We start from the raw sequence: 71,840 nt of genomic DNA on the forward strand, positions 1-71,840 counted from the left end.
TGGCGTTAAACGCCAGTTTGATGCCTCTTACTGGAGTTTAAACGCCAGTAAGTTCTTCCTCCAGGGTGAGCTTTTTTTAATGCTGTTTTTCATTCTGTTTTTGATTTTTCAGTAGTTTTTGTGACTTCACATGATCATCAACCTAAAGAAAACATAAAATAGCAATGGAAAAGAAATAAATATAATTAAATAACATTGGGTTGCCTCCCAACAAGCACTTCTTTAATGTCAATAGCTTGACAGTGAGCTCTCATGGAGCCTCACAGAGAATCAGAGCAATGTTGGGGCCTCTCAACACCAAACTTAGAGTTTGATTGTGGCCTCCCAACACTAAACTTAGAGTTTGAATGTGGGGGTGTTGTTTGACTCTGTTCTGAGAGAAGCTTTTCATGCTTCCTCTCCATGGTTACAGAAGGAAAACCTTGAGTCTTAAATACAAGGTAGTCTTCATTCAACTGAAGGACCAACTCTCCTCTGTCAACATCAATCACAGCCTTTACTGTGGCTAGGAAGGGTCTTCCAAGAATGATGGATTCATCCTCATCCTTTCCAGTGTCTAGGATTATGAAATCAGCAGGGATGTAAAGGCCTTTGACCTTTACTAACACGTCCTCTACCTGTCCATAAGCCTTTTTCATGGATTTGTCTGCCATCTCTAATGAGATTCTTGTAGCTTGTACCTCAAAGATTCCCAGTTTCTCCATTACAGAGAGTGGCATGAGGTTTATCCCTGACCCAAGGTCACACAGAGCCTTCTCAAAGGTCATGGTGCCCATGGTACAAGGTATGAAGAACTTTCCGGGATCCGGTTTCTTCTGAGGCAATGTCTGCCTCATTAATGTACTCCGTTCATTGGTGAACAGGGGGGTTCATCCTCCCAAGTCTCATTACCAAATAAACTGGCATTCAACTTCATGATTGCTCCTAGATACTTAGCAACTTGCTCTGCAATGGTGTCTTCATCCTCTTCATAGGAAGAATATTCATCAGAGCTCATGAATGACAGAAGGAAGTTTAATGGAATCTCTATGGTCTCTGTATGAGTCTCAGATTCTTTTGGTTCCTCAAAGGGAAGCTCCTTTCTGTCCAGAGGACGTCCCAAGAGGTCTTCCTTACTGAGATTCACATCCTCCTCCTCCTCTGAGCATTCGGCCACACCAAGTAAGGTTATGGCCTTGCACTCTCTCTTGGGATTTTCTTCTGTATTGCTTAGGAGAGTACTGAGGGGGAGTTTCAGTAATCTTCTTACTCAGCTGACCCACCTGTGCCTCCAAATTTTTAATGGAGGACCTTGTTTCATTCATGAAACTTAGTGTGGTCTTGGATAGATCAGAGACTATAGTTGCCAGGCCAGAATGGCTCTGTTCAGAATTCTTTGTCTGTTGCTGAGAAGATGATGGAAAGGGTTTGCTATTGCTAAACCTATTTCTTCCACCATTATTATTGAAGCCTTGTTGAGGCTTCTGTTGGTCCTTCCATGAGAAATTTAGATGATTTCTCCATGAAAGATTATAAGTGTTTCCATAGGGTTCTCCCATGTAATTTACCTCTACTATTGCAGGGTTCTCAGGATCATAAGCTTCTTCTTCAGAAGATGCTTCTTTAGTACTGTTGGATGCAGCTTGCAATCCATTCAGACTCTGAGAAATCATATTGACTTGATGATTCAATATTTTATTCTGAGCCAGTATGGCATTCAGAGTATCAATTTCAAGAACTCCTTTTTTCTGAGGCGTCCCATTGTTCACAAGATTCCTCTCAAAGGTGTACATGAACTGGTTATTTGCAACCATTTCAATGAGTTCCTGAGCTTCTGTAGGGGTTTTCACGTGAAGAGATCCTCCTGCAGAATGGTTCAATGACATTTTTGACAACTCAGACAGACCATCATAGAATATACATATGATGCTCCATTCTGGAAGCATGTCAGTAGGATACCTTTTTATCAGTTGCTTATATCTTTCCCAAGCTTCATAAAGGGACTCTCCTTCCTTCTGTCTAAAGGTTTGGATTTTCACTCTAAGCTTGCTCAACTTTTGATGAGGAAAGAATTTGGCCAGAAAAGCACTGACCAGCTTATCCCAAGAGTTCAGGCTATTCTTAGGTTGTGAATCCAACCATGTTCTAGCTCTATCTCTTACAACAAAAGGGAAAAGCATGAGCCTGTAGGCCTCAGAATCAACTCCATTGGTCTTGACAGTGTCACAGATTTGCAAGAATTCAGCTAAAAACTGATGAGTATCTTCCATTGGAAGTCCATGAAACTTGCAGTTCTGCTGCATTAGAGAAACTAATTGAGGCTTAAGCTCAAAATTGTTTGCTCCAATTGCAGGAAGTGAGATGCTTCTTCCATAGAAGTTAGAAGATGGTGCAATAAAGTCACCAAGCATCTTCCTTGCATCTCCACCATTGTTATTATTTTCGGCTATGTCTCCTTTTTTTTCGAAAATTTCTGTCAGGTTTTCTCCAGAGAGTTGTGCTTTAGCTTCCCTTAGCTTCCTCTTCAGAGTCCTTTCAGGTTCCGGATCATCTTCAACAAGAATATTCTTATCCTTGTTCCTGCTCATATGAAAAAGAAGAGAATAAAAAAAATATGGAATCCTCTATGTCACAGTATAGAGATTCTTTATGTAAGTAGGAGAAGAGGAGAATAGAAGAAAGGGGAAGAGAAAAATTCGAACACAAAGAAGAAGATGGGGTTCAAATTTTGGGTAGAAGATAAGTGTTAGTAGATGAATAAATAAATAGAAGGAGATGAGAGAGAGAAGAATTCGAATTTAATTAAAATAAATTAAAAGTATTTTTATTTTTATTTTAAATATTAGTTGTAATTCGAAATTTAAGAAGGAAAATAAAATTAAATTAAATTAAAATTTAAAAAAAATAGTTAATTAAAAAGGAATTTTGAAAAAGTGGGAAAGAGTTTTCGAAAATTAGAGAGAGAAAGTTAGTTAGGTGGTTTTGAAAAAGATAAGAATCAAACAAAAAGATTTGATTAATTGAAAAAGATTTGAAAATCAATTTTGTAAAGATAAGAAGTTAGAAAAGATTTTGAAATTGATTTTGAAAAAGATATGATTGAAATTTATTTTGAAAAATATTTGAAATTTTTTTTTTTAAAAATTTGATTTTGAAAATTAAAGTTGATTACTTGACTAATAAGAAACTAAAAGATATGATTCTAAAATTTAAAGATTGAACCTTTCTTGATAGGCAAGTAACAAACTTTAAAATTTTTGAATCAATCACATTAATTGTTAGTAAAGATTTTGAAATTATGAAATGAAATTAAGAAAAAGATTTTGAAAATCATTTTTAAAAAGCTTTCGAAAATATGTAAAGATAATTGAAAAAGATTTGATTTTTGAAAAGGTTTTGAAGATAAGATTTTTAAATTGAAAATTTGACTTGACTCATAAGAGACAACTAAATTTTAAAAAGTTTTGGAAAAGTCAACTCAAATTTTCGAAAATTTATGAGAGAAAAATGGAAAGATATTTTTTAGATTTTTGAATTTTTTATGATGGAAGAGAAAAACAATGAAAAGACTCAAAACATGAAAATTATGAATCAAAACACACAATGCATGCAAGAACACTTTGAATGTCAAGATGAACATCAAGAACACCTTTAATGTCAAGATGAACACCAAGAACTTTATTTTTAAAAATTTTCAAGAAAAGACACACATGCAAGACACCAAACTTAGAAATTTTCAAACTTTAGACACTAACAAATTGAAAATGCATATGAGAAACAAGAAAAGATACAAAACATGAAAATGCAAAGATCAAACAAAGAAGATCATCAAGAACAACTTGAAGATCATGAAGAACATTATGCATGGGTTTTCGAAAATTCAAAGAAAAATTACAAAGATGCAATTGACACCAAACTTATAATTTGACACTAGACTCAAACAAGAAACACAAATTTATTTTTGGTTTTATGATTTTATTAATTTTTTTGGATTTTTTTTTTCGAAAATCATTTGGAAAAGAAAAATAAGGATTTCAAAATTTCTAATGAGAATTCCATGAATCACGCAATGTGAGTCTAAAGCTCCGGTCCAGGAATTAGACATGGCTTACTAGCCATCCAAGCCTTCAGTGAAAGCTCGGTCCAAAACACTAGACATGGCCAATGGCCAGCCAAGCTTTAAGATACAAATCAGGCATACAACAGCTGAATTGATGAAAATCAAAAAAAGTTCTTGTGATGATGAGTTGAAACCTTGGTCCAAAAGATTAGACATGGCTTTACAGCCAGCCAGATATCAACAGATCATCATGAAACTCTAGAATTCATCTTCAAAATTTTGAAGCCATAGAATGATTTATTATTTTTTTTTTAATTTTTTTTTTTGAAAATTTTTCGAAAATAAAAAGAATAAAAACAAAAACTTAAAATTAAAATAAAATTACCTAATCTGAGCAACAAGATGAACCGTCAGTTGTCCAAACTCGAACAATCCCCGGTAACGGCGACAAAAACTTGGTGCACAAAATCGTGATTGTTTCTTTCCTTGGTAACGGCACCAAAAACTTGGTACGCACGTTCATAATCTTAATTCTTCTTCACAACTTTGCACAACTAACCAGCAAGTGTACTGGTTCGTCCAAGTAATAAACCTTACGTGAGTAAGGGTCAATCCCACGGAGATTGTCGGTATGAAGTAAGCTATGGTCATCTTGCAAATCTCAGTCAGGCGGATTCAAATGGTGATGGGATTTTGATAATTAAAACATAATTAAAATATAAAATAGGATAGAGATACTTATGTGATTCATTGGTAGGAATTTCAGATAAGCGTATGGAGATGCTTTGTTCCTTCTGAATCTCTGCTTTCCTATTGCCTTCATTCAATCCTTCTTACTCCTTTCCATGGCAAGCTGTATGTTGGGAATCACCATTGTCAATGGCTACATCCCGTCCTCTCAGTGAAAATGGTCCAAATGCGCTGTCACCGCACGGCTAATCATCTGTCGGTTCTCGATCATGTTGGAATAGGATCCAGTGATCCTTTTGCGTCTGTCACTACGCCCAACACTCGCGAGTTTGAAGCTCGTCACAGCCATCCCTTCCCAGATCCTACTCGGAATACCACAGACAAGGTTTAGACTTTTCGGATCTCAAGAATGGCCGCCAATAATTCTAGCCTATACCATGAAGACTCTGATCGTAAATCAGGAGGCTAAGAGATATGCATTCAAGCTTGTTTTCATGTAGAACGGAAGTGTTTCTCAGGCACGCGTTCATAAGTGAGAATGGTGATGAGCATCACATAATCATCACATTTATCATGTTCTTGTGTGTGAATGAATATCTTAGAGAAAAAATAGGCTTGAGTTGAATAGAAAAATAATAGTACTTTGCATTGATTCATGAGGAACAGCAGAGCTCCACACCTTAATCTATGGTGTGTAGGAACTCTACCGTTGAAAATACATAAGAACAAAGTCCAGGTATGGCCGAATGGCCAACCCCCTAAACGTGATCTCAGAACACCAAATTATTCAAAAGATTATCCAGAGATATAAAATAAATCACTAAAAGTAGTTTTTATACTAAACTAGTAGTTAGGCTTACAGAAAATAAGTAAATGATGCAGAAATCCACTTTCGAGCCCACTTGGTGTGTGCTTGGGCTGAGCATTGAGCTTTCATGTGTAGAGACTTCTTTTGGAGTTAAACGCCAGGTTGTAACCTGTTTCTGGCGTTTAACTCTGATTTGCAACTTGTTTCTGGCGTTTAACGCTAGAATAGGGCAGAAAGTTGGCGTTTGAACGCCAGTTTGTGTCGTCAAAACTCGTGCAAAGTATGGACTGTTATATATTGCTGGAAAGCCCTGGATGTGTATTTTCTAACGCAATTGAGAGCGCACCATTTGGGTTTCTGTAGCTCCAGAAAATCCATTTCGAGTGCAGGGAGGTCAGAATCCAACAGCATCTGCAGTCCTTCTTCAGCCTCTGAATCAGATTTTTGCTCAAGTCCCTCAATTTCAACCAGAAAATACTTGAAATTACAGAAAAATATACAAACTCATAGTAAAGTCCAGAAATGTAATTTTTATTTAAAAACTAATAAAAATATACTAAAAACTAACTAAATCATACTAAAAACTATGTAAAAATAATGCCAAAAAGCGTATAAATTATCCGCTCATCACTTATCCAAATCACCACCAACTATCTTATCTTTTCTTCCCCAAATCTAAATTTTTTCTTTCCCTTCTTTTTCTTTTTCTTTCTTTTTCTTTTAATTGGTGTTGGAAATTTATTTGGGTCATTATTCTCTAGATTTTGCTTGTGGATTATTAGGAATTGTTTGACAATTATATATTACTTTTTATAGGGTTGCTTGCATGTTCAATTTAATACTTTCAATAACTTATTTACCATGCATGCTAAGTGTTTGTGAAAAAACCCGTATGGCATTATGCATTATTTTTAGATTTCTTTTATTCTACTACTCTAAATGCTTGCTTTTCATAAAACCCTTTTTATATTTTATTAATTAAATATAATTGTTATTACAAACATGTTGTTAGTTTGAAAGACTTTGTAATCTAACTTGGACATGGAATGCTTGATCTATGCTACTTATGCCTTTGCCAGCATGCCAATAAACATCTTGCATTTAATTGTCATTACATGCACTTGCTATATTTTCATTGATGAACTTTCACATGTAGTCATGACCATGTGTTAATGTCATTCTTCTTTATTGTGCATTGATTACCACCTTTTCCGCTCTCTTCCTTGCTCTAACCCTTAGCTTTAAAAGTTACTTTCTTTTTTCCTTTTCATAATGGCCACCAAGAAGGGTAAAGAGAAAGCTACTCCCAAACTACCGGCAAGGAAAGGAACAAAAAGAGCCCTAGCTGAGGAACCACAACCCCCATCCACTTGCACATCTTAGCATGCACTGAGGACGGTGCAATCTTTAAGTGTGGGGAGGTCGATACCGACTTCCAGGGGTTAGTTACCTTCTTTTCAATACCAATACTCTATTTTCTTTGTTTGTTCATTGTTGCATTTGCATATTTGATTGCATGTTTGTTTGATTTTATGCATTTAGTTACTACTTGGTTGAAGTAATATTTTCTTTTTCAAGAAATTTTTATAGTATTTCACTAATTTAAATTGAAAAATTTGTGTTAAACTTGTTTGGAAGTTGTATTTGGAACATGATTTTTGAGCAAAAGAACACACAACCTATGAGATTTTGAGCTTATTTATATGGTTACATTATTTAACCATAAATTTTTATTCTTGTGTGTTTTCTTCTCTATAATTGCAATCTTTGTTTTGTTCCATTCTATATGTCCATTATTTAGTGTATTTACATGCTTGCATATGATTGAGGCCATTACTTGTTTTTGCTCACTTATCCTAAATAAGCCTACCCTTTTATGTCGCCCTTGTTAGCCACTTTGAACTTTTTAACCCCCTTCTATTTCATAACCACATTACTAGCCTTAAACAGAAAAATAAAATAAAAATTTCAAGTTGAATCCTTGGTTAGCTTAAGATAGATATTGTGTATAATTTAAGTGTGGGGAATTTTATGGGAACATGGGATGATAGGAAAAAGTAGGGAATTAAATTGAACAAGTTATTTGAAAATTTGGGAAGCATGCTCATGTGAAATCAAAATAATTAAATTACCATGTGCATTGATAAAAAAAAATTTATTAAGTAATTAAATAAGGGGATACAAAAAAATATATATTACCCCAAATGTAAAATAAAAAGAATCAATGCACATGGGACAAAATTCAAAAATAAGTTTGATACATGAGCATGTAATACAAAAGTGGGAAAAATTTGGGTAGCTAAATAAAGCATTTTAAATTATATAAAGTATGTATATGTTAGGTGAGATCTTAGACTAATCAAGGATTCACTTTGTTAGCTCACTTAGCCTTATATATATATATATCCTTACCTTTACCTCAGCCCCATTACAACCCTGAAAAGACCTTATGATGTTTGCATTGGTATACTAAATTTTGTTGATTGGTTAGATGAAGAACAAAGTTTAGAAAGCATGATTAGAGAATAGTAGAGTGATTAACCCTAGACACTTGAGAGACTAGAGTGATATACACTACGAGTGAGGGTTCAAGGCTTGATTCTATGTTCCCTGCTTTCATGAGCTGTCTTCTTACAAGTTTACTTGCTTTTTATTGTACGATTTAAATTAGTGAAAATTGGTTTGCATTTGTCTTGGAGAACTTGTTTGCTTTTGACCAAGTAGGTAGAAACATTTTGCATTTAGTTGCATTCATATAGATAGGTTGCATTTCATACATTCTACTATTCCTCTTCACCCCTTTATAGTTTCTCTTGAGCTTAGCATGAGGACATGCTAATGTTTAAGTGTGGGGAGGTTGATAAACCACTATTTCATGGTTTATCTGGTGCTCAATTGAGTGACTTTTATTAACTCTTTACCCACTTATTCATACTATTCGCATGTTTTATGTTTTCCTTCCGGATTTTGTGCTATGATCGAAAATATGCTTCTTTGGCCTTTAAATTTGCTAATATTAATTCTCTCTTATTATCATTCAATGTCGTGATATGTGTGTTAAGTGTTTTCAGGTATTACACGGCAGGAATGGCTTAGAGGATGGAAAGGAAGCATGCAAAAATGGAAGGAATACAAGAAGTTGAAGAAATTGCTAAGCCGTCCAGCCTGACCTCTTTGCACTCAAACGGTCATAACTTAAACTATAGAGGTCCAAATGATGTGGTTCTAGTTGCGTTAGAAAGCTAACGTCCGGGGATTCGATTTGATATATAATTTGCCATAGTGGCCATACCGCTAGGTGACGCGAATGCGTGCTCCACGCGGATGTGTCATAGTGACGAAAATCAGCGTGGCAGATTTCTTCTCCAACGATTTCTGGGCTGTTTTCGACCTAGTTTTCGGCCCAGAAAACATAGATTAGAGGCTATAAAGTGGGGAATACATCCATACTAGGGAGATCATACATTCATAATTCATAATTTTAGGATTAGATGTAGTTTTTTAAAGAGAGGGGCTCTCTCCTCTCTCTCGTAGGATTTAGGATTTTAGGATTTCTATTAGTTTAGTTCATTTCATCTTTAGTCACAGGTTCAATATTCTTTTTACTTTATATTTCTCTTCTACTTTCAGATACTTTAATGCTTTTATTTGTTAATTACTTATGTTGCCAAATTGACTTATGAACCATTCATGTTAGGATTTTCTTTATTCAATATAAACTGAGGTATTTCAGATTTATGATTCTTATTTGGCTTTTTATATTCTTGGCTTTAATTGATTAATTAGAGACTCTTGAGTTATCAAACTCATCGTGATTGATAATTGTTATTTTTGCTAATTGAATTGAATTCCAATAACTCTAGTCCTTTCTTAGGAATTGGCTAGGACCTGAAGATCAAACTAATTAGTCCACTTGACTTTCCTTTGCTTTAGTAAAGGTTAACTAAGTGGGATTAAAACTTAATTCTCATCACCATCGATAAGGATAACCAGGATAGGACTTCAAAATTCTCATATCTTGCCAAGAGTTCTTTTTTTTATATAATTATTAATTTATTTTTCTCGTCGTTTAAGCTACTTGTTCCTTATTTTAAAAACCCAAAAATTCTACCTTTTCCATAGCTAATGATAAGTCATACTTCCCTGCAATTCTTTGAGAAGACGACTCGAGGTTTCAATACTTCGGTTATCAATTTTATTGGGTTTGCTTTAGTGACAAACAAAACTTTTGTAAGAAAGGAATTCTTGTCGGTCTAGAAGCTATACTTACAACGGAAATTTATTTGTGAAAATTCTAGATCGCGCGAGAGTTTCGCTCTTTCAATCTTCATGCTAGCTCGTCACTTATTAGATCAATTAAGGAGATTCTCACAAGGTTGAACAAATTCAGAATTAAGCATATCTTCAGAGAAAGAAATTTTTGCGCAGATGCTCTTGCGAAGAAGGGTCATGAGAAAGAGGCAGGAATCACAGGATACGTTCATCCTCCTCTCTGGTTGAAATTTCATCTCTTGGCTGACATTAGAGGAATGAAGTTCACAAGGATAGTGGCTGTTTAGTGCTTTTTTTGTTTCTTTGGGCCTTTTGGCCTCCTTCTTATAAAAAAAAAAAAAAACTATGGCTTCAGCTACCAATGTTTCTGCACAAATTAGCAGTATTCCTATGCTGAATGGTTCAAACTTTAAAGTTTGGAAAGATACCGTGGAGATTGTCCTCGGTTGTATGGATCTGGATATAGCTCTTCGAGAAGAGAAACCCACTTCCACTCCAGAAAATCTCAATGAGGTTAAAATAGAGAAGTGGGAGAGATCCAATCGAATGAGCACCATGATCATGAAACGCTCAATTCTTGAGGCATTTCGGGGCTCAATTACTGAGGATAAAGATGCCAAACAGTTTCTGAAAGATGTTAAAAAATTCTTTACTAAGAATGAAAAGGCGGAGGCAAGTAGCCTTTTGAACAAACTTGTCTTCATGAGGTATAAAGGTAAAGGGAACCAAAGGGAGTACATTTTATTTAGTTTATTATAAGAAAAATTGGTACACAAGTGTATAATTTAATACCGTGAAATTTAGTATGTTAATTTTGATGTCAAACTGGCAACTAAGATTTATTTATATAATTTAGTACCTTAATTGGGCTCATTCTTAAACACTTCTTCCTAAGTATGGAGTGCTGCACATCTTATTAATTTGTTAAGTGTAAACTTTTTATTTGTTATATTTTATTTGAGTGGTCTGGATTTAAAAAGGTAACCTATTAATCAAGTTAACTATTTTTTTTATAAGTTTTAGATTTTTTGTAAGTTTTAGATATTGGGCTGAAGTCTAAAATAAAAAAAATAGTATATAAATATTAAAAGCAACATGTGTAAAAAAAAAAAAAGTTACTGGACTTTAGAATTAAAATAAATAATACATGAAAAATAACTTAAAAATCCATGTACTAAATCTAGAAAAAAAAAGATATATTAGAATCTTAAAAAAAATAATATTAAATACATATTATGTATATAATATTAAATATAAACACAATGATAAAAAATTTTGTGTTATATAAATTATATATATATATAATTTTATTTTGTGTGAAACAAAATTATAACATTAAATATGAACAGAATGATAAAAGATTTTGTATTATATAAATTTAATTTAAAAAGCATATATACAACGTAAAAAGTAAACAAAAATATGAGAATTAGTATTGGTTTTTTTTTCCCACAATACATTTGTTTGTCAAAATCGTTTTTCACAAGATCTATATTTTAAATATTTTATGTAATAAATTCATATACTCATACATATGATAAGGTAGATTATGTTAAATAATCTATATTGTATGATCCCAATTTATATATGTTATATTTTATTACTGACCAAATTTGAATCAAATAAAAAATAAAGCCAAATAGAAAATAAAGCCAAATATTTAAATTTATTTTTATCAAATTTGGATGATATTATAATTGTTCTTGCAAAAGAAAAAAGAAGTTTAATAAAAAAATTCATATAAAAAAATATTTATATAATTTTTTTTATTAATAATTTTTTATTAAAATATCTTACTTTACTATATTTAAAATATATTATTTGAAATAATTATATTATTTTAGTTAATATATATTATTTAAAAAAATTTAAAATTTATTAAATTTGTATTAAGAATATTATTAAAAATATATTATTAGTTTTTCTTAAAATAATATTTTTTTCTTTGGTTCAAATACTATGACAACAAAAAAATTTAATAAAGAAATACTTTTAATATATTAAATAGAATAATTATTTATTAGACTTATTCCTATACAAATAAGAATTTTTTTTTAGTTTCATATCTGTAATATTTTATACTAATTAACTTCAAAGTTTAATTATTTTTTGAATAAATTAATAAGAAGGTAATATAAATAATTGTTTAAATATAATTGTATTTTAAATTTTTTATCCTATTACATACATGTTGAGAATAATTTGAAATAAAAGATAATAGACTTGTTGTAACGGTCATATATTATGCTTTGACTACGTCGTTATCTGAGAATCATGGCGCCTTTATAGAGACCGAAATTCTTTTACAAAATCGATTTTGCGTCCGGAGTTAGTTAGCCAACCAGCGGAGTCTTCCTCTTCTATGGCAGTGATTTTTCGGACTTCATTCATAGTAGAGGTGGAAGGGAGTGGGTTCAAAAGCGTCAAAATCTGTGGCTAGCCAAAATAATAGTGAAAGCACCGCGCAAACAAAACAGTGAAGATGCTTGAAGACATCACATCACATCGGCAATAATAAAGTAATAGAGGAATTCGATCAATTTTTTCTGAGTATTTTTGTGGTGTAAAGGTCGTCCTGTTGAACGAGGGAATTAATTTTTTGTTGTTAGTGTCAATTTGTTTTATCTGATAACTTTTGATAATAAGTTAACTTTTAAAGAGTGCTGCACTCTCTACTTTATTTGGAGTGTACTAGCTTTTGCCTTTTAATTATAATGTCAAACTGGCAAGTGGCAATTACGGTTTTATCTATTTATTTATTTATTCGGTTATTAAAATTTTGTAATTAGGATAAAGCTTAGAATTAAGTGTTATTATAAAATGAGAAGCGAATACTCTATCCGATCTCTGACAATTATCTCGTAAAGATAACTGGATAACGAAGTTAAAAAAAACACCCAATCTAACTTTTGATTTTTTTTGGATTGATTAGTCTCTGTATCAAAAAAAATAACATTAATTTATTTTGACACATTAATTAATCAGTCCCATAAACATAAATCTCAGAAGCTGAATTGATATTTTTTTTGTCAAAGACCTTCTTATCTTTTGAAGTAACTGTAGGGGCTATTTTGGAGTTTTTAACGTATGGAAAAGTGAGAGAATAACCGAATAGGAACGAGGAACGAAGAGTGGGTGTTGCACTGTAATTCTGTAAAGACCATATGGGAAAGTGAGAGTGAGAACACAACAGGAATGAGGAACGAAGAAACGGGGTGGGTGTTGCAGTGTAATTCTCATTCACAATAATCATTTCTCTGTCTCATGCCTTCTTCAATTTCTCTTCATTCTTAATTCTGTGTTTGTGAATTCATCTCTTGATTGCAAGAATGTTGTCATTGTTCTCATTCTCACTCTCACGAATCATGTTAAGGTACTCTCCTTATTCTGTTCCCCACTCCGCCTTCCGTCTTTGCTTCCCTTCAACTTCATTCCTACACACTCACTCTCACTCTCAGTCCCAATCACGTGATAAATATGCTGATATCTTCACTCGCTTGCTCTCTATGCGTCCTCCTCCATCCATCAACTCCTTTAACATGATTTTGGGGGTTCTTGCCAAGATGAACGATTTTCCCACCGCCCTACCCCATGTTCAGCTGTTGGAAGCCCGGGGATTTCAGTTTAATGAAGTGACTTATGTGACCTTGATTCAGGGACTCTGTAAGACCAGACACACATCAGCTGCTATTCAAGTGTTGAGAAAGATCCCAATGAATGGGATTGTTCCTAATGTCGTCATGTACAGCGCAATTATTGATAGCCTCTGCAAGGAAGGACTTGTGAATCTTGCTTTTCGTTTATTCTCCCAATGGAATTTCTCCTGATGTTCAAAGTTACAATATCATGATTAATGGCTTCTGCAAAAGTAAAATGCTCGATAAAGCCTTGATTCTCTTTGAAGAAATGCCTCGCAAGTACTTGGTTCCAAACACGGTAACTTACACCATTCTTATTGATAGCTTGTGCAAATCAAAGAGAATCTCTTGTGCTTTAGAGCTTTTTGACAAAATGCATGATAGAGGTCAAACCGCTAATATAGTCACTTACAATTCCTTATTGAATGGGATGTTCAAAAACAAAAGACTTGACAAGGCACTTATGTTATTCAGTCAAATGAAAAAGAGTGGCATTGATCCAAATATACACACATACAGAGTACTTATTGATGGCCTATACAATGCAAAAGAGAGTTTTCAAGATTTTTCCGTTATAGATTGTCCTCCAAATGTGAGGGCATACAATATTAAGATCGATGGGCTCTGCAAAAAGGGCTTATTTGAAGAAGCATTGACCCAGCTGTTGGAAATGGAACACAATGGTTGCTTACCAAATGTTGTGACTTTTGTAACTGTTATTCATGCTTTGTTTGAAAAAGATGAGAATGACATGGCGGAGAAACTTCTTCGGGAAATGATTGCTAGAGGCTTGTGGGATTTATAAAAGAAGGTAAGATACATCAACTGAAATTGAAGTTACATCTCTATTGTTGCTAAATATTATCCTAGTTCTGTAAATTCTGGGTCTGTTGGGTCAGAGGACTTTGGCAATGCCATAACATCAATTAATTTTGCACTTTCGATTTTTGCAATTGCTATCATCCTTTTTAATTCCACTGCTTTGTTGATTCTTTAGATGATATTCCTAGTTATAGCTTACAGGTTTAGTGTTTAAGATCTCTTTATAGCAATTGAATGCTCTTTATTGTTATTCTATGAGATGATATATTTATCATGCCAAGCAAAACTAAAAAGATTTAAAATTTTGTTTTGTTGTTTGTTCTCTGTTATTCTGCTGCTATGCAACTTATTTTTCCTTATATATATATCAACTAATTCCTATGACTGTTTTATCATAAGCAACCATAAACTATTGTTTATTTTGATTGAATCCTCCAGGAATTGTTGTAAAAGGAAATTTAAGTAGGTATTGAGGATTTATTTTTAGGCCATATGGTTTTCACTTCCATCTTAAAAATAAACCCACCTTCTAAAATGTGTGTCCCCTCTTTTCATCAGCCTTAGCAACATCGAGTTAAGGTTAATATGGTTCAGTTATCTCAAAATTTTTGGTCATTTTCTTAATTAATGCTACTCAATTGTATTGCTTGGAGATTGTTCCTGCTGAAAATATGTACATTATCAAATACTTTTTCGGAGACATTATTCCATTGTCTCTAAGTCTATGTTTATAAGCATTTTCAAAAAACTCGTACTGGCTTGGAGTTTTGTTGTGTGGTGTTGTGATGGGGATGTTAAAAATGAAACAATACAGAACTCTTTGGAATTGCATTTGATTTTATTTGGTGAATTTCTTTGCATAATTATTGTATTTGTTTATTTGTTTTCAATCAGATGTTGGACTATGATTTAGCTTCACTGTTCATATTTATGAAAATGATTTTGATCTTGTATTGGTGGTTAACTTAGATTGAGGCTTGACATGGCTTTCATCCTTGTTATGTATGGGTAAATATCAATCTACCATGTTACATGTATAAATTTAACTGGCTACACATTAATCCAAACAATGTTAAAGCTCTCTAGTGTGAATTTTCCTTTATACTTTGATTTGTGTTTGGCCCCTTCGGAATCAAATTTAATACTAATGCTTTACTTTAAAATTTTTTGTTTGGTAAATTTTTATTTCAAATGTCATTTACATTATTTTTTGTCAATATGACTTACTCAGCCACCATAACTTATATCAGTGTGACAACGAAATACACCACATATTGCCGCACCTCTCTTTCAAAATACTTTATTGTCAAATTGGGCCATAATAGTTGGCGGGGTTCAGCAGCAGCAAACACAGACCAATGGTCAACTATTTGAGCATGTAAACTCTGAGCTGCTGATGCTGCAGCAACCCTGTTCGAGAAGAAGATAATAGCAGCATTTTGTTGCTTATCTCTGAGAGTGCAACCTTTTGCTCGGCTTCCAACTTGGTAACGGTTTCATTAATCTTCTCATTGTAATATTCTATGCTGTCTACCTTACTACCACAAAGTCCAAGTAAACCAGTCCTGCTAGTAGTTCTTGTTCCTTCAGGTTTGGTTGTTGCTTTGGACTTTTCAAATACAGCTTCAGCACGGGCGAGATTCTTCTTATAACCTTCTAACTCCTCCCAAATCTTGTCTGCCTATTAGCAATAATAAAGTCTAGTGATCAAATTCAGACACAATAAAAAATAGACAGAAGCACCGGGACAAATGTGATATATATAATGAAAGGCATTGAATCAGAAATGTAGGTGGTTTAGGATAAGAAAGCAACAAAATGAAGTATGTACCTTTTTGTGGTCTGTTACAATCATCGACCTTCTCCTTTCGAGTTTGGCCTTCGGGAACAGCAGGTATGTCTCTCACAACCATAGCAAACTGTTCAGGTTTCACATCAGGGGCCTTAAGAGCTTCACCTCTCAGCCACGCCACATGTTTTTAAGCTCTCCATAAGAGGATAAATGAAACAATTGAAACCCAATAGCAGCAAATAAAAAATGCCCACAACCGGTTACTCTTTTGCTGCAGATACAAGAAGCTATTTAGTCTTTGGCATTGCCATCATACTAAGATATAAAACAAGCTAGTCTTCTTTTTCACTCGGAGAAAAAAGTATGGAAAATTAGCATAAATACTGTTATAAAAAAACTGTGATTCAATGCAATTATACCCGGATGTTTGCCATGGATAACTTGTCAAGTTCACTAAAAGTTCCTTTACTAGTTGTTTGATTCCCACCATCATCGGTGACGGCAACAGGCAGAAGCACTGGTAGCAGAACCATGCCAGAAAAAACTAGGATACCCAACACTACTGGCACATCAACAAGAAGATTAGAAGAACATTAGTTAAAAACTGAAAACATTATTCATAAATTATCCAATAAACAAGCTTTCAAATAATTGGAAAATTAGAAGTATACAATTTGAAAGTGTTTGAAAAAGAAAGAGATGCAATTTTCAAATTTCTTTTTAAATCATAAGGCACCACACTAGAGAAGTGCCAACAAAAACTTAACCGCCCAAGAGCCTATTCTGAAAGCACTACGCTGGATTAGAAGATTATTGGCAAAGCATACATGTCATGAGCATTAGAATACATTTTTCAACAAGATGGTGAAAATTGTGTAGGTATAGGATTATGTGCACGTTTCTGAAACGAGCATCATTCATAAGGATATTGCTTTATTCACCTGCAAGATTAATAACATCAGTACCCTAGTAATAAAATATTTGGCTAATCAAGCCAATGAGCAAAAATTACTTTCGTGAGTGCGAACTGATGCATAAGGAAGGGTTGGTGTTGGTATATATACAATAATATCTCGTGTATGCATACAAAAGCTCCAAGGAACTTGTTTCTGATTTTCAAAACCTCATTCATCTCATCTTCACTCCTTGACCCCCAATTTGGTGCACAAGGATTTCAAATGGCAAATGTTCTTGTCGATGAAAACTTCATTGCTAAAATAACAACACAGGACTTCGTAATTTTTTTAGGAGGGTTGAGATTCCAGGACCATCTTCTCTAGTAGCAGCAGATGAGATATTTCATGCAATAAAGTATGTTTGGGGTTTATGTTAGGATTTCGAATCTAATAAAGTTGAATTCTTGAAAGCAACATCCTGAAAAGTGTGGTCAAAGTTATTGTAATTATGAAAATTCCCTATAACTTAACGTTATATTTTATTATGTATTTAGTAGTTCCAAAATTATTTAAAAATACAAGAAAGTGAATAAAAAATGTTAATTTTTTTTTTTACAACATGCTTAATTGTTAAGAGCACACAATCAATGTGATATAAAATATAACAAGTCACGAAGAACACCTCATCTTGAAAACCATAAACATATTCATTCTTGCCATATAATTTGTGGATCCCTTACATTTTTCCAATGCTGATTTCATGAAGTGAAATGGACTCAAACAAGAGCAGAGTTCCATTAAAATTAAGCAACATGAAATTAAAAATAAAAAACACAGATCTCCAAAGGAAAAAGGACAACTAATTGGCTAGGGTACTAGATACCTACACAAGTCCTGCCCCCTTTTGAGGGATTTAAACACCAATGCACAAAACCTATCCTAATCCAAATCCGATTCTTCATAACCAACAATGCGTCAAAATGCCTTGTAGTCCTTGTTCTTCAATTTGTGGTTTACTTCTTTCACAGCTGCTCCAGACTAAAGGACAACCTAGAAGAAAATTACATGATTTATATAAGCATATTTTAGGTGCTTAAAGTTACAAATTACTCAAAAACATAAATTCCTTCCTCTTAGTTTTTCATGCAAAAAATAGACATATATAGGAGTATATATTTATTTAATCTGCAGCATCCAAACATAAAGATAATGCAAACACAGTACTTGCTCCAAGATCACAATTAGAACAATGAAAGAGAAAAAAAAAGATTTAGTATTTACTAATATGTCATCCGTATTATTTGTCTTCTTCACTTGAGCTACGGAAAGCAATTTTCTCAATGTGTGATTTAAATCTAAAAACATTTAAGAACAAAATTATAATTCTCATTCCCTTTTAAAAGCCTCTTTTTTGCCACTTAGACTCCAAGACAAGTGTCATAAAAATTAGAAAGTGCTATGATCTATAGATATAGAATTGACAATTCCATTAGTTCCGAGCCTCCAAAAGTTTCAGTTCCATACTCTCTGAGTACAAACTAAACATATTGCTATAAAAACTTCTAGAATTTGTATAAATAGATGTCTAACATACATAAATCCATTAGTTTACACTTTTCAAATCAAAAGCAGGAGGTTAATATACAATTTCATTTAGCATTAGTGTACAATTGACTAGATTATAACTAACACCACAATTAATAATGTACAATTGACTAGTCAATGAAACTCTGGTAGATGTTCTGGACACATCCTTCTTTTCTTCCTTTCCAATTCACTGATTCCTCTATGCTAACATAGGTAGATAGCAAACAAGAGGTTGGTTTGCACTCCAAATAAAATTCCATTTAGTTGGTCAGCATATAACTTGTAGATCAAATTTATTAATGAACTTCAGTGCTAATTTTAACCCAAAATGCTAATTTAAAACCTCTCTAAAAAAAAGAAGTCAACTATAAAGCTATATATAGACAATTCTAGCCCTTCTCCCTTCAGACAGTGTGTGCCAGCCATTATCATCAAAAATGGCTCAATTGAGGAACAATGTGGCAATTGTTGAAAGAAAAATATCTAACAATAACTTTTTAATTAAGTTCTTAATCAAGTCAATTACTCATAACCAAGCCAATCACACACAAACTATATAATTTCAGTAAAATCAAACAAAAACACAAGCAAACATTATTAATGAACTAGAAAATCAGAAACCCTAAACTAGAAACATCAAAAATTCAGATTACCAGATAATTAGAAATTGGAAAAAATCAGCAAAAATCAGAACTCCTCCTACCTTAGTGGACCACTGGAAATTTCAGAACCACTGCCTATGGCACCTGACAAGAGGCGGAACCCTAACGCTTTCATCATTGGCAAGCGGTCACTTCCTAGGCCGCCCGTGACCTCGTACACCTCGACGTATCGGAGGTCTTCCGCGTGGTCTCCTAATAGGTCTTGAGGAGCTAGTTTCTACAACAGTTGTTGTAGCAGGTTGCAATTCTGATCCCCTCGACATGGGGCATCGGAACTCTTCTTATCATAAGCATCCTCTTTACCACAGTCAGCATCAACTTGACATTGCGTTTCTTCATCTGCCAGGTAAATAAATGTCAGTAAAGTATAAAAAGGAGGACATAAATGCATAGTATAATCCATACATAACAGCACATTCCTATATTTTAAACAAAGCTAGAACTTAACCTATAAACCCAGACAGACAAATTAGCTTGCAACTAAAAGATAGCACAGGCATATGCTTATTACAACACACTAAATCAATAAAATAGTGCATAACGCAAACAAAAACTTGAACACAAGCACAAGCCATAATAATTTAGAAGTAGGTGAAGCTATACATGGATAAAAACAGGTGGGAAAAGCTAACCTGAAAACTTATAGTAGTGCAGATTCTGGGTGAGGAATAAGTTCATACCAGAAGAGCGTTCCATTCTTTTGTAAATGTTAACCAAGTTGAGCAAACGAGGACTAAGGCGAACCTCTTCATACAAAATAGCCAAAATTACAAAAAGAACCTTTAAGATAGAGAAAGGGGATAAGAGGAGAAGGGCTACCTCGAGGGAAGAAGGGTATTTTACAGACAGGGCAATCAGAAGACGACTTCATAGAGTTGACGATACAAAAGCTGAAACCACCAAAATTGAATTACGAACACATAAGAATGCTTTGTTTCGGATTTTGTATAACGAATAACAAGAAGGATACTTACTTGCAGAAGACATGGCTGCATGGAAGACTGGCCGGAGAATTCAGCAAACTTAAACTTCACAAATCATTACAAAACAACGAGAAGAAATTGATTAATTAATTAATTGCACTGTGAGGATTATTAACATAAGATAGAAAGTGTGTTTGAAATTTGAATACCAAATGGGGCACTGGAGTTCTCTGCCCATTTCCTCCAGATCCGTCCCATTCGCCATTGTTATGCTCGATTGACAAATCAAACAAGAGCAAGAACAATTCTGATTCTATTCAGTTTATATGAGAAGAGAGTTCAGATATTTGTGCTTTGCAACAAAACATTAGAGCAAACAGCCGGACAATCAACTAAAGTTTCAAAGCAGGATTAGCATAATGCCAAATTCAATTAATCAGCCGCATCAAGAATGAACAGTTAAAACCAATCAAACAATCTCCAGCAGCAATTCAGCAGTTAACCATCACATTTCCTAAATTCACTCAATCAAAGAAGTTTCCATATGAATGCAGTAGTAAATCAGATACCAATGCATATGAATCAACAAATCAATGTAATTGAGTGAAGCAGTAAAGTCACAATTCAATCCATAAAACAAAAAAGTCATTATCATGCAACAAATCACAGAGTAATCCAAACACAATCAGCAAAAAATTCCAGACCTAGAATCTACTACAAACTAAGTTTAAACCTACCTAACCACCTAAATCAACTAACAGCATGAAATTTAACTAATTCTAACTAATCAAAATTAACTAATTAACAAAATTAAGCTAAACAGAAGCAAAAACAAAGAAAGGAAAGTAACCTGGTAACAAAAGAAAAAGAACAGAGAAGGGAGGGGAAGGTTGCAAGGGTTCAGCCGCGGCAGTAATGGCAGCCACTGGGGTAGTGTGGCTGGCGGCGTAGCTTGCGTGAAGAAGAAACAGGGGATGTCCTGTTCTGGCTGCCTTGGAGACGGAGGGGAATAAAGAAGAGAGATGGAAGAAAGGGGCAGAAGGGAGAAGAGTGGTGACTGATTTTTATTTTTTTTTATTATTTGAATTTGAAGGCGTGCCAACTGCCAACTCGTTTCCCGCTTTCTTTTCTTATTATTTTTACTCGCCTCCTTAATCACGTTAAATTTTAACAAATATTATATTAAATTATGTGGGTTGAAATTTTTTAAATAAATGTTTTTTTAAATAAATAAATAACAAAGGTTTTCATTAAAAAATTTGAATCTGAAAAATCAAAGTAAAATTTTTAATATTGTTGATTTTATAAAAAATAGTATATTATTGGATATTTTAATGTCTATCAAATTGTATTTTTATCAATAATTTTTTATATAATACAATAAATACAAAAAAAAAAAGAAATATTGTAGTTTAATGGTTTAAGAACTCACAAATTTATGGTTTGATTCCATCCTTTAAGCTATCTTACAATAATATTTAATTTTGATTACATCCAATATTACCAGTAATTTTTAGATGAACACGAACCACCTCTAAAATGGTAGAACGGCTATATGTATAATAAATATGTTATGTAAATTTTGTCATTATAGTAGAAATTCTATGTTATTGTTTTTATCGTATTTGTGATGTATATAAAGACATTTAAGTAAATTCTCCTTCGTTAGAATTTCACATGTTCCCGTAGAGCAGATACCTTAATCCCCGTCTCCCGTCCCCATTTATTCGGAGAGCGGGTGGCGGATTCCCATTAGTCCTCCGTCGCAGATAATCCCGGCAAGTATCTACAGGTGCAATTGAATGGAATTAAAGTTATCATAACATATTTGAATTGAATAAAAATTAGTAGAATAATTTGTCTTATTTTATGCAATGTTTTTCAACTTCATATGTTTGGTTGGAGTGAATATTTGAATGGAATTAAAGTTTTTTAGAACAAAAAAATACTAAGAAGTTTGGTTGGAGTGAAGGGTTAAATGGAATTAAAGTTACGAGAACAAATTTGTGTTGAATGGTAGTATACTAAATAGATTTTGATAATCAAAGGTGTGCTAGGACTAGTTGAGAAGTGGTCAGCCATTAAACAGTTTGCATTTGAATAAACCTATTTATATTACTCTTTCTTGAATGTTATTCTGAGTTTTGTCTATTCTCACAGGTATAGCAGCCTATTTTAACAATGGCATCTAGAAATAGAAGATTGACAAGTGGTTCCTATGGCAGTGACAGTTTTAATGTCATGGGGGAATGGTTTTGCGATTGTGAATGAACCTGTTGTAAAACTAGAGAATGAAATGCTATTAGCCTATTTATGAAATTGTTAAATTGTTTTCTTAATTTTAGATTTGTAGTTTGTATGTTTCTCATCATAGTCTTATTTTTTAAACTCTAATAAGTGCTTTGGAATGTATTAAGCATATAAATATTATTGTAAAAGCTAGATTCTTCAATGAAATGATTGTGTTCTTATATATTATGGCTATGTTGAATAACCATTTTGTGGGCTGGATATTGCTAAGAAAAAATAGAGTAGTGATGGCACATATTGGAAATAATAATGAGTGTGCCCATGCTTGAGGGTTACTGAATTAGTTGAACTTCATAGCTAATTGATAGCAGGAAGTGAGAGACTATTTTAAGTGTATAAATTCTTGTTACACATAATTCCATACAGATTCCATACAAATTATTATTACATCAAGATGTCAGAGGTATTATGTTCACAAGTTTAGAAAGCATTAATATAGATGGCTGCAATAACTTGCTAATAGCATAAATGGTATGAAACCATAAATTTGGCATGTTGAACTCATCAATATAAATTTACAAAGCATTAATAATTGGTTTCATATCATAGTCTAATAATAACTTGTGCATACTTAACAAGCATTAAAAAGTTTCACCTAATAAGTACTTGGATTTTGTGCATATTTAAATCATCCTAAGTTCCCAAACAAAATCTTAGACCGCATACTCAAATACACGTGACTTCACAACTCGAGACAATCACCACTCATTCTACTTGAGAATGGATTGCACTAATGTACTGTTCTGAGTTGACCCAGATGAGCCAAAAGCGTATTCAGGATTTATGGTCACCAATGCAACTTCCGCTTTCTTCATGTTCATTACAGCCTTATCAAGTCCATCAATCACTTACTCCTCGTCAATTTTGAACTCAAATGGCTGCTCATCATCATGACCCTTCTTCACGAAAACAGTCCCATCTTGCAGCTTACCAATAAGTTTCACTGCAACAATGAAAATAATGAATTCAACAACCACAACCAATAAGATAGTAAATCAAATAAAAATAATCATAATGCTGACCAAGAGCTTTACCTTGAACCACAGCTCCATCATTGGGACGTTCATACTTCATATCCCTCTCCCTCCTTCAGGGTCTTCTTGAGAACCTTCTTATCCTTGGTTATGTCACATACAGCCTTCCAAGATACCAACTCGAGATCAATTTGCAGAGAAGCATTCCAAGGCACGGCACCTTCATCACCTGATGCTGGCCTTCCATTCTCACCAAACGCATCTGCAAAACTAACATGCCAATGAACTTGCACAACCAAAATATGTCATGTACGTTGATTCTGTTAACAAATCAATCTAACTCACATTCTGGCTTCACGGTCAAGATGACTCTCTCTCCCTTCTTCATTGTCTTCACAGCCTTGGCCAATGCAGGACAGAAATAACCTGCACAACAAGAAAAAGCCACATATTATTAGTGCATGCAAAATAAATCAGAATCCAATTAAAAGCACTACTTAAGAGTTTTAACTTGAGCACAAACTCGATGACTGACCTTCTTCCACCGTGAATTCCACCCCATCAGATTTCAGAACAACCGTCCCATCTTCAAGCTTAGCCACGTATTTAACTGCAGAGAACAAAAGAAGGAACAAAAATTTAACAAAAATGTGCCCAAACAGGTGAATGAATAACATGGATGACAGTACAACAACAATAACAAATAACATGCCATTGAGTCCCATTCCGCCCCTCCTCCCCAAACTATATTCAAACTAAGATGATGTTGTATGGCTCAGAAAATCATATTTCAACTCTCACAACTAAAACCCAAGAGTTATTATTTAAAGTGTCAATTGTCAAAAATAAAATGACTCTTGATGAAATAAAAAAAAAAAAAATCAGTTCACTGATTCCTTAAAATATGACATTGATGTTTTTAAAATAAAATACAATGAAAATTCAACTAAAAAGGAATGTAATATAGCATGGGTAGCAAGCATTGGACATATTATTCCTAGCAGCAGCCAAGCACATCACATATTATTCCTAGCAAATTTGTCCTGTATCAACAAAATGATAGTAAAAATGATAACAAAAACTTGACCAATCAAAAACTCCATATAACACCTCCAGAGAAGACAAGCAAAAACTTGAGCAGAGCTGACAAGTAACTAAACAAAATGATAGTAAAAATTCATATAACACCTCGAAAGAAGACAAACAAAAACTTGAACAGAGCAACACAACTCTTCAAATAAAAATTCATATAACTCCATATAACTTCATATAAAACTGCAACAAAAACAAACATAGCTAGAGAAGACAAGCTGCGACAGAGAAGAGAAGACAACACAAACGCGAACATGGAGGAGAAGAAAAGAGAAACAGAGGTTGAGGAGGATAACACGAACTGAAAAACGTGCTTACAAAGATGGTGCGACGGCGACTAACCTGCTCACGGTGGGTCCGATGACGGCGACCGGGACTTGGCTTCAACTGGAGCTCTTCGATGGTGAACAGCTATTGAGACGACGGGGAGGTGAGAAGAACTCAGGATGTCCTAATTGAAAATAGCGCAAAGGGTAAATTTGAAATTACAAATTTGGATTGAGTGTATTTTTCAAAAACAACTATTAGTTAATTTTCAGTTTCCATCTCAAAAAATTTCAGTTTCATGTGTTCCTATTCTTGTAAAAATACTGAAAAGACTGAAATTTTGTGTCTTAAACTGAAATTTCAGTTCTAATTCCAGGCCAACAAACATGATACTGAGAAATCTGCAATCATGGAATAGAAAGCATGGAAATGCTATCCTTCTATGCCCTTGGACAAGAGCGGCTTGGTTTGGAGCCGAATGTCAACTTAATCCCACAAAGAAGAATGTCACATCCTTTGGAGATTGGTTATTGGAAAGATTAAGTTAAATGCATATTCAGACCAGGAACTTATGGTTGGGAAAATAGTTTTTCTTTCCCGGAAAATTTGGAAGAAGATGTTGATTCTAGGAGAGTCATTATTAGAGCAAAAATCCTTGAGATGGCATTGAGGCAAACATTATAGGATATGCATATTACAGAGAAAAATAACAAAAAGAGCGAGGGAAGAACTGTTACCTGGAATCCTCCACCAGAGTCTTGGGTGAAAGCACATATTGATGTAGCATATCGAGTAACCACTAGAGATGGAGTTACGGTAGTGGTGGTCAGGGATGCAATCGGAAGAATGATGGCAGGGTCGACATCCAAAATCTCAGCAAATTCCAGTTTAGCTGCATCAGAAATTTGAACTATAAAATTATGGATACAATAGGGGTTTAAATGTTTAATTGTAATTAAAATTAAATTATGAGTAACTAATTAATTGTTTCATATTTAAAATTTGAATAAAATTAGGATTCTCCTCAGTGACCTCAACATAAATGGCATCCCTAATTCTAATCTCCTCTCAGCGCCGTTCTTCTTCTTTTTTCCTTTTAGCACCGGCATCCCCGCTTCCTCCTTCATGCTGCCATCATCCATCGCACCAAGCTCCCCTCGCGTCGCCCTCCTCAACCCAGCGGGCGCGTTCCCCTCATGTCTCCCTCCACCATGATACAACGACTCCAACCATCGTTAGCACGGCCGTTGAAGCTCGCCACTGTTTGCTGTCCGGCCTCCTCCTTGCTCACCACCGAGTTTGTTGCGATTCTGCTCTCCGCCACTGACGCCCACCAACACGATAATCTTCTCTCGGTAGTGCTGTTTCAATATGTATGTTTTTAGTGTCATTAATTTTTCAGATTTGAATAAAAGTTTGTTGGATATTTTGTAGATTTTTTTTATCATTATTCTGATTAGTCATGGGAATTCAAGGACCAACTGATCACAACTCTCTTACTAATGGCTCAGTAAGTCTCTGTATCTATCTATTTTTTTGTATATTATTTTTATCATTATTGTATTTGCAACAAATAAGTTCTTGTTTCTGCCTAAACATAAATAAGAATTTGACCATGAATAGAGAACAAAATTATTACTATTTAAACCGTTAAAATAAATCCTTTCTTTTTTTTTCTTTTTCTATTTTTTTTAAATAAAGTATAGACATACAATGAATGTAGCTAATGGTCTAGTTATCCTGATACGTGCAATTTGTTATAGAATATTTGATTTTTTGAGACATAATTAAAGAATGATCCAACATTGTGTTATGAGATGTTCACATAACTGCATTATTATGCATTCTCACAAAAGGGTATAGAAAATAAAAAGAAAACAAAGTTTGTAGAATGATAAGTATGTGCTTGGTTTTCGTGATGACAAACACTTAGTCTTGAAATCTTTTTACTAACCTCTGAGTCCTGCAGTAGATACATTGAAGATTGAGCAGAGAAGGTCAAAGATTCTAAAAACAGACAACACTTGGATCCATAGAAATCATGAACAGCAGCTGCTTTTCGGGTGAAGTTTGACAATTTCATCTTCTTGATGTATTTAGGCGACCACCTTCTCAATGTAGAAGAGATTATGTATGACGAAGTTGTTGTAAAATCAACTTATGTACTGAATATGATTATTTCTATTAGTTTATTAGTTATTATATTGTATGATGATAAACATTATTTCTGGAGCAGATTAAATGTGTTATTGCGTTGATGTAACTGCATTCTTTTCCCTTTGTTTTAGAAACAATAAACTGAATTAAAAAAATATGGTCCCCAAAGTTTATTATAGTTTCCTCAAAGACTAGCAGGGTCCATTGGTGACACGGAAACAATACCACTTTCAAGAAAGAATTAAAAAAATGAAAAAGTTAGAGCAAAGCCAATTAAGCTCTCCCTTGGACCCCTGCTATGAAGTTTCTAAGTTATCATGTCTTGTTGCAAACTGTGTTTGGTTTTTGTGATGACAAGTACCACTTTTCTTTTGTTTTTTTCAAAAGAAATATACGATTCAAAACATATGTTGGATGTTCGGTCATTTAGATTATATAACACCACTTAGTGTAGTGACTTTATTATTATACTTACACACATATGTTGGATGTTCATGTCTATGAATAACTAGATGTTCACAATTACTGTACAAGTCGATGGTTGATTTCGGGGCTTCGCCCCGTGTTCACTATACACCCGTTCAAGTTAATGATCATGAACTTTGCTCAAGGTTGACGATCATGAATTAAATGCTTAACTAAATTCAAGTCATTCCCTTTTGAGATACGAAACATGAATCCCTGAATCAAGACATAAGAAGCTGGATGTTCATTTCAATAAGTATATGGATGGTTATTTTCATAAACAACATGGATGTTCATTTTGATTAACTAGTAACTATGTCATGCCTAAATAATTATAGATCAACAGAGTTACAAGAATTCAAAAAGTAAAAAGATCCACCACAACTACGTCCTGCTACTGTCCCATAATAAACTCTCAATACTTTAACCAGTACATTAGCCAAACAAGCAAATTCAACGTTACGCTAAAACATAAGCGGCCTACTTTAAATCACTGAGAACTTTGTTCAAAGTTAACGATCATGAATTCAATGCTTAACCAAATTCAAGTGATTTGCCCATCTGATTTTTTTTTAACGACTGCAGAATTCAGGACAGTTGGAACGCAGTTACTGGGTAATTATTCACTATGTCCTCTGCAACCCACTGCAAGATGCTCTTCGGTATATAACCTGGTAAAAAATTAAAGAGAATTCCCTCAGAAACAGAACGGATTCCCTCAACAAGAATTTAATGGGTATCCGAGACCGGCTCAACCAATTATAAACACAGAAATCATCAAGGTAAATTAGTTTCACACAATGCAACAACATGGCAGCCCAAGAAAGCAATGTTTACATCTAAAAAACAACCATACCAATGGATATTAAATTAGCCATTGATTCCAGTAAAAAAACCAGGACTTGCTATTTCAAATCAGAACTTGGTTTGATCATCATGCATGCATTTGTTTAATTAACAAAAAGAGAAAAAAAAACCCATCAAACATCACCCGATTCAAACAAGCCTTCAACATAATAAAATCAAAATGGCATTCACGATCATGAAAATCAACTCTCCATATGTCTATAGAATAACCATCTTTACTTTCTCATGACTTATATTCTGAGCCTAGTTACTTAAGAGGAAAACCCGTCCAAGATAAAAAAAAATTAGTCAAGTAAACAAAAAATTGACTATGAAAACCAACCATCCGACTAAAATTGCATGCAAAGGTCCACATAGCGAGAAAGAAAAAAAATACTATGATATTTAAACCGAACTTTTGTGACTCTTCCCGCGCAAACAATATATCAATTGCAACCATCTACGGCCGCACGGTTCAATTCAATCAAATTGCAACATCTGAAGTTTTAACTATGAACAATGAGGCACCTCAGCAACATAATCTAATGAGAAAATTCTGATCATATATGCATTTGTTTACTAAACAAAAAGAGACAAAATAAAAACCATCAAATATCAACATATTCAAACAAGCCTTCAACATAATAAAATCAAAATGGCATTCATGATCATGAAAATCAATTCTCCAAATGTCCGCAAAGCAACCATCTTTACTTTCTCATGACTTATATTCCGAGCTTAGTTACGTAAGAGGAAAACCCGTCCAAAATAAAAAAACTTTAGTCAAGTAAGCAGAAATCGACTATGAAAACCAACCATCCGATTACATAATAAAGTAACCATCCAATTAATGTCAACTAAAGCACGCCGCAGGTCAACTAAATTACCCCACATTGCATGCAAAGGTCCACATAGCGAAAAAGAAAAAAAACAATATGATATTTAAACTGAACTTTTGTGACTCTTCGTGTGCAAATAGTACATCAATTGCAACCATCTACACCAACATATTATGCCAAACGGTCTAATTCACTCAAATTGCAACAGCTGAAGTTTTAACTATGAACAATCAGGCACCTCAGCAACATAATCTATACATACAACTAGAAGCAACAACAAAAGGGACCATGAAAATCAGAATTTAGCCAACTAACCGTGGGTTGTCGACGATAATCTGTGCTCACGGCTTCAATTGGCGGACCCCGGAAGCAGGATCCAGCCCGCAGGCTGACGCAGGTCACGCACTCGACCCGTGTTATTGGCGCTGCAAAAGACACCCGATCCAGAGTTCCCTTGCCAAGCGAAATAGCTGTCACCAGGCACGGTCGACGCGCGCGTAGGAAGGATGGGCGGTGCACTTCGGGTCGGCGCTGATGGAGGCTCCAGGTCCTGCGGCGGTAGGACGTGCAGCGGCAAGGGAGCGAACCGGTTGCTGCCTGGGAGGGTCGACGCGCGCGAAGGAGGCAATGGCGCTGCAGTTCTGTTCGCCGCCGGTGCAGGTTCAAGGTCGGGTGGAGGCGCGGGGATGGGATGTTCAGCGGCGACTTTGGGTAGCTGTTCTGGATAAGGTTACCGTCGGTTGAGATCAGAGGAATGGAAGAAAATTAGGACCAGGGATTATGTGGTTTTGTTAAACATAAAAAATGAACATCCCTTTTGAATATAGAATAAATGTGGGTTATTTTTAATTTTATTTTATATTGGGCCATATAAACAGTCCATTATACACATTATACAGATATTCTATTGTCTTCCTAGCGGGACTCTGTTCTAATTAAAAATCTGGGGATATAGATAGCTGTAATTGAATCTGATAATAACGAAAAAGAGAGTTGCGGAGATAGAAAGCATATGAATTATTTATTTTTTATTGTATTTTTTTTGTTCATATATATGTTATTGATTTTATAGAATTTTTATTATTTTGTATTTGTATGATTTTTTTTTATTCTTTGATATATTTTATTTTTGTTTTGTATTAATTTTTTTATTTTTTATTTTGACTTTGTAAAATTTGTAATTGTAATTATTATATACTACATTTAGGACAAAATGCACAATTAAATCAAATAGAGTACAAAATTATATGATTCTACCAAATTCAAAAATGTTACCTGAATTATCCAAAACCATCTTCTTATGTAATTCGAATGAGTCTCATTCGAATTAAAAACCAATAGTAATTCGAATCAGATCAATTCGAATTATACATGTATGAGTGTTAAGATAGTTCAAATCAGATTGATTCAAATTATACATGCATATAGTGTTAGGGTAGTTCGAGTCAGAATGACATAATTTAAATAAATTTATTAAAAAAATTAATAATTTAAAAATAAAAAATATATATTTTATTCCATGCATTAAAAATAAAGCTAACAAAATATTTAATTACGAAACTTTTTAAAAAAATTTATGAATTATCATTTTGAATCATAGTTCTAAAAATTGGACCAGACCGACCGATTGAACCAGTCAAACGGGACCGACAGTAAAAACGGTCCGATCTGTCACTAATAACTGCCCATCCACAAATCGTTCAAAAATCGCTTAACCGGCCGAGAATCGGTCGGTCGGATTACGCACCATTTTGATTAAAAAAAAAAAGAAAGAAAGAAAAAACCCAAGTTCAGCCTTCACTCACCCCCCCCCCCCCCCCTTCCCCAACAGTCCAACACACCCTCCTCACACGTTTTCTCTTCAGAGCTTTCTGGTTTTACCCTCAAACAAACCCTAGCCATCTAACCTCCACCACCGGCGCAGGGAGTGAGGCAGTACCGCCGTCCGTCGCGCTGTCGTCGTGCTCCAGGTCTCCAACCCCTGTTCATTCTCACAGTCTCACCAATTGCAGCTTCTTCGTTGAGATCGATATTCGCGTCTGGTTTTCGTCTTCTCAGCCGCGCTTCTGCCGTCGTCAGTCGTCGTGTCCGTCGCCTGATCGCCATTTTCCGTCGCACTCAACAGATCTTCCTCACACTCTGCCCAAACTGCTCAGATCAAAGGTAATGGCTTCTCTGCTCACTCCTCCACGCCGCGCGCCTCCTCCACGTCACCGGAGCCCTTGGTCCTGAGAGTCTTGTGTTCGATTGTCACGGCGGAGGGCCATATACCAACGTCGCCGATGGCCGGATTCTAAAGTGGGAAGGAGATGAAGTTGGTTGGACTTAGTTTGCTGTCACCTCTTCCAATAGGTACCAAAATGTGAACTTGTTTCTAAAATGGTGAACTTCATGTGAATTTGAGGGTTGATACGCCTTAGTTTTTGTTGAAAATAGTGAGTATTTAAATCGGTCTAGATTTTTTTGGAGATTTATTAGTTTTAGAATCAAAAGTTTTGTTTATTGTGTTTTTGTGTTCTGGGTTTGCTAGTGGTTGAAGACTTGATATGAGGATTTGGACACCTTAATGAATATTCCTTCTCTGTTCTTAATTCTGATCAGAACATTGATTTTTTTGGGGGGATTCTGTTAGTGCTACTAATTGAAATTTGAATCATGGAATGATTAGCTCTGTTTTGGATTGAATGATTACTGATTAGTTGATTCATTTTAGTCTTGTTTTTGTTCTTTGTGTTGTTCTTTGTTGAGTTTTGTTTATGAGTAATTAAATGCACGAAACAGGAATAGGATTGCTAATTTCTTTTGTGACTTTCATTGTTCTTTTCCCCTTGTTGTGATGCTGTTGTTGTTATGCTGCTGTTTTGTTATGGCACTGTGATTGTGTGATAACTGATCAGTGTTTTGAATTTGGAATTTCTGATTAGTGACTTGTTAAGCTGCTGTTGTTGCTGTTGTTGTTGTTAAGAGAGCTCTCTTACAACAGATTGCAAGGTTCAGGTTCATGTTCAGTTAGCATAATACCACAGAATGATCAACATTTTCTAACTGAACTAGCTCAGCATTCTTTTGAAATTGATAATCCTTTGTCTCCTGACATTTCTAAATTAGAATCTGAGGTGTTAAGTGATCTTGTTAAAAGTCAAAATTTAATATTTAGATATTTCATTTTACTATTTAACTTTTGAGTTTGTATTTTGATAAGATCATATGAATTTGGTTGATGATTTTTTGTGTGTGTTTTAAATTTGGAAGATATTTTAGGATGTTTATTTATAATTTATTATTTTATTCTAAAACGGTTTTTTCGGTTGAACCACCGGTTGGACCAGTAAATCAATGAACCAGTGACTAGAGCAGTTTGATGACCGGTCCGATTTTCAGAACCTTGATTTGAATTTCATACAATACTCTTCCGTCCATTTTTGAAAGCTCCTCATTTTGTATTTGGGAAATAAAAAATTGTTGTCATTATACTCATTCTCACCAATCATGTTAAGGCATGCTCTTCAAACCCCAAAGCTCTCTCCTTATTCTGTTCCCCACTCCGCTCTCCGTCTTTGCTTCCCTTCAACTTCATCCCTACACTCTCACTCTCACTCTCACTCTCAGTCCGAATCACATGATAAATATGTTGATTTCTTCACTCGCCTGCTCTCTAGGCGTCCTCTTCCATCCATCAACACCTTTAACATGATTTTGTGGGCTCTTGCCAAGAGGAACGATTTCCCCACCCCCATTCTCCTTGTTCAGAAATTGCAAGCGCTGGGAATCGCTCCCAACTTGCTTACTTTGAACATCTTAATCAATTGTTTTTCCAGCATGGGTCGTATGAAGCTTGCTTTCTCTGTGTTGGCCAAGATTTTCACGATGGGATATCAACCTTATTCGGTAGCATTTACAACAATCCTGAAAGGTCTCTGTCTCTGTGGTAATGTAAAGGAGATTAAAAAAATATATATTAAAAGGAGATTATAACATGAAGTTAAGAAAGAAAAAAACCTCAAACAGCTCGACCTTTGTTATTTTTTTTCTTTTTATTCTCCATTGACCTGATTTTTATCAAGTTTACACTCTATAGATACTGGGATACATGTATTTCCGGTTTTGTAATAGTGATAATGACTTTCTGTGACCAAAAGCACATATGGTAGTATTCACTTCCAAAGTTCATACATTTTCTCAACTATTCATCTAAAATCGTTTTTTGAGATCCGCCTTTTAAAAATCATATCCTTGACTATAGATAAAGTACTATTAACATTGAGAATTTCTGATCTGTCCTCTGATCAAATGATATTGGATTATGGATAAAATTTAATTTGTGCATTTGATAGTTGTTTATTTCTTCTTTTTGTTGGATAGCTTACAAGGCAGCCAGAAGCACCAGACAGGGCAGTGGCTCAATGGCATCTCTGGAAGAGCGTAGTGGCAGAATGGTGTGCCGCACTTGAAGAGGAGAAGATTAGGAGATCTTGATGTTGGAAATGGTGGAATGATGCGACAAAAGAGGGGAGCACACAGACAAGCTTGATACTACTCTTGGCAAGAGCCCACAAAATCATGTTAAAGGTGTTGATGGATGGAAGAGGACGCCTAGAGAGCAAGCCAGTGAAGAAATCAACATATTTATCAAGTGATTGGGACTGAGAGTGAGAGTGAGAGTGTAGGGATGAAGTTGAAGGGAAGCAAAGACAGAGAGCGGAGTGGGGAAACAGAATAAGGAGAGAGCATGGGGGTTTGAAGAGCATGCCTTAACATGATTCGTGAGAATGAGAACAATGACAACATTCTTGCAATCAAATCAAGAGATGTTAAGAATTAATGCAGTGAGAATTAGAGAAATTGAAGAAGATATGAGATAGAGAAATGACTATTGTCAGTGAGAATTACACTGCAACACTCCCTTTCTTCGTGTCCCGGGAATGGGCCCCACCTCTCACAAACCGATTCTCTTCTTGGTTCTTACCATTAACAAACTGCAACCCGTCCCACTATATTCCAATCCAGTCGTAACTAATTCTCCTTCCTCATTCCTATTGTGCTCTCACTCTTATGATAGTCTTAAGTCTTTAGCCCAAACAGAGGCCTTCCTCTCTATTCCACTCTTGACTTGGGCCGGTTGATGAGCGATCCGGGTCAGTGCTTGCAACAAGAGGAGTATGGTAAAATTGAATGCAATGAGTTGAAGACTGCTTCCACCTGAGAGACTGACAGTAGTATCAAGCTTATTCGCGCGAAGCACAAGAGATTCTCTTTGATTTGCACAAGCTATCAATGAGAGTGTTTGGAACCAAGTCCTTACAAAGCATTTCTTCAAAGAGACTCAAGGCTTCATCTAGCATTTTAGAAGCCATTAATCATGATATTGTAACTTTGAATATCCGGAGAAATTCCCTCAGCAAGCATTTCAGAGAATAAATGAAAAGCATCAGTTACAACTAAGGGAATTTCTCCGGATGTTCAAAGTTACAATATCATGATTAATGGCTTCTGCAAAAGTAAAATGCTAGATGAAGCCTTGAGTCTCTTTGAAGAAATGCTTCGTAAGGACTTGGTTCCAAACACGGTAACTTACACCACTCTTATTGATAGCTTGTGCAAATCAAAGAGAATCTCTTATTCTTTGGAGCTTTTGGTCCAGATGCATGATAGAGGTTAACCTACAAATGTAGTCACTTAGAATTCCTTGTTGAATGGGATGTTCAAAAACCAACAACTTGACAAGGCACTTGTGTTATTCAATCAAATGAAAGAGAGTGGCATTGATCCAAATATACACATACAAAGGTGGAAGACTTTCAGATGCAAGAGCGATTTTCTAAGACCTTTCTGTTAAAGGCTGTCCTCCAAATGTGAGGACATACAATATTATGATCAATGGGCTCTGCAAAAAGGAACTGTTTGAAGAAATATTGATCCTGTTGTTTGAAATGGAACACAATGGTTGCTTACCAAATGAGGTGACTTTTGTAATTATCATTCATGCTTTCACACAGATGAGTATGACATGGCGGAGCATGTTCTTCGGGAAGTTGACAAAAGAAGGTAAGATACAGCAACTCAAATTGAAATTACATTTCTGTTCTTGCTGAATATTATCATAGTTCTGTAAATTCTGCTTTGCGACTTATTTTTCCTTATCTTTGTAGGTACCGACTTGCAGCTCTCTAATGTGAATTTATCTTATCTTCTTTCTCTTTGATTTCTGTTTGGCCCCTTCGGAATCTTCTCAACTTATTTGGTTTCTAGTTGAACCCATACTCACTGGATTATATATTGGTTGAGTTCTCCTATATGCACTTAGATATTTTACATGTGCATGTGGCACATTTAATTTAAGAATCTACGATTGCTCATCATTTCTATGTTAGCCTGTTAGCACACTTTCTTAATCTACGATTTTTCATAATCATCCTGAACATTCATACACCAAAGTTCATAAAATCCAGAGACTTTTATATTTCACATACAAATTTGAACAAACAGCCTACTTAGTAAAGAAGAGATCAACAATTCTGGCATGTGAGTCAAGTGACACCCAATGAGAACTTGAAATAGATCTCAACAAAAATATACACAAACCATGACAACTGTACCTTATGGCATTGGCAACATGGCTAAACAGATGCCATTAGGCTCTCTTTAAATATCTGTTAAAACAATCTCCAGTAGCGTGTTTTTAATGGTTTCTTTCATAGTTAACTCATGAATTTTCACCGTCCCTTTTAACAAAGCATCCAAAGTTATACATTCCATTATGCAAAATGCCATGTTAGGTCTTCTTTGCGTTGTCTTTTCTTTTTCTATTTTTTTCCAACTTTTTCCATTTCCAAGATTTTGCAAATATAGGATTTCTTTTTTTCCTTTTTTTTTTTTCTATTTACGCCTCTTTCTTTGAAAATTATGAAAATGGAACACTAAAAATAAAATAGAAAACGGTCTTGCAAACCAAACAAAACTTGAAAAACCCAAGCAATACATGTCGCAGTTAAGAGCTTATGAATTTGATTGCATGACAATTATAACAACTAATCATTACAACCTTAATCACCAATCAATATTAATAGCATAAAAGCTTATTGCAAGACTAGTGAACTGCTATGATTGAGGTTAACACAAAACTACTAATTGTGACAACAGAATTAGTATATAAATAAAAATCATATAATTGAGACCAAACTTTGATATTGAGTGAGAGAGATTATCTTCTAAATACTTAATTGGTATGTACCATGATTATCTGTTAGGAACTAATTTCCAAGTCAAGGTTAAAGTACACATGGTATGGAGAAAATGTCATGGAGGTGAACTCCAATTATCCTAAACAAAATTCAAGTTAAATAAATAATAGAAGAAAGGTACCTATTCAAACCTAGATAAAAGTTCTAAATGTCAACCTTAGAAAAGAATAGTGTGGTAACAATAAATTTTTGACTGATAACTGTAAAGCAAGAGATCCATGCCATCCTTAATATATTGTCTAGTAGACCTTGAAAGCTACCTTTCTTTTCAAGGCATTCATATCTCCACCACTTTTAACATGAGAACCACTTTCTTCATTTCCAAATAAGACTCTTCCAAGTTACTACTTTACAAAATCAGAATATAATGTTTGATCTGTCAAATTAAAGGAGGGTAAGTAAAATATATCCTCTCTTAATACTGTTAATTCATTGTCTATGTAAAGTCTTGAACAGTGAATTCTTGATAATAATAGAAGGTTCTCCAGCTTTTTTAAATTGGAGCCAGTTTTCCTTTAAAAAATTACTAAATATAAAGAGTAATAATCAAGTTATTTAAAGCATTAAGTAAAGTTATTTATTGCCTGACTAAGCATTTAGATAAGCTGCGTTCTAATTTGATTGGTACATTGGGTTGTTGGAGCCTCATATGGATCCAATTTTCAGAGCTAAGATGATAAATTGGATAATAATTTTGCTGTGGTTGTTCCTTGGTATAGTCTTATAGAGCTGGATGCAAGGAGGCTGAGGGTTCCAACAATGAGCTATTGAGTGCCATCAAGAATATCCCAAATGATCAGTTTTCTTCTGGTAAGATTTACTTCAATATTAACTATGAAACAAACATGAAAGGTAGACATTAGACAAACGGTAGTTTCATTTTTAGACAAGTTTCACGGTCTCCTTATAACAAGCATTCTCAGCGCAGGCATTCTCCCTTCTCTTCTCTTGATAATTCCACGTTTGTTGCCATATTAGTTTTTATATGAAAACACTGAAATTTTCAATATCCTTTGTATTAAACAACTGTAGAAGCAAATTAAATGGAAGTTTTTAATAATTAAGAAGAAGCTAAGAAATTACAAGTTTCTATTTTGGCCGAAATATGTGCAGGAGTGCGTGGATAGCTTCTTGAAAAGCATATATATGTAGAATTGGGTGATTGAGTGAGGTCAAAGAATGATTCATTCTCAAAATTTGGATTAGTAGAGCAAATAAATACCACTGATGATAAGAGTGACTATTTGTGGTACTCATTAAGGTATATAGGCCTCTCAATGGTTGAAAAAGCTTTCTTCTATCTGATTTGAAATCTATGCATGATCCATTATGATCCTTTTTTTTGTTTTTTTTTTTTTTATTTGAAGCATTGATTTTGAAGATGATGTTAGTGCTCAAACTGTTATTCACATCGAATCCTTTGGACATTCCCTTCATGCTTTCATAAATGGGAAGCTTGCAGGTGAATTGTATCAGTGACTGATTTTACAGCTTGAACCTGATCACGTGGAGACAACTCAACCATTTCTCCAAGGCTTCCCTTCTTTCAAATAATATTAGTGAAAGTATATTTTCAGGGAGTGAAAAAGGAAATAGTCTTTTTCTTCTTCTTTTTTGAATATATATACTATATACTATATAAGCATATTTAATAGAGGAAATTTTGTTTCTTTGAAGCATTGGCCTTGTTATCTTTTCTCCTATGTGATTTAGAAACTAGAAGTCAAAATATTTCCATGCTATATATATAAGCTGATGTGATTCTTATACAAATCAGAACTATTGACCTCTCCTCCCAGCAACGATCATATCAGGTTACACTCCGTTTGCTTTTATCTGTCATTGTTGATTCTTGGTTGTATAATCTATATCTTTGTGAATGCAGATTGGTCTTCAAGGTGAAGACTTAGGTCAATCTAGTGGAAGTGTTGGACAGTAGAACCCACAGTCAAACTTACCCTCAGAATCAGGAAGATCAGGGCCAGTTTTGTCACTAGAGTGTCCTAATCCTAAGCAGATCATCTTTTCTATTAAATTCGCCAGTTTTGGCACGCCGAGTGGAACTTGTGGAAACTTCAACCATGGTAGCTGCAGCAGCAACAAGGCTCTATCCATTGTTAAGAAGGTAATACACACAGAGCTTCTTTAAACAACATTTTCTTAGGTACCTTTGTTAGTTATTTTTCATTTCACTTTGTATCGTATCGTACGCTGAATCAACTCATAGTTTTCTTTGATTATATACACAGGCCTGCATTGGATTAAGCAGCTATAAAATTAATGTATCAATTGATATATTTGGAGATCCATGTAGAAGAGTAACTAAAAGTCTTGCTGTTGAAGCTTCTTGTACATAGACATTGTTGCTTCATGAAGTACCTACCCTTCTTCATATCTTGGACATGAAGGATCTTAGATTTTTTTTAGTTGAAAAATCATGATTACTGCTGATTGATTAGCCAAATGTAAAAACGGTGAATGAAATATTCTAAATAAAATAGTATATTGAATGTAATTCCATTAGTTCATGCCTTATCTTAAAGTTTATATTATTATTATATTATATTTATAAATAGCATCGGTTGTCTTATCTTTTGTTTTTCATGAAGTAAAAACTATGCATGCAAAGACATTTTAACGTTCTATACACATGTGACAAAAGTGCAATGCCGTAGAATAAATCATTGCAAGCATTTAAAAGCTTGTTTTATATATGTGCTAATTAAAATTTCAAAGATAAGATAACAAGAAAGGCTGAGATTTTTACTTTTGAAGTCAATTTTGTCATTTTCTTCAACTTCTTATATTTGTATGCATCTTTTTCTTTATGTTTATTTATATACCAATAAGCTAAGCATATAGCAGTAGTCCATTATTGTTGGGATTGGTGTGTTCTTTCAGTTACTGGAAACAACACTAAAATGATAGCAGCAATGAGTGTAAAGAAGGTTGATTGGTCCATATGTTTATGCTGAATGGAACTACGGGTACAAATTATTGGATCCTTTAACTAATTTCCATAATCTGTTATAAGCTAAGCAAGTTTGATGCATAATTTGGTTTTACTTGTGATAGGAGTTTTCCTATTTGCTGCATTTTATCCCAGGGATTAAGTTTCGAATCAATAATGAACCATTTAAGGTTAGTTCTTATATATATATATATATATACTTGATTATGGATAATCAGTTTTAACTTTGTTCTTTAGATTGAGAATCTGAAAGTATGCAATATAAAAGTAGAAAAGAATCTTTTGTCCATTATAAAATTCACAATATATAAAATTTTCAAGGCACCTTAGTATTCAAAACAAGAAGAAAATAGATATTTATGAATAGATTACAAATTAAGAAGCATATTGCATACATCCTAAAAAAATTCAAAATTATCCAGCATAGTTCAATCATGCAGATTTGAATGTAATAAGCAAGTTCTACATTCCTTCAGTAGTGCTTTCACAAACTATCAGCACCATGACATATCTCCTCTTTCCTTCAAAATCATCCAGCATAGTTCAATTGACAAAGCAGGAGGGAGTGCTTGGTAGAATGTCTTGCACAATGCTATCTGGTTGACCCTCTACAATAACCCGATTAAAATTTAGTGATTACTATAAACGTTTCTTTTTTTTCATACTATATGCTAGAAATTTGGTCTTAATGGTTTTAAGAAAAATTCAAGTTTTGGAACTCACCAACGGCAACTTTTGTAAGTCCAGGAAGATCAACCAGTGTTAGATTAAAAACTGCCAAAATCACCAAATTTAATGGATGAAACGAATCCTTTAAACTTGAAAATAATTGAAGGATGCATGATAATGTTACCGCTGAAAAGAAAATGATTGCTACTAAATATGTTCTATAAATCTTGTCTCACCATGAGGGGAGTAGATACTAAGATGGATAGGAACAGAAGAAATGTCCTTGGAGCGACTAGTTTCTCTGTCAATCTCATCAGAGATCTCTTGCCAAACGGCAGCTAAAGAAAAGGAAAATTAGTATCCACTAAAGAGTTTACTCTTGAATGAATCTAGGAAACTAAACTTCTAAATTTGTAGGACTGTACAGGTTAACAAGAGAGTTTGAGAACTCTTGGTTGTTATTATTATTAGAACAGGTTATCACTTAGTTATTACAAAATAATTGTAAGCAACATTTATCAGATTAAGTACAATACATACATGACAGGGGAAATGAGAAATAAAAGACTGATTATTGAAAAGGAAAAAATATTTCATGTTGCAGAATTACCAAACTCAGTAAACTTCCTTGAAAAATGCATAAACTCTGCATACTCCCTCCCTTCATCAATCTTATGAAACTGAAAAGTGGTCACTAGATAAGCTAGTTCTCCAATTACAGTAACAACATACAAAAGACAAAAATATTAAGAAAACCACTACAAATTATTAAACATGATTGAGATAAATACATGTCACTGTGACATGGTAAAATTAATCCAGCATATACCATCCAGCCCAGTTTTCGGCCCAAATTTTTTGCCTATTTAGAGAAGTGGGTATAAATTGATCATAATAAAACGAGTTACAGGTATCTATCTGCAAAATAATTGTGAACAGTCAGTGTATCACTTAAATATAATTAGCAGTATAGAAATACAAAATGAAAAGAAAACTTGTTTTCATATAAATAACAAAAATCTAAGAATTATGTAGTACAAAAAAGCTGAATTAGTACTTTTCCTAACTTATTTATTGTTTGCTATGTCTAAAGCAAAAGAAAGAAAGAAATAATGAACAAAAGGCAAAACAACATGCTACCTCCTTTGAACAAAGACATTGACATTTCTGTCGTCGCTGCTATCTCTTCGGGATGAAATTTCACTTGCCACACGCAATAAGGAGAAAACAGCAGCCTGGATGAATTAAAGCAACCTTGTGAGATGTCTTCAATGACAAATTCCTGTGGGTAGTTCTTTAAAAATCTCCACTCATGAGGTTTTGTGGATTTAGAAACAGATTCGGTCATTGAGGGATTCAAGGAACATGGATTTTCAGAATTTTTGCCAGTTTCAAGAGATAAAACAGAATTATCTCGTGCAGAATTTTCTGCAATAGCAATTTCTGATACAGCTGGCCCAAAATTTTCTTTCTCTTGATTTTGGGTTTCTTCTTCTTCGTCTTGCACTTGATTTTCTACCTCACAATCTTCCAAAATACTTTGAACCAAGTTAGTGTCACAAAAGGTAACATGTATGGACTCCTCTATAATTCTAGCATCTTGATGATAAACTATATAGGCTTTCCTAGTTGTGGAATATCCTACAAATAAACATTCATATGTCTTTGGATCAAATTTATCCCATTTTTCTTTATTATTTAAGACAAAACACTTGCATCCAAAGATATGTAAATAGTTCAAGTTTGGTGGGTGACCTTTCCAAAGTTCATAAGGAGTTTTCTTTAAAAATTTTCTTATGATTGTTCTATTCAAAATATGGCAAGCTGTGTTAACAGTTTCAGCCCAAAAGAATTTTGGAACATTACTTTCACAAAGCATAGCTCTTGTCATTTCTTGAATACTCCTGTTTCTTCTTTCAACAACACCATTGTGTTGTGCTGTTCTTGGACAAGAAAAATTTTGTGATATTCTAAATTTCTCACAAAAGATACAAAAGATTGATTTTGAAATTCGGTTCCATGGTCACTTATTGAAGCTATCTTTAAATTCTTTTCATTTTGAATTTTTTTGCTAAATATTTCAAAAGCCGAAAATGCTTCATTTTTGTGTGCAAGGAATAAAACCCAACCAAACTTTGTGTAGTCATCCACAATCACTAACCCATAATGTTTACTACTTAAGTTTTGAGTTCTTGTTGGACCAAATAAATCAATATGTAGCAATTCAAGTGGTCTTTTAGTAGAGATGTCTTCCTTTGATTTAAATGAACTCTTTGTTTGTTTTCCCATTTGACAAGCATCACAAGTGATGTCTTTGTCAAATTTTATCAAAGGAAGACCTCTTACTAATCCTTTCTTGACAAGCTTGTTTATTTGAAACATACTAGCATGACCTGATCTCTTGTGCCATAGCCACTTTTCAGATTCTTTAGAGTGAAAACAAGCTACATTTTGATCCTTTAGTTCATCTAGTGTAAGTCCATATACATTATCACAACGCTTAGCTATAAACAATACATCGTTGGTCTTTTTATTCACAACACAGCATTCCAATCTTTTAAAAATCACCAAATAACTCAAATCACACAATTGACTTATACTCAAAAGATTATGCCTTAAACCATTAACTAAAAAGACATCATCAATGAAAGTAGAGTGATTGTTACCTACTTTTCCAACAGCAACAATTTTACATTTTCCATCATCTCCAAAGGTCACAAAACCTCTATTATACTTGTTTAGTTTGATGAAGAAAGTTGACCTTCCAGTCATGTGCCTAGAACACCCACTATCCAAATACCACATATCTTTCTTTTTCTTGAATGCTAGGCAAATCTGCATAAGATTTTAATCAATCTTAGATATCCAAATTAATTTAGATCCTTTGAAGTTAATCCACCTTAGTTGCCCAAGTGCATTAAAGTCACACAAACAACATTGTAAGTTTGGTTTCCTACTTTTTTTTTTTCAATGAAGCATTGTAAGTAAGAATGACCTGTTTTCTTACAATCAAGGCAATGATTTCCTCATGCATGTTGCTGAAATTGATTTAAATTTTTATGCTGGAAATGATTAAAAGGTTGAGGTTTTCTGATTTTTGAAGAATGGTTGTTTCTCTTGACAAATATATTTTTGTTGACTTTGTTTCTTTTTGCAAGATCATTCGAATCAGAATTTTTGAAAGCATATGGACTTCTTGAAAAAGAGGTTCTTTTGTGAAACTGTGGAGTTTTGAAAGCAACCTCATTTTTTTATACATAGCCCAGACCCGACTTGTTTGATGTAGGTTCGGTCCTTAAAGATGATGTAGTTTCATCAAAACAATATTTCTTAACTCAACACACCTCTTCCCACCGCATTGTTCTGTTGTGTTTTTTTTTTTTACTATGATTTTCTGTTCTTGATCTTGTTAAGTTGCTATTTTGCGAAATTGTTGGGTTGTTGTGTTTGAATTTGCTGGATTGAGAGTGAGATTGTTCTTTTTTATTGGGTTGTTGAATTTTTTATTTAGGTCTTGTTCTTGCTTATTTGCTAAATTCAATAAATTTTTGTTGTTGTGTATCTATTGTTGTTAATTTGCTAATGATCTAAATTGTTGTAGTTAGGATTTTTGAAATTGAGATTGTTCTTATTTCTTGTTATTAGGATGCTGGATTTGTTATTTGCTGGATTTGCTATTGTTTGTGATTTTTGAGATTGAGATTATTGGCTAGATTTACTATTGTTGTGTACTTATTATTTGTCTTTGAGATTATTGGGTTGTGTTTTTGCTAATTTGTAAAATTGTTGTTATGATCTTTGAGATTGTTGGGTGGTTGTTGTCTTTTTTGCTGTTGTGCTGGATTTTTTTGTGTTTTGCTGTTCACTGTTATGTTTTTTTGTGTTCAATTAAGTCAATTAAAACTATGCTTTGGGTTTAATTGTGCTTAGATTGTTTAGTTAATTTAGCATATGAATTTTGCCAATTATGCATTTCTTAATTCCTAAATTAAGACTTACACTAGTTTCTTTCCTAATAACAACTTATGTGACTAATTTTGCACTGTTATGAATTTATCTATTCACTTTATAAGCATGCACTTGGTGGCTTTGATGGGAGCACAATGGTGTTAATTGTTGAAGTGTTTGATCCTCATCATGAAGCATGGATAACCAAGGAACAAATGAATCATTCTAGTCGCGAAGCACAATTGTGTCTACTAACATTAATCTTAGTTGTAATTCAGTGGTACTTAGTTGTAATTCAGTGGTACTTATTCTATGCTGTGCTAACTGAATGTGTCTATATATAATAATCAGTAGGTGGAGAATTATAAAGAAGTAACTTTTAAATGATATCATATAAAAGTTCTTCATAAGCATTTTTATCTAATCGTGAATGAATGTTTGTTTATCCTCGACTCTAGATTGTCAACTATAAAGAAATATATCAACATTCATTTATTATTTTTTATTATAATACATAAAATATTCTTGATTTTGTTATTGTTATTTGATTCTTGAATTTGTATTTGGATGAGATTATAATATTAGTGTTGATGTAGTATATTTAATTTGGATGATATTTTAAAATTTATATTAGACTATAATTATGTTTTAGTATGTCTATTTATATTTTATTTATTATTTTATTATAAAACGGTTATTTCGGTTGGACTACGATTGAACCGATTGAACCAGTAAATTAATGAACTAGTAGTTAGAACGGTTCGATAACCGGTTCAATTTTCAGAACTTTGCAATTCACAGAAAAATAAAAAACCACAGGTCACAGTTCACAGAACTTCACAGTAACAAAAAATTATTCAATTATAGTTAAAAAAAGATTACCTAAAAACCTTGAACAGAGCACACAAGATGAAGACATCGAGACAAGGAGCACTTTCGAACGGGCTTCGAACGGAACAGTGATTGTGGTGGAACAGAGCTAGCGTCGGCGGGACCGTGGCTGTGTGATGGAGGCTTCCACGTTCTCACGGTGGCTGCGCGATGGAGGCGAAGGAAGGTTGCGATATGGCTGTTGCACGATGAAGGGGAAGTGAGGGAGCAGGCGATGGCTGTTCGAAGTTGGAAGTTCCGACGATGGCAGTAGTAGGCGGTGGTTGGACGGAAGTGAGGGAGGACCAGGAGCTCAAGGAGAGGAGCTCTGGACTGAGTGTGAGAGAGGTAGAGAGTGCATTCCTGAAGTCTGGAGTTAGGGCTGGACTGGAGTGGAGTAGTGAAGTTAGGGTTCAGTACAACCAAAACAACAGCATTTGCTTCCTAATTCAAAAAATCGACTGAATCATGGTTCGATTCAACCAACTGATTCGACAGTTCAATGATAATGACAGTTTTAACATTTGACCGATTCATTTTTTACAGCAATTTACGATTTAATCGATTTAACTGGTCGATCTGAACTGATTTTTAGAATCTTGGTCTTAATACTATTATTCTTTTGAACACTATGATTGCTTCAAAGAGATCCGATGGCTTGGTGCTGGAGTGAGGGACTCTTGGATTTCGAATGTAGCTTGCTTGATAAGTTTGTTATTGTTTGGCAATTATGCTCTAGTAAGACCCATAAATAAGACTCCTGAGTTTGGAAATATATATATATCTTATGACGACAAAAGACTAGTTGGATTAGTCCAAACTCAGCCTTATTTGATGTAGTCTATTACGAATCTTGATACGAATATAGAATATAATATGATATGGAATATATAGATACATAATTTAAATTTTTATAAAGTATTGGGATACAACATATATATAAATATAAAGTATTTTTTTAATATATTATAATGATATTTTGATATTTTATTGTTATTAAAATATTTTGGTTTCAATAATTAATAATATATATTATTTCTAAACTCATTTAAAAAATACATATAAAAAATAAGACTAGACACACTGATACGTAATGATATTTAGACTGCGTTTGTTTCAAGAACAGGACAAGACAAGACACTAAGAACAGAACAGGATAAGACATTGATGGACAGAGACACAAAATTTTGTATTATTGTATTCTGTTTGGCAATAAACTAGAACAAATTATGAAAATCCAATTTATTCTTATTTTTTTCCATTCAAAAAATTTGAGATGAAAAATATAATAATAAAAAATATAATTATGAAAAATTAACAAAAATAATAAAAGAAAAAATAAAAAATAAGTTGTGTCCCTTGTTAGTGTATTTTGTGTCCATCCTGACAGGAAGGACACGGAGACACTAACGAGGGACACAATTTATTTTTTATTTTTTCTTTCATTATTCTTGTTAAATTTTCATAATTATATTTTTTATTGTTATATTTTTCATCTCAAATTTTTTGAATGAAAAATATGAGAATAAATTGAATTTTCTTAATTTGTTCTAGTTTATCACCAAACAGAATACAAGAACACAAAATTTTGTGTCTCTGTCCATCAGTGTCTTGTCTTGTCCTGTTCTCAGTGTCTTGTCCTGTCCTATTCTTAAAAACAAACGCAGCCTAGGTGTCTCCAATAATATCCAAAATAGAATTTTTTAGTATAACACGGTTAAACATAAAAAATATGCGTGTCAAACAAATATCAATAAATGTGATATCTAAAATGTTTACGACATATAGACACGACAAATTAGAAAAATATTCGTACTTCATAGATGTACTTATTAGTCTTGTATGCCCAAATTTGATAAATGAAAAGCCCAATTATCAAGTATGGTAAGAATTGTTGTAAAAAAAATTCATCTCACAACGGAAAAAAATGAAAGCAAATTCATCTAAAAAGTCTTAAAACACCTTGATTCAACTCTTTTTCAAGGCTTATATATAAACACCATTGAGACAATATATAAGTGAAGCTTCGAATTTGAAGAACACATTCTATTACAGTGACGGACCTAGAAAATTATAATAGTGGGGGCAAAAATAATATCAATATATTTAGATATTTAAATTTTGGAGTATATTAGTTAATCAAAATTTTAATGAATATAATTAACACATTAAAAAACATATTAATTTATATATTTTTTTCTCATTTCAATATTTTGGCACATTATTGCGTGATACATTTATTATTAATACCAATGCTATTTCATATTTGTCAAATTATATTTTTATTGATTATTTTTTATGTAAAACAAAAGATATTATAGTTCAATAATTAAAGAATCTATGAGAAATATAATTCGAATTAACTAATTTTAAATTTTTATCAAAATTGTGTGAGAGATAAAAAAATGAGAGAAAAATAAAAATTTAAATCAAACAATTATAATTCTCTTTGTATATAAGTATAGATAAGATAATATCTCTTTTTATATTATGCAAATATTCAAATAATTTGTTAGTATTTAATTACAAAATTGACATTTTTTAATATTTATGGTAAAAAGTTTTCGACAAAAATAATTATTATATGTAAGAGTAAGACCAAAATTAAATTAAATTAAATTAAATAATAAAAATAAATAAGTAACTAATATATATAAACTACTAAATACTAATAATCTCATTTATATTTAAAAAGTTATATTTGACTTTAGATAATTAGCTAATTAAATTATTATTATTTTTGTTATTATTTGTTTTAAATATATATGATATAATAATTTTTATCATTGTATTAATATTTAATAACAATTTTTTCTTACACAATTTTTTTTAAAGTATAGGAGACAAATGAATTATAACAATAAAGGCAATTATCTATATACATATATATTTACTATAACAATGAGGGCAATTTTTTTCTATAAACTTAATGGGGGCAACTGACCCCACACAAACAAACGTGGGTCCGTTCCTGTCCTATATATATGTTTGCAAAAACATTAATGTGTCTTTCTAATCCTATCTTCAGGTCTTGTTTTGAATATTGTAAATACAAATGACTTCTTTAATACAAATGATTCTTTTTTGCTATAATCATTGGCTCCTTAGTAGTATATTCACTCTTAGGCTTGATTTGGTAAAGTTTTTTAAAAAAGTATTTGAACTTTTTAAAAGCTCAAACTCCTCATTTTGTATTTAGTAAATTAAAAAGATCATGTGCTTGTACTTGCAGTTTTTAAAAGATCGAAGTACTTTTAAAAGCACCTAAGATAGAACTTTTTAAAATTGGCTTGTACTTTTTAAAATTTTAAAGTCTAATATAACCTCATATATTAATTAATTTTTAAATTTAATACTTACATTTATGTCTATTATAGTATTTTTAAATTTTAAAAGCTATTTTACCAAACATAATTGATGTTGTTTGTGTTTATTAAAAGCTATTTTTGATTTGATTTATTAAACATAAATACTACAACTTTTAAAAAGTCATATTTTAAAATTAACTTTTATAAACTACTTTTAAAAAGTAAAAGGTTTACCAAACTAAACATTAGTAGTAATTTCCATGCCCAATAATATTGGGCCACTGAAGTAAGCTCTTGACCAAGAGGAGAAATAGGTCTCAACTACCAAAAGTTTATTCAACAAGTGAAGGTTGTTACAAGCGAATTTTGAATCAAAATTGCAAGTGGGATATTAGGAGTGATTGGAGGTGGCTTTTGGGCATTGAAAATTCCTAAAAATATTGCATCATTGCATGGCAAACTTAAAGATGCTACTAGTTAGAAAAGAGGATATGTGGAATAGGTAGAACTAAGACATTAAATGCAAGATATTTTACATAAACATTTAGCTACATACTTATGCTTTAATTTGTTCTGTTTTTCTCAAAAAAAAAAAAAAACGGTTAGCCTAGTTGCAGTTTTACACGCGTTACTCTAAATGTGACATTCCTTGAGACCAAATTTCTCTTAAATCTTTCTTTGTATGGTTCGTAGAAGATTTTATTATAACATCTCACTCTCTTTGGGCCCATCAAAAGAGTTTACCAATTCAGCTTGATGCATTATTTCAATTATTTTTACTTTATTTACAGTTACACTATCAAGAGGAGAAAATATATATATATATATGAATATTTACTTTATAAATTCTTAAAAAATGAAATAATTAAGATATTAAGAAACTACTACTATACACTCCACTATATATATAAAGAGAGAGGCAGAAAGTAAATAAGCACCTCATTCTAAAGTTTTACATGAAAAACCAATAAGAAAGGCTTGTTTCACCGATAGGTTTCAACAACACTACATAAAGCTACCCATTTTGTCTCCAATCATGAAGGTAACATCTCATATGACATTATATATTATATACATATAAATTATTTTCACATACATAAATATAATTAAAAAAATATTCAGCTACTAAATTATCTCAAACCGAATTTGTATGCATATTTTGCATTTTTTAATTTACATAAATTGCTATAGGTGATAGGATTTTACATTTTGTTTATAAAATTCATACACTTACAATGATTTATGAGCGATATTTCTAACTTCCTTAACAAGTGTATACCGTTTTTTAAGGATATAAATTTTACATTTTTATTTCGTAAAACCTACAAATAAATTAAACCTGCAATAATTTATAAGCAAATTTTTTATTTCATTAATAAATTAATCGTTATAGCAGTTTCAATTTTAGGGTTATACATAAAATCCAACCCTTTGAAACAATTTATTGGTATAGGATCATTTTGTCGTCGTTATTATATTTTTAATCCTACGTATTACATATTAATTAATTAAAATCAATTAGATGATTATAATAAGGGAACATTGTCTTTGGAGAGAGATTAAAAAAATAACTTTGGTTTTGCCTAGTATTGATTTTATAAAGAGAGATATTGTTTTGAATATTCAATTTCTAGTTTATCATATTAGCATCTACTTTTACCACTTTTGTATTCTAGTATATATGACATAATCTCATATCTTTTTTATCCTTTGAGTGAGTTAAACATTAATAAACACCTATATTTTTAATGGGTTTTGTTAAATATTACTTTAACAATACTCGTTAAAAGTAAAAAAAAAAAAGGGTTTTGTAGAATTCAATAAAATCCGTGTATTTATTGTCATTGAAATTTTATTTAAAAAAAATATGTATTTAAAAGTTTAATTACTATTAAAAAAATTATTAAAGAAAACTCTTTTATTATCCAGATACAATTTTTTTAAATAAAATTAGAATTTAGTTAACTTGTGTCTAAGGTAATTATTAATAAAAATTTTTTATTTTTTCTACTTTAATAAATAAACAACAAATGTATTATTGAAAACTTAAACTTTGTCTTTTTTTAATTTAAAATTATTAGAGATATAACCATTTATGTTGTCTCCTTTTATTAGTTTAAATTTTTGAGAAAAGTAATATATAACAAAATTGTTAAAATATGTCTTTAGAGCACATATTAGTTAAATTCATAAAAATTAAAAATAAATCAATTTGACATTTAATAATTAGTATACTTGTAATTAATAATGCTTTAATTATAACTACTTGGCTTTGAATAAAGTGTGCAGGACCACTTTAATTAAACTTTAAATTTGCAGATAAAGCTTCTAATTTTGTAGTAGCTAGCTAGCTATATATATGTGGTTATAACATTATATGATAGGAAGGAAGTGTGATAAGTGATGACATGCATGTGAAACTAACTATAAATATATTTATTCTTGTGCAGCAAAAAATAACCATAAAGATGCAATTGGATTGTGACAAATGCAGAAGCAAGGCACTCAAGCTTGCTTCTCAAGAAAAAGGTAACCACGTATTTTGTATCAACTATCAAGTAATTAATTAATGCTATGATTTCAATTCAATAATTACTTATTATTCAGGTGTAAGCTCATTGGCATTGGAAGGTGATGATAGAGACATTTTGGTGGTGACTGGAAAAGTTGATGCGGTGTGTTTGGTTAGGATTCTTAGGAAGAAGTTTAAATGTGTAAACCTTGTGAGTGTCCATGAATTAAAGGAGAATGATGATAACAAATGCAACCAACATAATAATTCTGATCCATCTCCCAATAATTGTTCCATCATGTGACAAATTATACTGATTAAGATATTAATATAATTAATGATGATAATAATTATTATTTACTAGGTGTTTTCAGCTTATTATATGTTAGTAGTTGCAAGAAATTAAATAAATGTACGATTTATTTTTATCATGTTCTATTTCTTTCTTTCAATTATTATCATTTTAGAAGTTGGTTGTGATATCCTTCATTTTAATATATCCTTATTATTAATTAATTAAGCAAAACAGAACATGCTGAATTATTTTGCCCTAGTCACATGGAAGTGTGTCTCTTACACTTCATTATTCCATTACTTTAAATTGGTAAAATTTAATCTAATCGAAAACTAATGTGATTTTTAACTTAGTCAACTCAATTCGATTTTTCTAACAAACAGAAGAATAATTAGGTTTCTATTTCGGAAGGGTTACTTTATATTTTGGGAATAACTGAAATAATATAGCCCATAGAGAATCACCAATGAATAAAAAAGATGACAAATTTTTCAATGGGGCAAAGTATTGTTTAAAGAATTTTGATCAATTATAAGTAATAGTGTAATTTAGAGAGAGTGATGAGATGTATTCGTAAATTTATTAGTTTTTACCTTTTATTCAAAGTTATTTTTTGTATTAGTTAGATTTCAACGTTGAGTAGATATAATAAGTAGCTATAAAATAGGCATTGGTAAAAAGTATAGTTAATTAACTTTTTTTTATTAATATCAGTCAATTTTTTAATTATTATTTTAATTATTTTAAATTCTAAATTATAAATATTTAAACTTAAATACTAAATTATAAAGCTAAACTTTAAAATTAGCTAATGTTAACTAACCAAAAATTAATTTCATCCAGATATACTTTCTTTTAAAAAATTTACATGCGTTCACACACAACAAATACAATTAAAAGACTTTCAGAACTTACCAGTTATATCTGATCATTCTCACTAAAAATGCAATGAATTTGCTAAACTAGTAATTTAAACATTATTAGATACATAATTATTTATCTATATTTATCTGATTATTTTTTTATCTATAATTTAAAAATATTCATGAGCTCTCAAGAATGGGCAGAAGAGTATTGTATAGAATTCAAATTGCTCACCATATCATTTGAATCAGAGTAATTCGAACTTCCCTATGCGTAATTCGAATCATGTAATATCTCATCATATAATTTAAATAATTTTATTAAAAAATTATCATGAATATTTTTTAATAAATTTATTTAAATTATACCACAAAAAAATATTTTATTCTATGCAAAATAATTTAAAAAATGGCTTAAAAGATGTTAGAAGTACTATAAAAATTTGTAATGTCCTAATGACTTAGGACATTAAAGAAATACTCCACATAGTCACTAATAATTTAGAAATTAAAAAAAAAAATATTTTTATCATGTATTTACCTAAATCACTAGAATATTACAAACTTTTATAGTACTCATAACATCTTTTAAACCATTTTTTAAAATTATTTTGTATAGAATAAAATATATTTTTTAATTATTTTGTATGGAATAAAATATTTTCTTTCATTTCTAAATTATTATTGACTATGTAGAGTATTTTATTTAAAATTTGAGTACATGCATGTATTTACCTAAGTTATTATAACATTACAAATTTTTATAGTACTCCTAACATTTTTTAAGCCATTTTTTTTAAATTGTTTTGCATAGGATAAAATATTTTTTGTACTATAATTTAAAAAAAATTATTAAAAAAATTTATTAAAAAATATTCATGAACTATTAAAAATGGACAGAAAAGTATTGTATGGAATTCGAATTGATAGTTCATTAATATTTTAAAGAAGTCTCGTAATTAAATATTTTGTTAGCTTTTTTTAACGTATGAAATAAAAATATATATTTTTTAATTTTTAAATTATTAATTTTTTTAATAAATTTTTTTAAATAAATTATTAATTTTTTAACAGCATAATTCGAATTATACCATGAATTACTGTGTGTAATTCGAACCAAGCTGGTTCGAATTAGTGTGTGCGTGTGTTTGTGTGTAATTCGAACCAAACTGGTTCGAATTATGTGTGTGTGTTTGTGTGTAATTCGAACCAAGCTGGTTCGAATTATGTGTATGCATGTGTTTGTGTATAATTTGAACCAAGCTGGTTCGAATTATGTAGAAATGGAATTCGAATTATATAAAAATATGATTTGGCTTATTGCTGAAACGATTTTCGCTTTGGCGTATTTACGTTACATGATTCTTGTCTTGGCTTATTAAGGTTTTTTACCCTTTTTTTATTAACTTAAAGTTGTAGGGTAAGTGATTTCATGATCACATTATTGGTTGACTTGGCTCCTCTTTATCGTCTCCATATTACAATAAAAATGAATGCTACGATATAGAAAAAAATTCCTTCTATAGCTGTAAAAAATATGTGTCGCGTTACTGTGAAAGAATCTTTCATGTAAAAGATTCCTTCTACAACCGAGTCGGGCTCTACGTGGCATGATTTTTGAATTTACCTTTTGGGCCTTGTAAAGCACTTGTAAGATAGAGTGTATTTTGATAGCTTCGAAAAAAAGAGTTTTTCTGGGCCATAAAGAACAATTTTAGATGGGTTTTAGTGTGAGCCTCAAAAAATTAGAACCTAGAGAAGAAGTTTTGTTTTTGCTGTGGATCGAAATAGCCCACTGTGTTAATAAATGGAGAATAACAAATAGTTTTCTAAGAGTTTATTTTAAATGCAGAAATGTTTTCATTCGTAAAAAAATGTAGAATTTTTGTGATGAAATCAACAGAATAATGTGGTCAGTGAAATTGCATAAAAAAAATACAAATTATTTTATGGTGTGGTATTTGTGATATGTTTAATTTACATATTTGACTATAATATTAGTAGGAATTTGTAGATAAAGTAATTACAAAGCGTAACTAAAAAGAGTAGCCGATGTTAATTGGTTTGAAATTAGGTAAGTGGTTTAATAAGTTGTTTGTGATAAAATTGCTTTTAAAAAAGTTATAGATTGACTCTTAGATTTGATATGTTATGGGTAAAGTAATTACTTTAGTGAAAAATATTTTGAAGATGTAAAAGTTTAAGACAATGATTAATATGTTGGGTCTAACATGCTTCATCCGTGTGCTTTAAGGCAGTGTTTGGATAGTGTTTTTGAGACACAAATACACACTAAGACATAGACACAAAATACATAGACACAAAATACACAAATTTTTTTGTTATATTTGGTAATGATGTACAAGACACATTGATCTTAACTAAATATCATATTTATTCTTATCACTGCAACACCACTACCAACATTGCTTTCCACCATTACTGTCATTAATTTTTTAGCCTCAATCTAAATAACTATGAAATATCATCAAAATCTTTAATCCAATAATCAAATTAATAATTTTTTTTATATATAAAAAATTAAAACAAAGATCCAAGAAAATAATAATAATAACTAGTCCGCTTAAATAATAATCAGGAATTCGAACCTCATTTTGTGCATTCAGCAATCTATTATTCAACGGTAGGCCTTTAAATGAAGCTCAGATCCGCAACAGATTAATTTTGGCCGATCAGATTGAGAAATATCGTAAAAAAAAAAAAAAAAAAAAAAAAAAAATAATAATAATAATAATAATAATAATAATTACTTAGCAGCAAATTACAAGTTAAAACCACTTAAAAAAATAAAAATAAAATTAAACAAATGAAAACCACAAATTTAATACACACAAATAATTGAATGGGTTAATTTCCAATCACCTAATAAAAATAAAATTTTAACCCTAGAGAAATCAGTTATGCCTATTTAATATAAATAAAAAATTTCAAAAAAAATATAAATTAAAAAATATTATTTATCATAATCATTAATCTAATAAATTATAGGATAAACATATTTGGCTATGTTTAATGAAAGTTTAAATTTTATGTTTTCACCAATGAACTATAGTTTAAATAGTATAGTTTTTTTATACTCATCTAAAAGTTGTAAGTTCAAATTTCACTCTTAACTTTAGAAAAAAAAATTAAAAATTTGGATTTTGACTTGTTTTATTTTATTTAAATTTTTTTCAAGTGGTTTTAACTTGTAATTTGCTCCTAAGTTGTTGTTATTATTATTATTATTATTTCCTAAGCCAAATAACACTTTCATTAAACTCAACTTCTTTTTTTATGTTATTCCATGGACTCATAAGGTTCATTAACAACCCAAACCCATTCATTTACCAAAACTTGCGAGTCAACACCAAAAAAGCCCAAAAGCTTAATCATGACCACTAATTTCACATAATTAAGAACCAAACAGCCGACAAGACCTGCAACATCTGAACGTAATGCAGCAGCTGCATCATTTAATGGAACAATTTTTACACGCGTTGATGTCTGTCAACAGTCACATCTCTTCAGCACATGCTGAAAAAAAATAAGTAACAAAACACCTGTATAATGAGTAGTACCATCTACTATTTCTTAAAGGAAAGTTCTATGGTGTGGATGGGCAAAAAAAACCACACCTGTGGATATTATGTGGCAAGCTTCATATGTTAACACGTTTTGCTTGGGCATAGTGAGAAGTTTAGTTGATGGGACAGTTGGTCAGGGAGAGGCAGTGGGTTTGTAGCGGTACTGCACACTGCAACAAAGTTAATAAGTTTAATTAGATGTTAATTTTTTTGGTATGTTGGAATTATTGGGTAAGTTTAATTTTTTTCTGTCTATGTGGCCAGGAGTGGGTTTTGGGCTTGGATCATATTTTTTTATTTGCAAGTGTGTAGAACAAAATTTCTCTTTGATAAAAGTTAGAGAAAGATAACATTAAAAAGGAAGTGGGCTATAATTATTTTTGGACTTGTCTGGGTTAACCGATTTTTTAATTTGCAAGGATTGTGGCTAAGCTTATTTAACTGCTGTTTTGTTAGGGTGTTCTCATAATATGTGACATATGTTACTAATAAGACAGTAAATAAGTATTTAAGACAAGAAATAATTTTTTTATTATTTTGTAAAAGTTCTATTTTATTAGTGTGTTGTAAGTAATTATTTGTGCAGCATAACAAAACATATGTCACATATTTGTAAGTAATTATTTGTACAGCATAATTATTTAAGACAAGTTTAATTATTTCTTGTCTTAAATACTTATTTACTGTCTTATTAGTAACATATGTCACATATTATGGGAACACCCTAACAAAACAGCAGTTAAATAAGCTTAGCCACAATCCTTGCAAATTAAAAAATCGGTTAACCCAGACAAGTCTAAAAATAATTATAGCCCACTTCCTTTTTAATGTTATCTTTCTCTAACTTTTATCAAGAAGAAATTTTGTTATGCACACTTGCAAATAAAAAAATATGATCCAAGCCCAAAACCCACTCCTGGCCACATAGACAGAAGAAAAATTAAACTTGCCCAATAGTCCCAACATACCAAAAAAATTAACATCTAATTAAACTTATTAACTTTGTTGCAGTGTGCAGTATCGCTGCAAACCCACTGCCTCTCCCTGACCAACTGTCCCATCAACTAAACTTCTCACTATGCCCAAGCAAAACGTGTTAACATATGAAGCTTGCCACATAGTATCCACAGGTGTGGTTTTTTTGCCCATCCACACCATAGAACTTCCCTTTCTTAAAACGAGTATTCGATATCTATGGATATATCCGATGTGGGTATGGATTTTTTTCGTGTGTTAAAGAATAAGAATAAACAAAAGAAAATACACTAAATATTTAGCCAAAGCATTAGCAATTTGGTTGACATCTCTTTGAATTAGATTGATTTCTGTTCTCCAATTCTAGCTTAAGACCTCTTTGATTTTAGTCACTAAATCATTATCAGAACTTTGCACTTAGTTGTTTCTATCATTAACAAGGATAAAAGCATCCAAACAGTCCGTCTTGCAAGTGATTTCTCTAAACCCAGCTTTCCATGCTAGAATTAGCCCTCTCCAAATTAAAAAAAGCTCGCTTCAAAAAATAGTAACAAGTGATAAAGAACCAGCACAACCACCCAACCAAGAGCCATTATAAGTGTGTATGGATCTAAAATTGATTATTATATTAATAGCATAGAAAATAATTTAAATGTCAAAAAAATGAGTTCGGACTTAATTGTGCTATTCATTTTTTTTTGTGACAATTGTGCTCTTCATTTTGAGTGGTTAGTTTATAGTATACATTAGCATTCTTATTTTTCTGTTATTTTGTTTTCGTACATAGCAGGGACATGTCTACTAATAAATGAAATAAAATTAGTCTTATTTAAAAAAAATTGTCCCATCCTAATAAAATTAACTAATAAAATTTTGTTATTTGTATAATTATTTTAATAAAATAATTAAAAATAATATAAAATTTAAATAAACTAAGACTAAATATTAAAATAATAAATTTATGATATATGTTTTTTCAAATATTAATTAGTAATATGATATTTTTGTATAATTCAAAACGAAATTAAACGAAAGGAGTTGCTCTTACACTGTTGGGCACACTCGGAAAGTTAATTACACCCACCAATATTTCCGGAGCGTAACTTGCACGTACCCAAAAATGCTTCAGACCAAAATCCGAAGTTAACTTAAAACCATCCCTCAAATTCTGAAAACACTTTACCAAAACCGAACATCGAACGAACTTCACTCCCATTTCCCAACTCCCCAACTTCATTTCTTCAGTAATTCAACCAGAAAGAAAAAGAAGATACTACTAATAATAAAACCCTAAATCCCCAAATCCAATTCAACAAAACCCTAATTTACCCCTCCGATTCTCGCATCTCCATGGTGTGAAGTGCGAACTGAGGCGTATTCAATTGCTCCCACAATCAGCGGTTTGAAGAATGTCACAAAACGACCGCCCGGAGGCGCCGTCCCCGGCGACAGCCGCAAACGGCTCCGCGGCGGCGAAGGCGGAGAATCCACCTGCGAGGGCGTTGGTTTCTTCGAGCTTGAGGCTGAGGCTGAATCCGAACAAGGAGCACAAAGCGGAGGAGTACGAAGACTTGCAATTGGAGTACTGCCCAGCGGTTTTCACCGCGCTGGAGAGGTACCTTCCGCCGAACATGCTCAATGTTCGTCGCGAACACAAGGCCAAGTTCATGCACGACATTCTAGCCAAGTATATGCCCCGCGCAGAGCAGACCAGAGTATGGTGCTTCTTTCTTTCTTTCTTTTTTGTTTTTGTTTTGTTTAAGTATAAGCTTTTTATTTTTCGGTTAATTTCGTTTGTGGTTTGAAACATCAAAACGTACATATTTGCCCCTGTTGAAAGTTTGTGGTTCAAACATCAAAACGTACATGCATTACTATAGTTTTTCATAAAATATTAGGTAGTTGCTGTGCTCAGAATAGACAATTAGTCATGACAATCTTATGCATGCAGTTTTATATTCTATAGTACTAATTATAATTAAGTTGTAAAATGCATCATCACATCATTGTTATTACCATTTAGTTTTATGGTTATTATTTCTTTTGTTACTTTGTCTTCCACAAAATTTCATGACTGTTTAAATTTTCATTGGCAGATACAAAAGCTAAGAGCATACAGACTGAGGATAATAGCAAATTATCGGGTATGCGGCGATAACCGAACTTTTAACTTTTACTGTTCTTTTTGTATGCTTTTGTGGACCTGGAGTTGATTTTGAACCTGAAATGAATATTTCTGGAGACGGAAGTGGAAGAAGGAAAGAATGTCACATAAATTATTTTTTTTTAAATTGAGAATGTATAATAAATTACGATGCTTGAATCTGAAAATAAATTCTACTTCCTATTATAATGAACCTCTAGTTTGGCTGAATTGCGAATATGCTAACTGTAGAATCCTACTTCCTATCTTGTCTTTCGTTACTCTAGTAGCCATAATATGAGGTTAAAGTTTCTCTTGATCCCACTAAATGTATGGCATCGGTGTATTAGGCATTTTCTCCATCTTTGAAGGAAAGGATTTCGATAAACATGATAATCAAATATGCTATAACTGAATAAATTATTACTTACATCAAAATTGCAAGGATTAAGGCTCGATGGAGTTTGTAATACAAAAGAACTTCTGTCCTTTTTAATTGTAGATGTGCTGTACTGTAATGACAATTGTCTTTCCACCTCCCTGTCCCTTTCTTGTGGTAATTTTTAGCAAGACTGACAGGTTTTCTATCCCAATTTTGCAGCCTCGTTTCCGAGAATTGTATACTCTGAATCCTACGGCATTCTTTGTCCCAGCATTTCTGAATGCAATTAATGAAAATACAGAACAAAGCTTTAGAAGGATAATATCCGAGCCTTCTCCAGGCATTTTTATATTTCAAATGCTACAACCACGCATTTGTGAGTTATTCCTCTCTGAGGTACATTACAATGTTAACCATCACTACCTGTCATATATACCATACTAGAAATTAGAATGTGCGCTTGGATTGACTTCTTGAAAGGAAAAAATTACTCTTTTCATCCTCCCCCTCCCAAATATAAGTGTAACCCCCCCCCCCCCCCAAAAAAAAAAAAAAAACAAAAAGAAAAAAACATTCACACACACACACACACAAATTCTTTTATAAATTTTTAAGGGTGTTTGGATAGAATCATGTTTACCAAAAAGTAATTTTAATATACAAAGCAATAAGCTAGTAATATTTTGCGGGGTTTTGAATGAATTGTTTATTAAAACAAGGTACTTTCTCAAAAGACAATCCAAATGCATATATGCATATCCTTGATTGTATTCTTTTATTTTTTACACGTTATGTAACTTCGTCTTGGTGTCCAGATTGAAAATGTTGAGAAGTTTGTAGCTGAAACAAAATTCCGTATCATGCGTCCCAATATCATGAATAAGTATGGCGTTGTGCTTGATGACTTTGGCTTTGGACCAATGCTTGAGAAACTTATGGAAGGTTTTATTCGACCACTGTCTCGAGGTGAACGTTGTGATTGATAGTCAGGATGATTTGTTGGAATTTGTTCTTTAGAAATGACTATCCTGCTTATTGATTTTTTTATTTAAAATCTTTTTCAATTTCCGTTGTTTGGTTCGTGCTAGAGAAATGTGTTCAATTACTTCTTTTGTTTATTTTTATACAGTCTTGTTTCCCGAAATTGGATCATCGCTGGATTCTCATCATGGATTTGTCGTTGAATATGGTAAAGATAAAGCTGTTGACATGGGTAAGGGAACCTCCTGATCAGTATTTATTTTTTGTTTTTTTGCAATTCCATAGGTCACCTGGATTATATTTGATGTTTATACTGAAGAAGGCTAGTATCTTAAAACATTTTATTCTTACTGTTATCATTTATTAATCTCTTCCGTTATAAAAATTTCGATGAACCAATTTATGCTTTTGTAGAAATTCCAAATTCAAACTAAGCTTGGATTCCTATTCCTATAGCAGCCAATTTATCTGCATTGGATGTTTCAATAGAAAGAGTCTTGCATTTGTACTTTCGCAGGTTTTCATGTCGATGACTCAGAAGTAACCTTAAATGTTTGCCTGGGCAAGGAATTTTCTGGAGGGGAATTGTATTTTCAGGGCACAAGATGTGAGAAACATGTAAATACATCAACCTATACAGAGGTAAGTCTTAGTGGTATTAGGAAGATTTTATGCTTAATTTCTTCTCTCTTTTTCCAATTTCACCATGAGTATGCAAGGATCTACTTTCACTAAAGGGGCAGTGCATTTTAAGAAACAAATCTCATTTTAAGTTTCTGCGAGACTGTTAGCTTGATGAACTGTGGGTTTGGTTAACACAAAGGGGGATTTTGCATTAAATTGCAAAGAGACTTATACTCTTCATGTGTGTTTTTGCTGTATGTATTTCTGTTTTTTTCATTATATGTATACCGGCATATGTTAGCTTTGATAGTGCTGATGAATCCAGATGAAATTATTCATTTTGGGTTCATATTGTGACAATGTACTATTTTTAAGGAGATTTATGGACCATTGCTTGTTGCTATTTTTCATAGGTGGTTGTACACTTTTCTTATGGAGTCCATTATTTGAAAGCAGGAGTACTTTGACTATTCCCATAAACCTGGACGAGCTGTGCTTCATCGAGGTCGCCATCGCCGTGGTGCCAAAGCTACAACATCTGGCCATCGTGTCAACCTACTTCTGTGGTGCAGAAGGTTTGTTTGCTTATAGATTGGCCTCCATGCAAATTTGGTTTGTCCCGTAATTTCTTTCTTTTCAAATAAAATAAAATTTTATAATAGCAAATAGCACCAGTCTTTGCTCGTGTTTCATACATCACAGTCCCACCCTTGTCATCATTGGTTTGAGATGAGAAGTTGCATGCATGTCTACCAGCAACTCATTTGGATTGCGATATTGAAATTCTGTTTTGCATTTTTATTATATTACCCTTAATTTTTGCTTGAATGGATTAGTCAATTCAAAGGTATGTCACTCTCCATTTTGTTGAATTAATGGTTGCATTATTTCTGTGTAGCTCTGTCTTTAGAGAGGTGAAAAGGTATCAAACCGATTGCTCCAGCTGGTGTGGGGAGTGCAGTAAAGTGAAAAAGGAAAGCCAGTGCTCGCGGATCACTTCTACCAAATCGGTAATCTCTCTAATCCGAATTCTTTATGCTCGGGAAGGAGGTTGCAAAATATGACATATGTGATTTTATGGTATTACGCTATTACAGGCGTTGCTTGCAAAGGAAGGCGAATCCACTTCGAAATGATTTGCAATGTGAATTGTTGTAAAATGATGCAACTGTTTTCAGTTGTCAAAGGCAATGAACTTGTGATTCATGATCCAGGAGTCTGTAAAAGTTATCTCTGCTGGATGAGGATAATTTTGTTGAAATAAGCTTTGATTTCTAACCCTGATAATATCTTACACTTAAGGTTATTGTGCATTGCAACATCTAGTTTCATTTATGTATACATATATATATATATTATGTAACTATTGTATTTTAACTCAATTTTCCCCTATCATTTTTCATTTTGAATAGAAGAGATCCAGCAATTGCCTGTTGCCTATTTCAAGAATGTTTAAATTAATGATCAATATAGAGATATCGAAATTTTCTTTACCTCCTTTTTAGGGACAAGATTAAATTACAAACTTTTAAAGGATAGATTTTATTGCAAAATTTGAAAGGTTTAGCTAGCATGTATTCTAAAGGTATATGTAAAAATTACTATAAGGATATATGTTAGTTAACTTTTAATTTTTAAAGTACAGGGATTCACTTATAAATTTAATAAAATTTATAGAAAATTTTTAATTGATTAAATCCAAATTTAATTTAGACCTACTCAACCAATATTAGACTAAAATATACTTACCATTACCAACCACCAGGCAAACCAGGATTTAAATGGATATTTTACCCACAAATGTTTCTTCCCCACTATGATCATAAGTCATACCTATTGTTGTGGAAGTGGCTGGATTTGTTACATGATGGCAATGTTTTAATCTACCCAACAATCATTGGTGTTTTAGGTCAAACCGAAAATCTGGGGGGAAAATGAGAGGAAAACTGCAGAGCAAGATAACACAATCCAATGCCTGGAAAAATGCTTACTTGTTGAGAATTTGTAACGAAGTCTATCAGAGGGAGGACAGTTACAATTCCATTTTCAGCCAAAAAAAAAAAAAGTTTATGAAAATATAAACAAATTCTAATGTACGGTATGATCTTAATTGACCCCGGAAAACAGGTTACATGTGCACATTACTTAAATATCATGTGTTGCTGTTTTTAATTGACAATATGACATGCATCCGCAAAACAAACTACTGGCAGATTCTTGTTTGTTGAAAAAATCCCTGTAATGTGTCGGCTGCTCAAATTCCTTCTCTCCTTTTACCAACCTTACAATTTCATAAATCACATAAACAACCATCTCTCTCTCTCATCAGCCATCAAGCATATTCTTTTTTTTAATTCCCATCTTCCCATGTGTCCTATCCTTTACTATTATGATTTGTTTGTTATAGTTTGTTTTATTTACCCAAAAATTATTTCGTTTTTCACTTCACAAATGCAATTCAACCGAGAAAGAAAGTTGCTTACCACTAGTTCCTTGTCCCTTGTTAATAATTCCTGCTCTGTTTCATTACCATTTTGTATTCATTTTCCTTGTTTTGCAAATACATATTTATTTTTACGTCACATTGATAATAATAATAATATTAATATAAGATGTTTAATTTATTATCAGTATAAAATAATTATATATATATATACAATTATATAATATTATAATAAAAATAATTATTTTATAAATTAATTGTATAAATAATAATAAAAAAATAAATATAATTAAACAACTGTATAAAATTTATACTATCTCTGTCACTCTATTAAAATTATTCTTATCTTATAAAACCTAAACCTTTGTAAGAAAACTTTAATCCAAAAGCAAAATATAATCTACGTCACTGCAGCAACTATCTAATATTCTTCGTAATTAAAAAAAAAAAGTTGAAAAAAACTAAAAAGGAAAAAGGAAATAAAAAAAAAAAAAGTGTACGTCAGGCAAAAACAAAGAGTCGTTGCTGATTGCTGACCCTCTCAGCTATCACAGAAAGTCACAATTCAGAGATCTAGTTGTGTCCCATTCTTCTTCCTTGATCCTTCCACACTCTCCAAATTATTATTTCATAAATATTTTTTTAAAAAATTTCTTTCACCGAAACAAAAAAAAAAAAAAAAATAATAATAAAAAAAACTCCATTATTATGGAACCTTGACTGAACCATTTCATATTTCCATTCCCTTCTGAATCAAATAATAACCCCTCTCTCTCACTTTCATTGATTCATCATTCATCAACACACAACAACAAGGGAGTCTCATTGATCATAAAAAATTTGAAGAAGAAAAAATGCATCATCATGCAAAGACAGACTCAGAGGTAACAAGCGTTGCAACTTCATCGCCGGCGAGATCACCGCCGCGCCGCCCTCTCTACTACGTCCAGAGCCCTTCAAGGGACTCCCACGACGGCGAGAAGACTGCCACGTCAGCTTCCTTCCACTCCACGCCTCTCCTGAGCCCCGCCGCGTCACCTCCACGCGCCTCCACCACTCGCAGCAACAGCAACAGCAACCTCAACGGCAAGAGCACCATCAAGGACCACCGCCACCACCACCGGAGCCACAACAACAAGGCCTGGAACAGCCACATCGATGCCATTGACGAAGAAGACCTTCTCTACGGCGACGATCGACACGATAAAACTCTCCCTCGCCGCTGCTATGTTCTAGCTTTTGTTCTTGGCTTCCTTGTTCTCTTCAGCTTCTTCTCTCTCATACTTTGGGGTGCCAGCAGACCCATGAAGCCCAAGATTTCCGTCAAGGTTCTTCTTCCTTTCTCTCGTTGGAGTCTCTTAAAGTCTTGATTTTTTTAGGATTTGAGAGTGAAATCTGAGCTGGGTCTTGCTCAATTTTGCAATTTCTTGCTCATTACTGTTTCCATTATGCTTTCATTTCCACTGCTTCCACTTGTTTTGATATTTTCAGAGTCAAATCTGAAGTGGGTCTTGATAAATTCAGTATTTTGCATATTATTTCAATAAGGAATTTTAGGGATCTAGGTTCAATTTGTGGCGTGGGTTTGTTTTTGCAGAGCATAAAGTTCGACCATCTTAGAGTCCAAGCTGGTTCAGATGCTACTGGTGTGGCCACTGACATGATCACTATGAATTCTACTCTCAAGTTCACATATCGCAACACTGGCACCTTCTTTGGGATCCATGCATCTGCAACACCTTTGGATCTCTCCTATTCAGATATTGTTATTGCTTCCGGCAATGTGAGTCACTCTTATTCATACCCTTGCCTACTATTTCGTTAACATCATTCATTAATTTGTTTTAGATTAATCTCCCAATTTGGTCTTATCAATTAAAGTCAAGAATTGCCCAAATCATGGGACAAACTGTTAAGCGCCTAGAGTGGTCCTTCATATTGGTTACTAAAATAGTTTTCGAGATCCCAGTTGCACCAATTAGGCTGGCAAAAGTGCACCATGGTATGACGAGTCACTTAATGAAAAAGGACCCGGGGACTAACATGATGCATTTTTGCCTATATAATTGCTGCAATTGAAATCTCGAAAACTATTTTAGTACACGCAGCTAATTTAGGTGACCACTTTGGGGCTTACCTAGGCAAATTAGTCTTTCAAATTTTAAATTATGTTCTTTCATCACCATTCGAAATATGTATCCTCTATATGGTAGTTGATTTAGTAGCTGATTTTTTGTATCCAGTAGCATGATCGACAATGAATTAGTGATAGCTGAACTAATTTGGGGTTTTACTCTTGGTTGAGTACAAGCATGTTTTCTATTTTGTCTAATGCTATTAATTGTTGCAGATGAAGGAGTTTTATCAATCTAGGAAGAGTCAAAGGTTGGTGAGTGTTTCAGTTATGGGCAACAAGATCCCTCTCTATGGAAGTGGTAATAGCTTGAGTAGCACAACGGGTGTTCCAACTGTGCCAGTGCCGTTGAAACTTAGCTTTGTGGTGAGATCTAGAGCCTATGTTCTTGGGAAATTGGTGAAGCCAAAGTACTACAAGAGGGTTAATTGTTCCATCACTTTGGATCCCAAGAAGCTCAATGCCCTAATTTCTCTCAAGAAGTCTTGCACATATGATGATTGATTGGTTCACATGGAAAAGAATTATTAGAAGGAACAAAAAGACTTATTTTTTTTCCTCTTTCTAATTTGTGGTTTATTTTTTGTTTTTTATTGTTGGGTGGGGAATGAAATGGGTACAGCTCATTGCATGATGCTCAGGGCTCATTATTTTGGATTCTTTTTGCAGCTGAAAATGCCTCAAATTGTGGTTAGATAAAGACATGTTAGTGGCTGGGTTCGGTGGAGAATTTAATTTTATGAATACTTTTTTTAACTTTTACTTTTTGTATTAAAGTCCTTTGTTGGATTTCAATGTAAAATGATAAATTATTTAAATTTATTCAATCCCAGTGTTGTTTTAATTGCTTTTTTCTTTTTTTTTTTTTAATGTAATGTAACTCTATATATGGTGTAATTGACACGTTAACTATAACCAACTAACCTAGCTTTTTTTTCCCCGCGTTGGTTTAATTAGTATCCTTTGGTAGCTGGAGGATTAATTCAACGCGTAGTGGATAGAAATTATTCATTAATTAATCATTGCTGCTAGCTAGTTTCCAATTATTTAAAGACCTATCATAGAAGTATGCACATCAACTGCCGAATTCCAGCTGTTCATTTTCCACACGTGAAATTGTTTTATTCATTGGCTCCTCAATTGCCAAATATCAATATATAAGCATACTACAGCCCTAGTGGGGCTCAAGAATTTGAATATGGGAAAGCTGGTGGTGATTTGGCCAGAAATGGGAGAATCATGTGTATTACTGCTTGGTGGACGTCTGTAATGCAAGGTCAATACACAGGAGGCGTGGCGCAACGTCGTTAGTCGGAGCTGGAATCATGCCGGGGACGTGTTGACTCAACACGGGGGGGGGGGGGGATTACGTGGCAGAATGTGACTGGTGGGCTAAGGTTCCACGTGGGGGGCGTGGTGACTCAGCACGGGGGGCGTGCTGACGTGGCCCTAGCACGTGGGGAGCGTGCTGACTCAGCACCAGGGGCGTGCTAACACGTGGCGACACATGATTGGCTGCGGCAGGCAGCACGTGGGGGGCATGGTGAATGCTCCCATCTATATATAGGCAGAGCTGGGCTGCATTTTCATTCTGAGTAAGAGTGTGTGAGCATTCTTTGAGTGTTCTGTGAGTGTTGGTAGTGCAATGGAGGGTACCGCAAACTTGGTGGTGTATCGCAACGGTGAAATAATACGCAATACTCATGAGGGAGTGATGTTTGTCTACTAGAATCCGTTTTTGTTTGTGGTTCCATGCACCATGACGTTAATGGAGCTTCAGAATGGTCTCTGTCAAAGCATGGAGAACGGTACATTAATGAGAGTGAGCAGAATTTTGTACCGGAATCCAATTGTAGTTTTTGGTGGTCTAATACAGTTTGATACCATGCCAATCACTGACAAAGGGAGTATGCAGAATATGTTTCAAATTTACCGGCAGACTCAGATGCGACAGCCACAGATTGAGCTATATGTTGAGTTTGAAAGCGTAGAAGCAGAAGGGATTCAAAATGTTTTAGATATAGAGGATGATAGAGCTGCAGTGTACGAGGAAATGAATAGTGACAGCGAAGAGGACTTCGAAGCCACTTATGAAGCCGGCGATGAAGACGAGGATGGTGATGTGGGAGTTGAGACAGCAACGGAGAATATAATGGTTCATCCCTCGAGCAGTCAACCGATGAACATGCCACCATTCATGCGTGAGTTAGATCTCGACGCCATGCATGCACCGGAATTTTCAGAATATGCAAACATAGGTACGTCATGCATGAATAATACGTTTTGTTAATTGATACTTTTGGATTGTTTAATGAACGATGATTTTCCGCTTTCTGTAGGAGTTGCTGATCCTGAGGACGGAGAGTTCCGGATTGGAATGGAATACAGTTCCCGAAAGTCGGTCGTGGTTGCAATTAGAAGATACACTATCGCTAGAGGAGTTGACTACGATGTGTATGAGTCTGAGCCACAGACCTTCTATGCAAAATGCAAGATGTACGGGCGTGGGTGCGACTGGCTTATCTGAGCCAGCTTGATACGGAAAAAAGATTGTTGGGAGATACGCAGATACAATGGAAGGCACACGTGCACAATGGAAACGATTTCACAGAATCATTCCAAGTTGGACTCGGATACCGTTGCTGATAATATAATGCCGTTAGTCAAGACTGACCCGTCAATCAAGGTGAAATCTATAATAGCGGAAGTCCAGTCAAGGTTCAACTATACCATCAGTTACCGAAAGGCTTGGTTGGCAAAGCAGAAGTCTATAGTGAAAGTTTTCGGTGGTTGGGAGGATTCTTACCAAGCATTGCCATGGTGGCTCTCGGTCATGGTTCAGAAGATACCTGGGTCAGTTGTGCAAATAGAAACATGCCCACTGTACAATGGGAATGAGGAGGCGCAAGGTGTAAAAATACTTCATCGCGTATTTTGGAGCTTCAATCCATGCGTTAGGCCATTTAGGCATTGCAAGCCTCTAGTTTAGGTAGACGGCACACACCTATACGGAAAATACAAAGGAACACTCCTGGTCGCTATTGCACAAGATGGGAACCAGAACATTGTGCCTATAGCTTTTGCGCTGGTGGAAGGGGAGACAGCTGATGCGTGGCACTTCTTTCTCAGAAATCTGTGAATGCATGTTGTCAGAAAAGACGGTGTGGGTATGATTTCAGATCGGCATGAGTCAATTTGGGCAGCAGTAAATCGTTCCGGAGGTGACTGGCAACCTCCAAGAGCATGGTGGATGTTTTGTATAAGGCACATCGACAGCAACTTCCTAAGAGCATTCAAAGTCCCTCACTTGCAGAAGCTTGTTGTCAACATTGGGTATTCATGAACGGTGGAGGAGTACAACATCAACTATAAGAGGCTGGAAGAGCGAGGCGAGGCATATGCTAGGTGGTGCGATGCCATTGGATTTAGACATTGGGTGTTGGCATTCGACGAGGGACATCGATGGGGCCATATGACGATCAACCTTGTCGAGTGCATTAACTCAGTGTTGAAGGGTGCCCGTAATCTACCTGTGCTAGTGCTGGTCCGAGCAACATATTATCGATTAAATGAACTTTTTACACGGAATAGTGCCGAGGCTCACGAACGCAAGTGTGCTGGGTTTACTTACTCCGTATTTGCACAACAGCGGATAGAGGCAAATATGCAACAGGCTGGGAATATAGTAGTGCACCGGTTTGACAGACGAAATGAGGTGTTTGAGGTGCGCGACATGGCTAGCGGGAAGGTGTCAGTTGTTGACCTTGCGCGACGGGCGTGTGACTGCGGGCACTTTCAGGTGGAACGACTACCTTGTCGCCATGTTATTGCTTGCTATGCTAACCAGCGTCTCGATTGGCAGCTGTATGTGCATGACGTGTACAAGATGATAGAGATTCGTGAGCTATATAGATTTGAGTTCACACTGTTAAGTGATCCCGAGACATGGCCCGTATATGAGGGACCCACATTGGTCGCTAATCCCGCCTTGAGACAAACGTCGAAAGGTTGCCCCAAATTGACCCAGTACTTGAATGAGATGGATTCACGCGACATGTGTGGTCCTCGGGTATGCCGTCTCTGTGGTGCTCAGGGTCATAGTCGGAGCCGATGTCCTCATCGTGCTGGACCGAGTGGTGGGGGTGAATGATGTTTATTTTTTTTCGTGTTTGTAAGCTGATGTTTTTCATAGTAGTTGTGTTTGTATTTTTAAATTTGTTTTTTGTAAGCTGATGATTTTCATACTAGTCGTCTTTGTATTTTTAATATTATCATTTACTGCCTTCATGAAGTAAACATACAAAACGTTAACTACGTTTTACATAGGTCAACATACAGAACATACGAATTACATTAGCTTAATTCTTACAATTAAATTTAAAAACCCTAAATCCAAGCTCACTTCTTTCCAGCCATCCAATTCAGTCCCTTACCCATCATACCCTGACCGAACCCCGACGTAGTATACCTATCAGGTGGATTTCGCTCCGTCCGTAGGTCATACGAGTGACCCGGAGCGGCCAAACCACCTCCCTCTGCCGGAGCAACCGACCCACTACCTCGCCCGAATCGCGTGACCCACCTGCCTCTGCCGGAGTGGAAGACCCACCTGCCTCTGTCGGAGCGGATGCACCTGTGTTGTAGTCATCAACAACTGTGTATGCCCGCCGATGGAAACCACTATCACATGACACAGTCGCTGACGAGGGGTCGGAAGCATGACCCTGCAAACCATGGCCCGTACCTACTGATGCCCCATGTGGAGTAGCCGACGCCGACCGTGAATGCATGGCGCTAAAATCTGACCAACCACCCAAACTAGCGTTGGCTCAATTTTGTGGCTGCTGATCTCCGTGACCACCAACAGAGAACTCAAACCAATCATGACCGGATGGAATCGTAAGTATAGGCTGCTGAGAGTGGTGGCTGACCTGAGAGTGGTGGCTGCCCTGAAAGTGTTGGCCGTGCTGACTGTGACGTTTCTGATGGCTGGACTCACTCTGGTGACTGTGATGGCTACCATGACTGTGCTCCGGTGGCTGTGGTACATAATATGGAAATGGCTCAAACACTGCATGCTGATGTGGCTGTGGCTGCTGAGGTACGTACTCCTGTGGGGCAGGTGGCTGTGGTACAGGTGGCTGTGGATCCTGAGGAACGTACTCCGACAATCTCAGCAGATGCCCATATGAGCGCAGGTACCAATCCCGATACTCCGTGGTCGGACTAAAATCCCAGGTCAGAAGGGGGTGCAGATCCTGCAGCCGAGTGTTTCGCCTGTTGCCCCACTCCCATATCCATACCCGATGCAAAATTGTCCAGTCATGAAGCTGCACTCCGCGAAGAGCCATGCAATGCAGGTCCAGTGGAATCTCCCTTGCTCTTTGCAGGGGAGGTTGTGCATACCCAAACTGACACATCACTCGGTCCACATGGTGCCATTCGATGCACTCAAACGACAACAACGGAGCAACGGTGTCACACACATCAAGATGTCCGTGTAGCTCGTCGGGTATGATCAATCCGGCGTACGGCCGCCACTCAAACTACCAATCATAATTCGTATGTTAGAACCCTAACGTTAATATTTGGAAATAGGATTCACAAGAACCATAAATGTTTACCTCCTGCATGTAGTCTATATGATGCCTAAATGTCACTACAGTATTCGATGACCACGCTGTGGTGCGCGCCGAATGACTCCACCTGAAACATGATTCATTGAAAAGATTTACATATGTAACCCTAAATCAAACATGCATCGTGAATATAACACATGACTAAAATAAGAATTATTACCTCTTTGCAACTGGTATCTCAGCGGGTGGAAGGGTGTTCCTCGGTACGGGCGCAATACATGGCATTCGCTCCCATGCCCAAACAAACAACAAATTAAGAGGTCCATCCATCTCCTTTGTATCAAATCGTGATGCACAACACAATGCTCTATAAATATGTGCGAGACATGCTGACCCCAACTATAAGTATGGATCCGATCGAAATCTCGAAGCAATGGTAGATACTTCGCGTGGGCGTATGCGGTCGACTTATCCGCGAATAAGGTCGACCCCAACAAACAGAAGATATGGCATCTGACGTATCGCCTAACGGAATCCTTAGTGTCTAACAGCTCCGCGTCTGTGACAGGTCGTACCCAAGCCAGCTTTATATAGGATTTTGAAGAATTACTGACTTCTGGCTCATGACCGAATATCGCGTAGCTCTGGCTTTGCACGAAGTCGCCACTACTATCTGTCCATCCACTCACAGCCTCTCCGTCAATGGGTAGGCAAAATATATAAGCGACATCTTCCAATGTCACTGTAACCTCACCCACCGGCAATACAAAGGTGTGAGTCTCTGGCCTCCACCTTTCAACCAGAGCAGCTAATAACGGGTGAAATCTACGTATCATCCCAATTTTAGAGACGTGGTAGAATCCCGTGGCGCGTATGTAGTTTTCCACCATCGGATTCCACGTCTGTGACGGATCCAGTTTACGCACCAACAAATTCCTATTAGACTGCATAAAAAAATGTTAGTTTAAATAGGTTATATATATTACAAAAAAAATTATTATTAATATTTATTAAATTATTTATTAATATTCAAATTGTTTGCTAACCACACGAATAAATAAATCCATTTTAAAAAAAGTAATTTAAAAAAATTATATATTAACATTTATTTATTTCTTTACCTACTGTAAAAAAAATTATTGAATTAAAATAAATAAATAAATAAATGTTAATAAATATATTAAACTATTCACTGAACTATATATTTTCTTTAGCTACTGTCACGCATTTTTTTAA

General features: G+C 33.8%; 3 protein-coding genes and 8 long non-coding RNA genes across 13 annotated transcripts; 7 read left to right on the forward strand and 4 right to left on the reverse strand.

The window, feature by feature from the left end:
- The first annotated feature begins 12,941 nt into the window (after positions 1-12,941).
- On the forward strand, positions 12,942-15,921 carry LOC112751048 (uncharacterized). Its single transcript, XR_011872454.1, has 2 exons — positions 12,942-14,258; positions 15,520-15,921. It is a non-coding gene; the product is annotated as an uncharacterized lncRNA (long non-coding RNA).
- Positions 15,922-17,645: 1,724 nt separating this feature from the next.
- On the reverse strand, positions 17,646-21,223 carry LOC112751050 (protein BREAST CANCER SUSCEPTIBILITY 1 homolog). Of its 2 annotated transcripts, none has more exons than XM_025800046.3 (7): positions 20,980-21,223; positions 20,339-20,436; positions 20,181-20,234; positions 20,026-20,096; positions 19,839-19,952; positions 19,248-19,545; positions 17,646-18,007 (listed from the first exon to the last, which is right to left on the reverse strand). In XM_025800046.3, exons 2-6 carry the CDS (start codon positions 20,392-20,394, stop codon positions 19,424-19,426), a joined length of 417 nt encoding a protein of 138 aa, XP_025655831.1. In that variant the 5' UTR covers positions 20,395-20,436; positions 20,980-21,223; the 3' UTR covers positions 17,646-18,007; positions 19,248-19,423. The 2 variants fall into 2 exon arrangements, with proteins under 2 accessions (XP_025655831.1, XP_025655829.1); XM_025800044.3 differs by having other exon boundaries at positions 20,339-20,442.
- A 1,654-nt stretch (positions 21,224-22,877) lies between these two features.
- LOC112751051 (uncharacterized) lies at positions 22,878-26,273 on the reverse strand. The gene is made up of 7 exons (XR_003176202.3): positions 25,805-26,273; positions 25,510-25,664; positions 24,848-24,956; positions 23,949-24,023; positions 23,759-23,839; positions 23,474-23,675; positions 22,878-23,382 (listed from the first exon to the last, which is right to left on the reverse strand). It is a non-coding gene; the product is annotated as an uncharacterized lncRNA (long non-coding RNA).
- LOC140179008 (uncharacterized) lies at positions 26,129-27,035 on the forward strand. The gene is made up of 2 exons (XR_011872457.1): positions 26,129-26,282; positions 26,742-27,035. It is a non-coding gene; the product is annotated as an uncharacterized lncRNA (long non-coding RNA).
- A 602-nt stretch (positions 27,036-27,637) lies between these two features.
- On the reverse strand, positions 27,638-30,116 carry LOC112751052 (uncharacterized). The gene is made up of 2 exons (XR_003176206.3): positions 29,395-30,116; positions 27,638-28,065 (listed from the first exon to the last, which is right to left on the reverse strand). It is a non-coding gene; the product is annotated as an uncharacterized lncRNA (long non-coding RNA).
- A 672-nt stretch (positions 30,117-30,788) lies between these two features.
- On the forward strand, positions 30,789-33,921 carry LOC140179006 (uncharacterized). The gene is made up of 2 exons (XR_011872455.1): positions 30,789-31,431; positions 33,442-33,921. It is a non-coding gene; the product is annotated as an uncharacterized lncRNA (long non-coding RNA).
- A 533-nt stretch (positions 33,922-34,454) lies between these two features.
- Positions 34,455-35,449, forward strand: LOC112751053 (uncharacterized). The gene is made up of 2 exons (XR_003176207.3): positions 34,455-35,124; positions 35,229-35,449. It is a non-coding gene; the product is annotated as an uncharacterized lncRNA (long non-coding RNA).
- A 1,551-nt stretch (positions 35,450-37,000) lies between these two features.
- LOC140179007 (uncharacterized) lies at positions 37,001-38,843 on the forward strand. The gene is made up of 5 exons (XR_011872456.1): positions 37,001-37,130; positions 37,434-37,581; positions 37,688-38,134; positions 38,206-38,445; positions 38,570-38,843. It is a non-coding gene; the product is annotated as an uncharacterized lncRNA (long non-coding RNA).
- Positions 38,844-39,629: 786 nt separating this feature from the next.
- Positions 39,630-41,045, reverse strand: LOC112747211 (uncharacterized). Its single transcript, XR_011873068.1, has 3 exons — positions 40,571-41,045; positions 40,015-40,298; positions 39,630-39,899 (listed from the first exon to the last, which is right to left on the reverse strand). It is a non-coding gene; the product is annotated as an uncharacterized lncRNA (long non-coding RNA).
- A 16,288-nt stretch (positions 41,046-57,333) lies between these two features.
- LOC112751055 (2-oxoglutarate and iron-dependent oxygenase domain-containing protein CP2) lies at positions 57,334-61,888 on the forward strand. Of its 2 annotated transcripts, none has more exons than XR_011872458.1 (9): positions 57,334-58,033; positions 58,415-58,462; positions 59,063-59,239; positions 59,659-59,809; positions 59,973-60,056; positions 60,342-60,466; positions 60,862-61,023; positions 61,347-61,458; positions 61,546-61,888. XR_011872458.1 is itself a non-coding variant. In XM_025800047.3 (9 exons), exons 1-9 carry the CDS (start codon positions 57,728-57,730, stop codon positions 61,582-61,584), a joined length of 1,161 nt encoding a protein of 386 aa, XP_025655832.1. In that variant the 5' UTR covers positions 57,334-57,727; the 3' UTR covers positions 61,585-61,888. The 2 variants fall into 2 exon arrangements, 1 of the variants encoding a protein (XP_025655832.1); XM_025800047.3 differs by having other exon boundaries at positions 60,905-61,023.
- A 1,318-nt stretch (positions 61,889-63,206) lies between these two features.
- LOC112751056 (uncharacterized) lies at positions 63,207-65,869 on the forward strand. The gene is made up of 3 exons (XM_025800049.3): positions 63,207-64,219; positions 64,489-64,674; positions 65,242-65,869. The coding sequence occupies exons 1-3, from the start codon at positions 63,746-63,748 to the stop codon at positions 65,527-65,529; spliced, it is 948 nt and encodes a 315-aa protein (XP_025655834.1). The 5' UTR covers positions 63,207-63,745; the 3' UTR covers positions 65,530-65,869.
- Positions 65,870-71,840: the final 5,971 nt, after the last annotated feature.

The sequence above is a fragment of the Arachis hypogaea genome, chromosome 15 (assembly GCF_003086295.3).
Source record: "Arachis hypogaea cultivar Tifrunner chromosome 15, arahy.Tifrunner.gnm2.J5K5, whole genome shotgun sequence".
In the NCBI taxonomy this organism is placed as follows: domain Eukaryota; kingdom Viridiplantae; phylum Streptophyta; class Magnoliopsida; order Fabales; family Fabaceae; genus Arachis; species Arachis hypogaea.

Coding starts and splice junctions, on each gene's coding strand:
- LOC112751050 (XM_025800046.3), bottom strand. CDS start 20,394: ATGGCGAATGGGACGGATCTGGAGGAAATGGGCAGAGAACTCCAGTGC. Junction 20,097..20,180: donor TGCAGCCATGTCTTCTGCAA/GTAAGTATCCTT, acceptor TGGTGGTTTCAG/CTTTTGTATCGTCAACTCTA. Junction 19,546..19,838: donor GCACTACTATAAGTTTTCAG/GTTAGCTTTTCC, acceptor TTTACCTGGCAG/ATGAAGAAACGCAATGTCAA.
- LOC112751055 (XM_025800047.3), top strand. CDS start 57,728: ATGTCACAAAACGACCGCCCGGAGGCGCCGTCCCCGGCGACAGCCGCA. Junction 61,024..61,346: donor CTACTTCTGTGGTGCAGAAG/GTTTGTTTGCTT, acceptor ATTTCTGTGTAG/CTCTGTCTTTAGAGAGGTGA. Junction 61,459..61,545: donor GGATCACTTCTACCAAATCG/GTAATCTCTCTA, acceptor ACGCTATTACAG/GCGTTGCTTGCAAAGGAAGG.
- LOC112751056 (XM_025800049.3), top strand. CDS start 63,746: ATGCATCATCATGCAAAGACAGACTCAGAGGTAACAAGCGTTGCAACT. Junction 64,220..64,488: donor AGCCCAAGATTTCCGTCAAG/GTTCTTCTTCCT, acceptor TTGTTTTTGCAG/AGCATAAAGTTCGACCATCT. Junction 64,675..65,241: donor TTGTTATTGCTTCCGGCAAT/GTGAGTCACTCT, acceptor TAATTGTTGCAG/ATGAAGGAGTTTTATCAATC.